We start from the raw sequence: 60,948 nt of genomic DNA on the forward strand, positions 1-60,948 counted from the left end.
TAAGTTCTCAGTAAAACTTTAAACCATTATGCTGAAAGTAATAATATTTCATCACAATTTACAAGTAGCTTTTAGACACGCGTAACGATGACTACAAGATTTTAGCCTGTATGCTAATATTCATTACTTAAAAAGAGAAAGAAAAGATTGTAGATTTGTTTTTATTGATTTTCAGATTTGACAGTATTTGGAGCAATGGTTTATGACAGAAGTTGCAAGCACAAGACATTGATTGCAAGTTCATTTGAATTATTGTTAACATGTACGATGTGTGTGTGTGTTTTGATGGTACTTGCTCAGACTTATTGAAGTCCGCCAAGGGGAAAAATTTTACCCCGTGCTATTTTCACTATTTTTGAACCGTTTTCACTTTCTCGAAATTTCAGTCTAAGTCAGTCGACTGACTGTTAAATATGTCCATCGTGTTTTTCGCGCTTTTATTCCGACGACTCAGTATTAATAGCCTTCAGCCACCAAAATTTGCAAAAGATGTTTGACCCGTTTGCCCTTTACTGTAAAGCATGGAGATTAGCCACCAACACTTGAAAAACAAATTTTTCGTTGGTGAAAAGGGAGATATGAGTAAACAGTTACCAATAGTGAGTGAGTTAAGATTTGAAGTCACATGGGCTGCAAATAAATGGTGCACCCTCCGAATATGCCAAAGATCATAAGCATCTCTGAATCCTTTTTACGAACAAAATAAATTCCAAAACCATTTTTAAATCTGTTTATGAATCTACTACTAAAGCAATGTCTTTCGTTTTGCATATCAGTAGCTGTGGTTCTTTGATGCCGTGGTTAAGCCAATACTGTTATACGGCTGAGGTTCTGAAAAGTGTAAATCTATAGAATCCGTTCACGTTAACTTTTTCTGCAAATTACTACCCTTTCAGAGAAGCACGCCATTATATTTGTCATGTTGACAGCTTCATAGGGTATCCCTAAATAACTCTATCAAGTGTCGTATGGTATGTTTCTGGGCAAGACTCCTGTGTGGTAAAGAACCAAATCTGTCAAGAATTTTCTACAATATGTTATACAACGAACTCTGTATACGCAATAGTAACCCGAAATAGATAAAACCTGTCGAAGCCGTTTTAATATAACTGACTATAGCTTCTATTGCCTAGGTCAACAAGCTGTTTTTTCCAATGAAATTAAAACTCTTATCTCCTTACGTTACATGATATAGCAACTCAAACATGGTGTGCAGAGATTTCGAATTCTTCTAAGGTACCATGTATCATGTTTCAAATCTGAACTTGTCTTTGAAAAATATCTCACGTATGTCCCTTTCTCCTGCCATCATGGAAATGGTACCATCTTCCATGTAAACCATCTCGCCATTCCATGTATTCTCAACTGTATTTTTGTACCTTGTACCTTGTACCTTGTACCTTGTACCTTGTACCTTGTACCTTGCCCCGACCTGAGCGTCCTGTTCTGACCTTTTCAATGACAACAGAACATTTTAATCGATTCTTTCGTCGTAGAGGTAACATCAGAAGAAGATTATGAATCATGTTCTCACACATTAGTGTTTCAGCTGATGTGCTTGACTATCGGGTATTGTAGAAATGGCCCAAAGAGACACAATGACACATGGGCAATTTGTGTTAATGTGCTGGTATGACTTTTCTTCTTCTGAAACTAACTCAACTGACTGAGCGTTTTGATAGTATCACATTTATTCCCAACTTATTACAATTACAAATTAAGCCATCAGTAAAACGTGAATCCTTGTCTCGACCGAGTGCAGGTATTTTAGATATGAACACATCGAACGACGAAGTGAACGAACCTGTTTTGAGCCAAGCCTAGAGCAAGGGATGTACACCAATCAATCAAAAATTGAGAAAATCAATATGAAAGATTATACCTTTCACGGCGCTAGTCAAACAGGACCTTTGACAGGAAAGTCAAATTGCTTACAGCAGCTGCCGGACGGATTTTATACATGTAGTAATTCAATAACTCATATCTATTGTACATTGATGTAGTAGAGGTATATGCCACATACTGACATCTATTTTTACCTGCACACATTCCAAATTGAATTTATGAGTACTATCCATCTTCCATCAAACCATCCATCTTCTTCAAATTTAATAAATTAATATACAGCATTGTAAAACTATTTTTGTGACAAATATTTAGGGCAAATTAGATTTCTTGGATGATGACACTGTAATTTCTCAACATTTCAAAGGGATTGATGACAGCACCTACTAGCTTTGTCACGGTCAAAGTAGCATGTCGTATTCGTGCATAGAAACAATAAAGAAGTCACATTGTCTTCGTTAGAGAATACGAACTCTGAATATCTCTTCCCCAAAGTTGTCACACAATAATTTCTTCATCACAAACCTAATTGTACACATTGTGTAAAACAGAAACTTAGCATAGTCTTTTCCAGAAAACATAGAATTCTTGCGGTTTTTTTTTCACTTTTTCACAGAACTGTCAGGTATCGTACAATAAATTCATGGTAAAATATAATCTCAGATGTATTCTCAAGAGAGGCGAGTGATACATTGTTTTTTCTGCATCATTTTCCGGGTATCAAAGTCCAAACCGTTTTTTTTAAATAAATAATTAATGTGCTATTTATTTTGGCAATTATAGGCCAAAATGCCACAATTACCTCCCCTTTACAAAACTTCATTTTTGTAGACATACAAAGGGAGCCCAATCGCGGTGAATTAATTCGTTGCCAACGAGCATGACTGATGACTTCCATGAAATACACATAGCCTGAATTGCAACAATGAAAGTGGTAAGCATTTACTGGACTGTCCTCCTGCCAATTACTTACCAGACGCAAATTCAAAGTCATAGGTAGAGTGCAGTTCATAAGATTAACATGCTCAGTATATAAGAGATGGTAATGTCTCGATGAATTAATAGCCTTTGAACAATGACAGTCTCTTGTGACGGCTAATGTAATCTAGGGAAGCCTATTTACCGATTTCTCAGTTGGCCTCTACCTTCATTACGGCCAACGTTGTACCGTTACCGTTACCGGTACCGTTAATACCGGTAACAGTGTAAATATCAGAAATCGACATTTCAGGGCTAACTGACTGCAACTCAGTTTGGATGATATAAAAAGTTTTCTCGGGTTCAAATCCAAATGTGGTTTAGTGTCATTAGGGTTTCTAGTTCCTCTGGGAGAAAGTCTCCTGAGCATGGCTTATTGCAGAAGAAAGCAATTCGTAAACAAAATTTGTAAAGCTGAAGTGCAAAGTCTGGGCCTTTGAACATTTCATGATGATGGGTTTGTGACATGAACAACGGCTACACGATCTGATGATATCAACCCTTTTCGAAGGCGTTAAACAAGCGCGTGAGCCCTCAGTGGAATTGGAAAGACATAATGATTGCTCAACATTTCTGTTTTTGTAGCTTTACTATACCAAAAGGCTGCACCATGTTGCATGCATATATTAAAGTGATACAAAGCAAAACACGGACGTCATATAATTTGGTCACTGTGCAAGAGATGTAGCAGGGAAAACAAGCAATGTTCAATGCTTGTATCATGTTCAGTGCTTGTAGCATAATCCCAAATACTCCTCAGTATGTGAAGGAAGACACCAACGAAACAGGAGGACTGGCAGAGCTTGAATGCGTTAGCGACAGAATAGCGTCACTCGGTGTCATGACATGTCAAACCTAACAGCATCCAAGTTGAGGTGAGTTGATAGATGAAGAAGACTGGTTATTACAGTGTGTCATACCCTGGTACAAAGCTAGGCCTCTTTAGGCCTCGGAGACACAATAGTGCAATGATAAAACATGGTAATATTAAAATGTCATACCTTAGTTTGGTCACCACACATATTGTAACAGCCATCATACAATCTCCATGCACACACAGTCATGGATTTGTGCACAATACCTTTCTTCACAACATCCCTCCATAATGGCATTACAGTCTACGCACACACACACACACGCACGCACGCGCACGCGCACGCGCACGCGCACGCGCACGCGCACACATTTACTCCCTAAACATTGCACGTCACTTTTGCCCATTTACCCCACACGCAGCAACATTCCAGCTATTAGACGGCGATCTGTAAATAATCGTGTCCTGATCAGACAATCCAGTGGTCAACAACATGAGCATTGATTTACGAACTTGGGATACAATAACATGTGTCAGCCCAACCCAATGAGGCTGTTCACCCCATCCCGTTAGCCACCTCTAATGACAAGCTTGAGTTCCCATAAGGACCAGTGTTTCGAAAGCTGTTGATGAGCGATAAACGATGATGCATGTCTATAGGCATGGGACCTGGCACATCTTAGAGAGGTAAATTCAACACAAGCAAATGAGTAAATGAACTGGTTCTCCATAGATAAAGATTGTACCATCTTCTCAAATTTGAATTTTATGCAGCCTTGTCCCAACATCAATTTCTTACCACATGCTTGAATCCATCAGTGATATTTCAACAGTTAGCATTTCAATTTCGCTCACTTTGACCGTTTTCATAATAAGCACTATTAGTTGCTATACGAATAGCATTATTAGTAGCCAGAAATTAGATTTGTCAGTAGAGAAATTCCAGTATTTGCTCGCAAACAGCGATACCAGAATAAGCAGTGTGAAATCAGCAGGACAAGGAACGAGAACCCAGAGCTCATATTGTCACTGAGTACCCTCCTCTCCTACCCCCTAAAATGAATATGTAACCACCTTGGCTCGGTCATGTCTGGGATATCCTTGTCGATGTGACGTTAAATATCAACTGAGCTACTCTCTCCAGAAAGTCGTTCAAACAATAAGTATGGTAGGGCGTGGAAACTTAAGCCAAACACCGCCACATAGTCCATGAAGACGTCGTTAATAATCTGTGACTTAATGAGATCTTTATTCACAATTTCCAATTGGGTAGTAAGACTAGAAGCCATGTGTCTGTGCTTTTGAGTCACACACCCATTAGTATCACTGCCGGTTTCATGGCGACCTAGTCTTTGAAACCTTACTGCCAAAGTAACTCAAAAATCGGACCTCGCTTTGAGACGGTCCCTTACTTGTAGCCATCCACAGTAGTGATTATCCATCAACGATTGGTCAGATCCAATCAGCTGGGCAATCAGTTTTGAGTTAGCGGCAGCTATGTCAATTTCCTAACAAGAGACAGGGAGAATTCGCATACACGTACGCTCATAACACACGTAGTGTCCTGTCTACTGCGTTCAACATGGAATTCCTACTGCCAGTAACCGTAGGCATGGCTATGGTGTGCAAGCCTTGCCCAGAAGAGCTCTAGTGACGCGTCTTACTTGACGCGTGAATGTCCCGTGGTAAAATAGGCCTTCAGCCACCCATGCTTGCCATAAACGGCGACTATGCTTGTCGTAAGGGGTGACTAACGGGATCGGGTGGTCAGTGTCGCCGACTTGGTTGACACATGTCATCGGTTCCCAGTTGCGCAGATCAATGCTCATGTTCTTGATCACTGGTTCTCTGGTCCAGACTCGATTATTTACAGACCGCCGCCATATAGCTGTAATAGTGCTGAGTGCGGTGTAAAACTAAACTCACTCACTCACTCGTCATGTATTTACAAAACTATATTAAAATGAAACCAGTTTGGTCTTGAAATAAATTTTTCGGAACCCGTAGGATCCGACCGATAGTCAAAATATTTTATGAAGACAAACTCAGAAAGTATATGAAATTTACATATGGATTAGTTAAGCTTATAAAATGTTCTCTGGTTGTTGTTACGATTGTTGTAAAGTCGCGAAAAAGCTTAGCTCGGGCGGATTTTATTGTCCGATCAGTATAACATGAGACATGTTTATGGATTACTGGCATATATATGTTTTACGGCATATATCAGTTTTAAGGCTTGTTTTGAAGGTTGATAGAGTTCTTGACAGGCGGATCATCCGAGGAAGAAAGTTCCAACATGAGGTAGTGGCAAAGGCAAATGACCGCTGACCATAAGTTGTTCTGACTTCAACACACTGAGGAGTAGCTTTGATTCAGAGCGCAGAGAACGGCTAGGGGCATGGTTGTTGAGTAAGGCCGAGAGATAGGTATGAGCTTGGTTGTTGAGGTATATTAGCTTTGGCAAAGGACCTTGAATCTGATTCTGTGAGAGAATGATAGTGTAGATCCCATAGAATTGGTGTTAGATGGTCTGACGTTTCAGTCTCGGTTCGACGAGAGAAAGAACCAACAATTTGACGGAGTCTACTGTAGGATATTTTCGGACGCTCCCGATGTTCCTGGGTTGAAAATATGACGTTTTGACAAGATCGAGACTAAACCCTGGGTCGGTGATGTCCTCAAGAACTCTCATGGATTCTGATACACGTCATAATTTTTGACAGTGATTATTCTTTATATCTATATTAGGGGGTGGTCAATTGAGCACCATCATTCAGTCAACAAACGCACACCTGGGTTAGGCAGTGAGTATGAGTTTAGGCCGATATTCAATCAGTATCATGGCATTATGCAGACATGAACTTCATACACTGTACCCATATAGAGAATTGAATTCGAATTACATGGTTTTACCCCGTTGTCAGCAATAGTACGACATGGACACCAGACACGAGCTTTACACACAGTCCCAGCACTAATTACATACACCATAGTTCTTAGATATTAATTTGCGCAATTACATGGTGCTATATATGCAAAAATATGCAAACTGAGCACGTTGATATCCTACCTAACTAACAACGCTGTCTGCAATGTAGTTTCTTACCACATGGCGATATTAAACACTTCAAATAAAGTGACATACGCGTTCGCGTGATAGTTGTGTTATGTTTTGTGATTTTGAGTTATTTCAAACTACTCTGTTGAGCTCATCTAGCGTAAACCATTTAATCGACGACAACTTTTCATCAACTGTGGAATTGTTAGATCAGTCATGTCGGACAAGATAAAAGTAAATTCTTGATTACTGAAGGCACATCAACATTTCTTTGATAGGATTCCAGGCGTCATTACACAGACTGTTTGTGTAGGAAGGTCTGGAAAATCACATATGCTTTCAATCGGATAACTATGTCACTGAAAATGACAGCCGCTTTCGATGGGTTTATCAATGTCATTTTGTAACATTTGCTTCTGCGGGCCAATAGGATAAGCAGCGATCTAGTGCAATAACGTACATGTAATGTCAGTAGGTACTGAAGAGATTGGAATTTTATGCGTTCACTGAAATACAAATCTATTTGCGCCTAACTTGGGATGAGAATATTTACTCAGTAAAGATAACTGTGCCCAAGACACTGCCTGATAAAGAATATTCAATGACGAAGAACTCATACTTTGAAGGTGTTCTAGGCACTTGTTAGTGCTAGGGTTGTCTTGACAATCGTGCAGTTGCTTGTACACTTTGTGTCTGATCACAATATTCATATTACCATGCGCATGTTTCCAAAATGTGGACATATCTATTTCTGGACAAAAATTATGTATAGAAAGTATTATCAATTGGAAGAAACAAACCCTACCCACGTCCATAAGGAATGTCTGCTAAAAGCACGGTCGCTTGACCAACACTGCCCATATCACAAGCATGTAATTGTTTCAGCAGTATTAGAGCTATGCGATGGTTGTTTGCGAACAATCGAGCACAGATCATACAATCAATTGCTTATCATCATACGATACGATCACAGAGCGTGTGTGTTATGCCAACTACAATTCGTGAACGTATGATACTTGATAAAATGAATTGTATCGGACATCATTTTTGACCTTTTAATGTGAGTTAGTTGATGAAATACTTATCCAGTATGTTTAGGAGTGAGTGAGTGAGTTAATATTTATCGTCACATCGGCAATATTTCAGCCATATCGTAACGGGAACATTTAATACTGAAATGGAAGATATGTATATCATAAATAAGCCTGTCGTTAAAGGGTATGTTTAAGAACACCCACCGGCAACATCTGACTTCATATCTTTCGCAATATCTCATATCTCATATCTCATATCGTACCTACTCGACCTGTACACGGTCAGGCAAGAGTGAAAGCATCCGTAAAATATTGGACCAGAGTAAAACATTACTAACTGTGAGAAAACAATTACTAAAATATCACATTCGCAATGTGAAAACAATCAAACACATCACCACAGAATAAACAATTGTTGTATATTCCATGTTAATGTCATTTAATTACGGGTATATATTTCCTTTGCTTACCAGCTTACAATGTCGTTAGAGATGTATTCGTATCATGAAAATGTCAGAAATAAATAATTGAAACAGGAAGATGAAGTTTAATCAGTCACAAACAAATATCAGTTCATAGGCATACTGACATGACATTTGTGAAAGGTATATTTTAAATTCGCTTTATTTCACCCCTTGTTGTTTTCTGTACTATGTGGTGGCTGTAGAGACACACACGTACTCTGCGTTTTGTACAGTACGTTACAGTTCAATGCCTATACCTTCTGCAAATAACGAGTGTGTGAATGAGGTTAGTTTTACGCCCCATTTGGCAATATTCCAGCAACATCGCCGCGTAGGACACCAGCAATGAGCTTCACACATTGTACCCATGTGAGGATTCGAACCCCGGTCTTCGGGTGGCGAGCGAAGGCTTTAACCATCAAGTTATCCTTTGGCAAGTAATGTGAACATGGTGTTAAGCTTGTGGCGAGAGCGTTCACCACCACGCCAAGCTTGAACTCCGACGTGGGTGCAGTGTCTGAAACCTGTAAGCATGCCGGAACATTAATAAACCACTTTGACATTGATTTATGTAAGGTAATGTAATGGAGAATGACTGCAGGATGTCACATAAACACCACATGTATTGAACAGCCACGATTTCATTGTTTCGTTATTCTGAGGCTCGCTGTGGGGCCATGGGGTAGCCTAGTGGTTAAGGCGTTCGCTGGTCATGCTGAAGACACAGGTTCGATTTCTCACATGGGTACAATGTGTGAAATCAAATTGTAGCGTCATCCTCCGTGATATTGGTAGGATATTGCTAAAAGCGGCGTAAACTCACTCACTCAGACACTCAAGTTCTCTGTATAAAACTCAACATCTGTAAAATTCAACTAGTGAAATAACAATTGAATTAAAAAAATATTTAAAAAAAAACAAATGTGTGCATGCTGTATAGTGTTGATGTCCTAAAGCACATGATCATAGTTTTGTTGTTATTGTTAAATTGAAAATTAGATATTCAGCGTGCATATTTTGAGTTGATATCCGCCAAGCCAGCTGTAGGTTGTCACGTATATGTTAATGGAGGCGACAAAACCCTTTCCATATTCGTAAGAAATCTGCGCGAAAAGCAGATCGTGACACTACCAGTACGTGACAAAAACGCTTGTGTAACATTTGTTTCTATGAATTCTCATTTAACGCTAAGATCAGGAATATACTTGAGTTACGGACTTCTCTTGACGGAAAAGCCAGTCAACAAGCGATATTTCGGCGATTGACCTGTGTAAATATATCACGCTCTTGAGCAAATAGTGAGTCATCATCCCAGCCACCCACCTGCCGTTACTTGGTTCGGCGTGGCGATGTTCATACTATTGATCATCAATCCAGTTAACAGGTAGTGAGTGAGTGAGTGGGTTTAGTTTTAAGCCACACTCAGCAATATTCCAGCTATATGGCGGCGGTCAGTAAGCTATATTTTCGCAGTAAAATGATGGCACATTCCATCCACTGTTTTTTCTTGGATGATGTAGAAGTATGATACACATCCATTTAGCTATTTTCATAATATTACACACATTGCTTTTATTGGGGATTAAGTTTAGCAACTGTCAGGTTTTAAATTTTAAGTATATATTTACCTTATGTGTAAGAATTGTATGCATGTGAGTAGTCCATGTTATTTTACAGAAAGAAGGGAAGTATTACGTTTGAGAGAACGATTCGATAACTTTACCTTTAGCTCCATGGCCAAATGACTGATGTCAGGTTGTGGCACATTGTATGTTCTGTCGTTCATCGTCCAGACATAAATCACAATACCTGGGCTCATGGTGACTGGGCAAAGGACCCCACTCTCATTTAACGTAAAAAGTCAAATACATTAATATCGCGTTAATCTGACTCTCTTCCAAAGACAATCAGGGAATCGGCGAGGCACACTCTTAACCAAACGTCCAATGTCAACTTCGGTGAGTTCCTGCAGAGTGCACCGCCAAGTGCATCCAAGTACATTGAGAGTTGTTTGTGTCGATGACATGCGTGCCATCTCAGAATACTATACCACACCTTACCAAACACTTTGAGCACGTCTAAATGTATAAGTAATAAAAATACAACGATGTCAATTTTGGTGTTTTCCTGCAGAGTGAAAGGTCAAGTACATTCAAGTATAATCAGAGTTGTTTGTGACGATGACGTGCGTGCCATCTAGGAATACTATACCACACCTTACCAAACACCTTGACCACGTCTAATTATACAAGAAATAAAAATAAAATAAAATATTCCCTGAAATATGTTCAGGAAAATAAAGACGCGCAGAATAGTTCAGCCTAAATACCGTATATAACAGATTCGAAGTGCCTGAGGTAATGGTAGATTGTGCCACTATTTCAATGTGGAAAGACTACGATTAATCCTCTCAATGCCTTGATACTGAAGATGGTTAGACCAGTTTGCTCGAGTTTAGTTATAGCATTATTTTTATGAGCTACCGAGAATGGTAATATATTAAATCCTTGAAGAATGAAGTGAATGAGTTAAAAGTTATTGTCACATCGGCAATGCTTCAGCCATATCGTGACGAGAAGAATTAATTTTATACATAGTACTTAAGGGTATATTTTAAAAACCTGTCAATGAAGGACAGTAAAATAACTAGATTATCACAGATTCGAATTTAAAACTAGTTAGGAGATCTAAAACAGTGAGTGTGTGAGTTTAGTTTTACTCCGCACTCAGCATTATTCCAGCTATACGGCGGTGGTCTGTAAATAACCGAGTCTTGATCAGACAATGTAGTGATCAACAGCATGAGCATCGATCTGCGCAGTTGGGAACCAATCACATCTGTCAACCAAGTCAACGACTACTTAATCCCGTTAGTCACTTTTCACAACAAGCAAAGGCACCTTTTATTGCAAGCATGAGTTGCTAAAGGTCTATTCTAGCTGAACCTCCACAGTTTAACAAAAGATGACAATTCAAAGTAAAAAAGCGGGCTATATATTGCTAGCAACTGGAGGTAGGTCACCATACTAGGAACCACGGCTACGTACAATATATTTGCTTCTTGCATGTACCCTAGCTTGAATTCCACCATCCCTTCAACTATTAGCAATTTTCTCAAATCTTGTTAGACATCAAAAAGACACATATTTTACGATTAAAAGGTGGTGAGTTTAATTTACTTTGAATGTTTTGGGACTCACGTACCGTCTCAGGAAGACAATACTTTGACAGTACGTAAATCCCACCTTGAGGATACACAACCACTAGCAGTCCGAGTCACTATTTCAAACTTCCAATCATAAAATATTTATCTATGAACAAACCATTTCGAATTCCTTTTAAAATGCAATGATTAAATAAGAACTGATATTATTTTAAAAATGATCCTTCATAGTTCGTGATTTAAAATGGTTATCCCTTGTGATGGAATATTCAACACAGTCAAGCAAGACATTCACTCTCATTAACAATAACAACGGAGGGTTGAGTTCAAACTTGACGAATATGGTTAACACATTTTCGGGAATCACACTTTCGGGGTTCACACAAACAAAATCACCAAAAACGGTATCGGTAAGATACCTTAAAGTCAGCATTGTGTATGGCCTCCATGGATATCGATGAAAGCGTTGCATCATATGCACTTAGAATGAATTAGCCTGTGGCTCTTGGGTCCATGATTGAGCACAGTTAAAATTTCTCCATTGTAGATAATGCCCATTTCGATGCTGAGTTGCCCACTGATATGGTCTGTGACAGCAGAGGTGTATTCCGCGGAAAGGTCCACACACTTTCTCGACCCTGATGGGTCTGTTGTGAGTCCCAATGGTCTGGCGCTGTTTCCGTCGTCCTGGCGAAGCGGTCTGTCGGTCTTGACGCTGTAATGTTACTAAAGGTCGCCCAGATTCTGTTACTCACCTCATACCACTCATGCTGGTAGACTGTCCGAGCATGAACATTGAATGATCGTCAGTTTGTCAACTTGCAATTTGCTGAAGACTTCGTTCCTCTGATCTCTCGTAATTCGTGTCATGGCGAGTCATTCGTGTCATGGACTTGCTTTTATTGGTAGGCTTGTCGCGATACGCAAGTGCATTTTCATTTTCATGAATGTCATACGGAACCTATTACCACGTCTGCCATTTAGTAGACATGTGTTTTCATCAGAAAACACACTGATGTTTGTAGTAACTGTCAATTCTGATTGAAAACTATGTTAACAAAACGATACAATCATAATTAAAAAATTAAAATTTTGCATAAACAAAGTTTTGTATTTGGTTTTGAAATGCGGCATGTCTTTTGTGGTTCAGTATATTTGTGAAAAGTACTTCCATTGTATAAACTCGGGGAAACTCTGAAAGACGATATCACCTCATGATGATAATGTAAGATAGCCAATATTACACACTGTATATCGTTGAACTGGGACACACACATCATACCCATGTAGAGAATCGAACCCGGGCCTTCGACTTCAAGAAGACCTGGTAACATAAGGGCAGCAGTCAATGTTGTTGTATTGTCATTATAGATGCCTTATTGATGAAGATGCACAAAGTATCCCGATTTTCTACTAATGGGGATTATATGATCAGTCAATATCAATCGGACTGGTAAGATCCGTGTTAGAATTGATCTTCAGTAACCCATGCTTGTTGTAAGAGGCGACTAACGGGATCGGGTGGTTAGACTCGCTGACTTGGCTGACACGTCATCGTATTCCACCTGCGCAGATCGATGCCCATGACTTAGATTCTCTGGTCCAGCCTCGATTATTTACAGACCGCCGCTATATAGTTGAAATATTGGTGGGTGTGGCGTTAAAAAATTAGGCGTACCCAAAATGAATCGGTAGCACTTAAGGCCATATACTGTGAGTCATTATCAATCATTCCCAATGAATCCCTAAAGCTCACGTGATGGGAGGTATTCACCAACTCTAGATTGATTGTCGCGCTGGTGATAATAAAGGACGGGAATTTGAGAACTATTAGAGTGGAACCAGGGGTAACTGAACCTTGACAGAAAACTGAGCACTGAGATACAGAGAATGATTAAACAGTGTATTTCACGCCAAACTAAGATATATTCTTTGTTAAACGTTTCTGTGGTACGAAAAGTTAATCCACATATATCAACATTTTGTGTTCCTTCACTGATGTATCATGCAAATGGTGGCAGTAGTTATTCAACATTCAACATTGTATTCAAAGATATATACATTGCGTAATATATTTGTGTACATTTGAAGGAAACATGCCGGATTGGTTAGATGCCGATTTTGTCAGCTTCCACCGTATTTTGGCCATGTCGATAATGTTTACAGATCATATTTCTAATCTACGCTGAGTAAATATTGTTGTAAGATTTTGGAACTGATATAACAATACAACGTCCGATATTCAGCTCACTTCATATTAGATATTCAAGTCCTTACTCCTTAAAATTGCTAACCACGAAACACTGTCATTTGAAACCATTATAATTGTGTTCAAATAACAAACGGAGAAGTGCTGGGAGACCTATACGAATTGATATTCTTTAAGTTCATGTTTTTTCCTGTTGTAAACCTTACCTTCACACTGGATCCCGTGGGAGTTCCGGGTTCCTATCACAAAAGACTTCGAATCACCGAGACATATTTATCGCTAACGCATTTTTTTTTCGAGTAGGTGTGATTTGTAAATCTTAAAACTCGTTTGTATGCCACACGACATAAAAATGTCAATTACTGGATTATCTGGAACAAACTATAGTTGATACTCGAATAATAGTTGATATATTGCTCAGTTCCTTCACTCTGAAAGACAAGGCTATAAATTCGTTCATTTTGTCAAGTACCACGACACACACTGCGATATAAACATTATGTACATGAGAAACATTTAGAAATGTAAAAATGTCTTTTCAAGCATTTTCTAAACTCAGTGCTCCAGAACGGCACAAGATGACCTTGCATCAAGAACCATTTGGGGTGCCAAATGAACTGACCGGATTCCTCTTTGAAGCACTATAATGTCTAATTGAGTTCGAAGCACAAACATGTCATTCATCATTTACCAAACACCAGTCTCGTGGAGAGTGTTTTGATTCTTCTATTTCTAGTTCTGATGGAAATTAGTCGAAATAGTTATTTCACCATTATTATACTTCTTCAGAGGCTCGATACACCTGGAGCCTACACTAACATTCTTTGCCAAATATACGTTTGTGTCGAACGAGAGGTCAGTTCGATTCATCCAGTACTGATGGAGCGGTGGTGAAACGTACGTTTTGTTACTTTTATCAGTAATAATGCATTGCAAGTTCCATCAACAATAATCCATCGCACTGCTGTAACTAATTTTCATGACGTCGTTAAGGGTGTCACTGCACAAATCGATCCTAGCCCTAAGCTGAACGTAATTCCCGTACTTTACCACAGACAAACGGCATTTGTATCACTAAGATCGCTTTGTACAACGTCACCGTCACGTCATATTTTGGTGAAAGGATCCACAGACAAAAGCAAGTGTAAATACTCTGTGAATCGAACCAGTACTCAGGTATTGTGTATGTTTCATGACCCAAGTAGTAGTCTGTTGTGGAACTGTTATGAGCGGGTGAGTGATTGACTTGGGATTTACACGGCTTTAACAACATTCCAACAATATCACGGCAGTGACACCAGAAATGGGCTTCACATACTGTACCCATGTGGGGAGTCGGACCTTGACCTTTGGCGTGACAAGCCAACGCTTTAACCACAAGGCTATCACACCGCCCCTGGAAATGCTATGCAAGTCTAATTGGAGGAAAGAAAAATATCAGCAATTGACCTCGCTACGGAGCAAAGAAAATACTTCAGATAACTGATTGCGTCTGATTTCTATTCTGGAAACTGATCTAATTGTGTCTCTTTGATGGAACTTTGAAACCAACATATTTTGGCAGTGGTCAGTTCTGTTAACGAACAAGCACAGCACACCCTACCTTGATTTGGATGAATACTTTGAAGATTCCAGTACTGATGTTGAAGGAGAACATGCTGAGAATGCAGGTGCGATGTCTGAAGCTGTGACATACCAACAAAGCAAAGTGGACTTGAGTAACCTGACTTTAATGTAAAAAAGGGGGTCTTACACAACTGGTAGACCTTATCAGTATCAAAAGAACCTTCATATCGAGGTCTATGCAATTGCCATCAAAAGTTAATGGAACTTCTTTAAAGTGATTAATTCACCCTGATTTAAAGATCAAGGCATGTCAAGAACAGAGGGTCGTGGACAACCTTTATAGACAACTGAAGTCCCATACAAAACGTCGTCATGTCACGATGCAGCTAACGTCAGTGTCTCGTCTAATATAATCTTCTCAGTTTACGTCACTTTGTGTACTTCATAACTGAATGTCTGATACTATTCACCGAGCAGTTTATCACTGACATAAAGAGATAATCTGTGTGAACCAAGATTTGAATACATTATTATAAGTGTCTGTGGTGAACGGACGCATCTCTTCATAGCGAATTGTGGCATCATAAAAGACGAGGCCACATGCTCTTCCCCATGAATTTGCAAAAGGTGTAACAGCGAATGATATTTTCTTCTGTCTATGGGAATGCGAGAACCTCGAAACAAAAACGTGTAGAGACGACGTCAGACTAATGCCAGTTCTTTTACTGGAGGATTTGTATTGTGTCTTTAATATGATACCTCAGCATGCGAAATCTGAAACTGTGGGTTCTTTTCACGCAGGCAAACAACGTAGATGCTCTTTAACTTTCAAATGAGTGAGTGAGTGAGTGAGTGAGTTAATATTTAACGTCACATTGGCAATATGTCAGCCATATCGTGACGAGAACATTTTGATACTGAAATGAAATATGTATACATTATAAAAACCTGTCGTCAAAGGACAGTATAACCACAAGAATATCACATTTACAGTTAAAACTAGTGTGGAGAGTTAAAACAAATACCACTATTTGGACAATACAACATAAAATACATACTAGGGACTATGGGCACTTACAGTACCTTTGCTACCTGCATGGACCCCAGATGAATTTACACCATCCCCTCAGCCATTGGCGATTATACTGAAAGTTAGTCATTATTAAAAACAACAAATATACTACGATTAAAAGTTTCGTCGTACTAAATTTACACAGTTAACTTTCAAGGAAGGTTTTATTCAACGACATTAAGTGATATGAAATGTAAATATCTTTTTGTCAGATTGAAGTAAATTACATCTACAGTTATAACAATGCAATCTGCAGGGAGTTGGGAAGTGCAAGTACAAACAGGATGTACAAAAATAAGTGCACGTACAAAAACAAACAGGAAGTCTTTGGATCAAAAATAGGTGTGTTTACATGTACTCGAAGTAACTTCTTATATCACGGTAAATATGGAAATTCAGTGCCAAAAGTACCCAATCACTCACACTTCACTATCCTAAGAAATAGTGTTCATAACGTGTCAGACGCAAACTGACAATTGCATGATTCTCCACTGAAAATCGGTGATGACGCCGTTTGCACGTACAGTATACAAGCATTATTGTTCTGCTCCAAAATGGTGGTAAGGCCAGAAAAACTGTAGGCTAATGGTTTATCTCCGAATATACATGATTTTGGATAGAAATATATAATTCCATTTTAATCGAAAAGTAGCGGCAGTGAGAAAAATCTAGACCTGCTATATTTAGGGTTTTAAGCGTCGCACAAAGGGCTTAGTGAAAGTGCAAATAGTTGGGTCTGATGACTATTAGTCATGACGTGACATGAACCAATTCCGTGTGTTTGCTCTAAAGGCTATGACGTGTATACGTTCAACAATAAAACTACTTTCAATAAACTTGTTTTTTTATCGAAAAGAATAAACCGAACACGAAAAAGGTTTCTACTTAAAATTGTTTATGTTTAAGGCTGTTAAAGAAATACACATATAATTTACGAGCTACAAAATCTATCTGTTTCAATATATCTATCTCCCAAGACACACACGGTGGCCAGAGGGGGTCTTGAAATTGACAAGGGTATTGAAACGACATAACATAGCGAATGTAGTTATTCGTTTATTAGAGGTAGTTTTCTTTCTCTATAGCAAACCTTTCTTCATCACTCTCAATACCGTCATACTTAGCAATTTCTGCATCTTTCTTGCTCTTGACAAACCATGTCACCAGTTCATACCCCAAAGCATGGCACAGGTCTACGTCCTTTTCCAATTCCGCTAGAGCTTCAGCAAGACAACAAGGAAACGATTCAGTGTCTTTTGTTTTTCCCTGGGCTGGACATTCCATTTTCCTATTTACACCATCCAGACCAGCAGCAATGGTCGAAGCCATTACGAGGTATGGGTTACTCTTTCCACTAGGAAGTCTATTTTCTATGTAGGTTGTGCAAGGCGCTTTGTTCTTGATGCGAAGATATGCATGTCGATCTTCTATTCCCCAGTAAATGTGTAAAGGATAGAGCATTTTGAAGAAGTTCCTGTAGCAGTTCACTGTTGGATTGGCAAATGCACAGATAGCTTTACCGTGCTTCAAAATGCCAGCAATCCACTGTCTGGCTATTGTCGATAGCTTATCCGGAGCTTCATCATCATAGAACACGTTTTCTCCAGATTTATTCCAGAGAGAAAAGTTGAAATGATTGGCTATTACGTCTTCTCCACTATTGAAATTAGCCATGAAGGTTACTTTGAAACCTTGAAGGTCTGCCATTTCCATCAGACCCTCTTTTAAGTTAAAGGCCATATCAGGGCTTTCTATTCCGAACTTTGGCTTTGTGACAGCTTCAAATATTCCATCCGTATTTTCCGCATGGTAGCTTTCGACATCAATGTTGGATTCTTGAAAGTTTCTGTCGAAGTGAAATAGAAGTTTGCTGTTCTTGTTAAATAGTCTCTGGTTGAACCCACCCCTGCCAAAATAGACTGGATTCAGGCTTTCATCAAGGAGCTTAAATTCAATTTCATTGCCTGAGTAGAAATCCAGTCCAAGATCATCTAATCTCTGAAGTTGCATCCTGGTAACATAGCGAGGACAAGCCAGTTGAGGAGAATTGTCCTTTTTCCACCTTGACTCGCATAATATTTCAGCCATTTTTATCCCTTCTGGTGCCCAGGGGATTGGTCTGAGAGTATAGGGGTCAGAAAGTATAAGCATGTTGCCGAGGTTATGGTTCTTTTCATGGGTTATGACAACTTTTTCTGTCTTCGGACCCATTGCCAATATTCCTGTAAATAGATAGCGTTTTACTTAGCGTATAGTATGGATTTGCACAACGTGAGTTTTGTATCCAGACGCCTTGGTTGATTGCTCATTAGGCATGAAATTCTATACCGCAGCTTTAGTGGAACCGTGCTATTTTGCCTTCGGTTTGGTATACCGTAATGCAATCCCACAATTCGCTATTTCCGGTTTTGCACCGTTCTTTTACCTTGTCATGAAGTGACAGTTTTGTTCATTCCAAATAATTTTTTCATTTATTTCTTATTATTATTTATTTATACTTGTGAAAAATAGTATTATGTTATACAGAATGATTATGTTTTACAGATTAAAGATGAAAATGCAGCAGAGAGAGTTCGGGTGATCCTGGCACAGTCAGGCTGGTAAAGCTCATCATCAGCTCAGGGCCCTCACCCCCTCTACACGCAGCCCAGACAGCGAATGGGACTTCTCCCAGGAAACACTGACTAGTCGAACCCACCAAGAATTTTCCGGAGAATATGTAGGCTCCCCAACACTGCAGCCTTTTTCATTACCCAGATTGTCAGCAGTGCTGTGCTCCCAGTGGAGAACTCGGGCACTCTCCTTATCTTGGTTCAGGAAGTACCAAGCCAAGTGCACCGAGAATAATGGGGAGCCTGACGACAATAATTAATTATCATTTTTTTATAGTTAATATTATTTTGTCCCCAGTCAACAATGTAAGATTGGGCTCTTATTGTCAATTTTCTGCAAGGCAATCATATCGCATCTACCAAACCGCAAAACATAGTATAGCGTACGTATCATGGTAAGAGGGTACTGTTTCACACTATTGCTCATGTCACCTGATTCTCCTGTTTATTTACCGCTGTCTAATACCCACACATAATAGCGGAGAAAGGAGAAACACATCCATCAGTGAGAACAAACTGTAGTCTACGAGATAAGTGTTATCAAAGGACAATGACTTATAATGTATTACATTCATGCATACGATAATGACATTCTTGTAACACTATTACCGCATACATGTACAATAAATAACATTTTCTGAGGGTTAGTTTCATGGAGCAAAGATCGTAAGGTTCTTTAAAAGCTTAGAAAATGAATAGGTTGTCTTGAGAAGTCACTGCAGTGATAGTTATATTTTGTCAGTACTTCTGTCGCATCATTGTAGCTTTGATTTACCCAGGGATGTATTGTTTACCTACCCTCAAACATATCCAAGCCATCTTGGATATATCTTGCGGCATAGCGACTTGGAATCACTTGACCACGACTGGTGCAGTTTAGATCGCAGAGAGAAAACCGGACATAGTCGTATTTTGAAACTTCCCTCCTGAGGTGCTCTAGCTTCAGCATGATGGAGTAGGTGGAAGAGACCCGTTGCTTGTTCTGTTTCCCAATCCAGTGGTAATTGGAATTACCTGATCTCTTTTATGTGATTAATAAACGTTTTCATTTTTGATTGCTCTGAATGGATAATATATTACTTATATGAGTATATATTACTCATACACATAGAACACCTGACGAATGACGTGCTTAATATACAGATATGACGACGAATGACCTTTGTAATGGAACAGGGATATATAACTAGATATCACTATAACAATGCGTTCATAATTATCTATCTGTAACTCTGTCTATAACATCCGTCAAATATCTAACACACCGTTTATTTTAAGTCTACCTAATCACTCCCCTTCGGCATGTCCATGTAGATTTATGAGGAATGTATATAATAATCACTTACTAAAATATGAACACACCATCTGTTATCTGATGAAATTCAGAATGTCCAGAATATCGTTGCAAAAGTAGGGAATGTCACTTCATGAATAAGCTAATTGGAATGCTAGTCAGGTTTCGTAAATTAATTTAATTCATAAGGATATTAAATGTTACACGTTCGTGCCATTTAGTATATATTAGGTTCTGGATGTGGCAATTACATATTTACTTGCTGGAAAATGGAAGTTATTCTAAGAATGAGGTCTGAAAATCTGAGCTGAACAAGATTTAATTAAAATTAGACAAAGTATATCGGTGTAAATCACACTCATTAGACCTCAGTTATGTTTTATTCCCCATTATCTCTTAATATTCACGATCGTATGTTTAATATTATCAAGTATATTTATTGAAAAACGATGGTGAGATATCTTCTCGATTTATAGTTATAAGATTATTATTCCCCGAGACGAATTGGGAGGTGGTTCCTTATAGGTTTGAGTTCCTTGCGTCCTTCCTTCAGGGAACAAATGACTTGTTGGAGTTCCCGTCATAGACACATCTTCTTGTCTTACAACTGCCTCGAGTAAACATTCTCCAACCTTGTACCTCATCCTTGTTGCTCGTATAAGCATCTTACTGTTCAACCTCTACCATGCATATATACTGAACCGCAAAGAAACGTCACCCTACCAAGGAAATTGTCATATATGTTTCACCTTGATTTTAGCTATTTTTTCAGTTTTTATATGTTAGCTAGACCTAGTTCGTAACTAGTGTTAAAAAATTGTATTAACTCCTGTATTTGATACAAAAAAAACATGTCGTCACAACGCAGTTAATGAAGTAATGATGGGACGAGGTTTTGTACGTTATTTCATGAGAATAACAATGCACGTGTCTGTCGAAGTGTCATTCCTGTGTCTCGATGGCTGATGGCAGGGCGACGATGCAAAAAGTGTATGTGGTGTTAGGAAATCCCCGTTGATTGTTGATTGTAAATAAATTCATACAGTTCAGCACGAGGCTGGTTCTGTTAAAAACAAATACTCTCAGTCTGTTTCTCCCGATAGGTTAGACTTCAACCGTTTGTCATGACAATATATTGATGAAAGGTTCCAATTAAAAAACACACGCATACAAACCTGTCATTATTTTTTTTCTAGCCAGTCTGCTGGAATTACAACCATCATCTTTTGATGGCCAGCATTCTGCATACCGGTAACTTGCCATCTTTGACCAGTTATCGGCTGGTGAGCACCCACATTTGCTTACCAACAACGAAATGAGTTGCTTTCCCGATTAAATTGCTGTAAGAAAAGTTTACAGAAACTTGATGTTTGCCAAACGGCTCATGTAGATATCTTAAATTAATGTTTGGTGCGTCGAAGGATGAAAATAAGCATACATACATACCAAACAAGGTGTTGTACTGCTTAGTTCCTGGCAAAAAGATGTATGTTTCGTGAAAGAGAGGCATTCAGTAGGAATATTTCAGAATGTCCATAGGTTCCATGTCATCATCTGTAGATATGCTGTAACATACAACAAATATTTATTGTGCAGTTGGGGTTCATTATAACCACCCACATTCACAAACTATTTTGTTTGTCCATTACCAGATTGCCACACAAGCAACACTCACTCACTCATTCGGTCCCTGCCTCACTCACTCATGTTCATTATTGCAGACTGCCATTCCGTCTATGACGCCGTATTGGTCGTGGATGGATCAGAAAGTATTGGCCTCAACAACTTCAGTACAATCCCTACAACCAAACTAAGATGTCCACCTTGGCGTGGTGCTTTATAGCACCGGCGTGGTGGAGAAAGTCAACTTGACCTCTGACTGGGCCATGTTAGACAACAAAATCAACGTCATGGCCTACCCTGCCAGATCAACATTCACTGACACTGGTATCGAGACTGCAACCGCCATGCTGCTTGAGCAAGGCAGGAAAGTTGTCCCACGAATCCTCATTGTGGTCACGGATGGTTTGTCTAGCCGACCTGACAGGACGCTGGCTGCTGCAGATGCTGCTAAGAATTCGAGCATTACCAGCTATTCGGTCGGGATAGAATTCTATGTGAACCGAAACGCCGATATTCTGGCTCGATATCAGGCGGAGTTGTCTTCCATTGCATCCGATGAAGGCCACATGATCCACGTGGAGGATTTTAACGAATTTGAGACTATTGCCCCAGAGCTTCCTATGACGTTTTGTGCAGTGGTTGGTAAGCATGAGTTTTCTCATATACAAGGATACAAGATCAAAGTCCTTTCAACTACTTGTTGGAAGTACATTGTTGGATATATACTTACATACTTACTTTAATTTTGAAATTAATATAGCGGTTCTTTCTTGAAAGGACGTGTCAGTGGAAATAATTTGAATGATGGATTGTTTAAACTATTCCCTACTATAATTATGTCTTCGGGAGAGGTATTTTTGCATAATCAGTAAGTACAAGGAAATTTGGCAGCGGTTGTTATCTGAGACGGCAATTTGCAGCGTTGCATTGAAACCTGCCAGGAGACTGTGATGGAACGTTCGAATAACTGGGTTTTTTTCCTGATAACGCAATTTGTCTGCCTTATCTTCACTGCTTTGGTTTCAAAGTTGCAAAGGATAACTACTGGTATAAAGTAGGAATTCGCATACACTGTGTGTGGTTTAGGGCGGTAAGGTAGCCTAGCGGTTTAAGCGTCCGCTTTGAAGATCCGGGTTCGATTCCCATATCAATGCGATGTGTGAATGTCATTTCTGCTGTTCGCCATTGAGATATTTTTGGAGTATCTCTTTTCAGCGGTGTAAAACTAAACTTACCTAGTAGTGCTGAATCTGAAATCATGCGTCTCTGAACTTTCAACTGGCATTGTGTCCGGCTTCCAGAACCTGACGGTGTACGTTGAGGATATGTTCATTTTTCGAGTGTGTATTTTCTTTTTTTGTACTACTTCAGATCAGGGTTTACAGCTTAGGTTGTGTCAGTCGTGCTAGTTGTAAACTAAATGACAGCTCATAACATGACGAACGAGCACGATTATATTTGAATTCATGTATTCTGCAATGCAGCAACATGCCCAATACCCAAAGAGATAGTTACGTTATGAAATATAGCCTCATTGTCCATAAACTTCCTATAGCTACATACTAAACGACGACACTAATCATTTCCCTTTCAAACTGCGTCGTTTGTTAGTTTTATACCGTGGTACCAGTAACTATGAGTAATGTAAACCACTACCTAATAATCCAGACATTTTTCATTAAAAATCTTTAATGTTTTTCATTCTAACCTCATCACCTATGGAAACGTAATTTTCATAATATAATATTCGTTTTCAAATATGAATGTATGTTTCACGTATCAGTGTATGTTTCAAATATCAGTACATGTTTCATATATCAGTATGTTTCACATGTCAATATATGTTTCACATATCAGTATATGTTTTGCATATAGTAGATCTGTAGATATATTTCATGTTATAATCTATATCACAGCTCTATCTTTAGCTATCATTTAAATATTCATGAATAAACAAACCCTTAAAATGAAATAGAGGGAGTGTGTTTGATTTTACGCCTCTTTTAGCAATATTCCAGCAACATCACGGCCAAGGATACCAGGTATGATCTTCGTACATTGTACCCATGTGGCGAATCGAACCCTGGTCTTCGGCGTTGACGGCCGCGGGCTTTAACCACGAGGCTGTCCAACCGCCCCTAATATAGAGACTTGAATCCGACATCATTCTAGTCACTGATCTGGAACGTTCCTCAACATCTATTGTTAATCTTTTTAAAGCTTCACTGAGGCCTGGAATGTTGTAACAACTTCAATCCTCAAACAACTTCAGTAATTACATGGTTTTAGAAACTGTTAAAATACCTAGGTTCAATTGTACCTTCAATTTTCAATCTTGATATGTAAACACGTAACACTGGAACACAAAACTGATGAATAAAAGTAAGGTGCCTTTTGGGAGGATATGGACATTTGGAGGCTCATCTGGTTTTCTGATGAATCACGTTTTCTTTCACAGTGGAAGACAGCGTGTGTATAAGAGACGTCATGAACGCTTTGCGCACGTCTGCGTCCGACAGGTGGACATATTTGACGAAGAAAGCGTTATGGTTTGGGGAAACATCTCATACAACCAGAAATCAGACTTGGTGATCGTATCCAGGGAACCTGACGCTGCATCAACCACGTGTTACAGCCTCACCTTCTCCCGACCATTGACCAACAGACACAGATTTTTCAACAGGACAACGCCCTGCCCACACTGCACAACAATGAATTCAGAACAATACAGAATTCCAACGTCAGTGTCTAGGCATGTCCCTCTAAACCACCAGAACTCAACCCTATGGAACACCTGTGGGATAATCTGGATCGACGCGTACGTCACGGTCAGCCGCCGCCAGAGCCGCTGCAAGAGGTCGCCGTTGCATTGCCGGGGTGCTGAGCCATTCCCCAGGAGAGAATCCGGCGCCTATCGGTTCAAGGAGATGCCGTGCAATGTGGCAACCCATAATAACAAGGTACTTTGTAATAAAATTTTCTGAGTCCAAGAAGGTTGCCACAGTGCAGTGATTGCAGCTCGAGGTGCCCATACGGGATACTGAGAAAGACGCCCCCCGTTGGCCAACTAGTGTCTGTAAGATGACCTTTGAAATGTTTTAAATATGATCATCTTGGTTATTATTCTGCCAAATTTCAGACTTCTGTCTTAAATAATAAAAATGTTGTGTCGTCCTAACTAAATGTTTAAAATCTCCAAAATACAGGGGGTGCATTTCTATTTTGACAGAGTTTATATACAAGATGGCCTGGATATATTTGAGGGTAAGTAAAGAACACATCTCCTGGTAAATCAAAGTTCCAATGGTACGAGGCACCCGTGAAGAGCCACCTCCTCGTGGTGGGTGCTGGGTAACGCCAAGTGCTCTTCTCCCGTGTGGATCCGGGGCAGAATGTGTCCACAAAGGCGACCAAATTGGGCAACCTGTTTGCCGTGGGTTGCGTCCCGTGTCGGTGGAGGACGGGATCCTGGTGGTTGAGGGTAACTGGGCTATTAACTACGTTCCATTTGCCCAAAACACCACTTCGGCCCTTACTTCACCTAGACGGGTGGTTGAACTGGCCCGGTTCAACCAATCGGCTGGTCATGCCAAGCCCTGTGGATAGATTTTATATGATTGCACAACCTTTTTACTTGGACTTTTTGAAAATATGGTCTTGGCACCCTTATTCAGAGGAAAAAGTTCACTTCGTGGTACGTTTTTCATAAACTTTGCCTAGAGTCTTATGCCCAGAAGGCGGTGGCTCATGGGCCAATCTGGTGGAATGATTATACTTTTAATTTTTCTGCTGGAGTATATCATCCGGGTATCCTTGGTGCTGCAAGCTGGAGATCCGCTTGTTTATAGCATTGTCCTTGTGATACTCCGTGGTGGGTGGGGAGCTCGGATGATGAAACAATTATAAACTCACTATGGCTTACCAGACTCCCTCGAAAAAGACCAAACGTCAACTTGATATTGACAATGAAGAGAATGAATCCACTGTAACAGAAAATTGGCCACGTTTCGTTGTTCTTGACACTGTTGACAAGACTTCACTGAAGTTGAACCCTTTCATTATTACTAAGGGTATATATGGCATTGCAGGCGACGTTAAGAACATCAAACGCTTGCGTTCGGGATCTCTACTGATAGAATGCAATCGAAAACAGCAGGACTCCAACCTATTGTCAATGCAAACATTGGCTAGCATTCCTGTCTCAGTCACAGCCCATAGAACCTTGAACACCTGCAAAGGCATCATAAGAGATAGAGACCGTTTGTTAGCTGACATGTCAGAACTGGACATTGCGTCTGAAATGAAAGATCAAGGTGTGAGATATGTTAAACGATTTACTATCCGGAAAAACAATGAACTGATATCCACAAACACAGATCTTTTTTCATTCTCTTCTCCAAGTCTCCCTCAGTCTGTTAAAGTGGGTTATTGTAACATCGCAGTTGCAGTATACATCCCAAATCCACTGAGGTGTTTTCGATGCCAATAATATGGTCATGGAGTTAATACCTGTACACAGCCAGTGACATGTGCCCATTGTAGTGAAACGTCCCATGTAATGGAAGACTGCACTAGCACTGTCAAAAAATGCACAAATTGTTCAGGCACTCATCCATCTTTTTCCAAAGAATGTAAAATATGGCAAAAGCAAATGGAAATAAACAAAGTGAAATTCACTCAAAATGTTAGCTTTGCAGATGCTAAAAAGATTGTGGAATCAACACTATGTAATACGACTTATGCATCGGTCATCAGATTACCTTCTGACACCATGTCTAAAAAAGTATCCACTTCATCAAGTGTGACTCAAACAGACCTGACTTGGGTTAAAATTGATAATCCGAAACTTTTCACGCCTGAACAAACTACTCAGACTTCAGAAACAAATGTGAACGTCCGTGTGTCATCTACAGTTCAGGGTGAAGAACAGAGATTGTCACAATCTACAGAACATACTCGATCTGAAGCAAACTCAAAGTCTAAAAGTACTGTCAAAACGAGAACAGGTATTTGGAAAAAGACTGATAGACCACCCAAGGGTTCAGACTATCGTATACAATTATTCAATAAATATGGTTCACTCGAAGACATGGATGTGTCAGAAAACATCCACCACAGGGCACATAGATTGTCGCCCTCCAGGAAAGTGAGGGGTAGATCCCCAATCAACCCACCTAAAAGATAATGTCTTCCAAACATATAGTACAATGGAACTGTAGAGGATTGAAGACTAATTATAATGAGTTACATCTGTTAGTCCAAGATCTGGCACCATCATCATTTTGTCTGCAGGAAACAGACAGATACATTTAATTTACGTCAGTACGATGCATATCATTATTTCTCACCTTCGGGTGATAGGGCCACTGGTGGATACTCAATCCTTGTTAAGCAGAATGTTATCCACAGCCATGTACCACTTACAACTAATCTTCAAGGCGCTGCAGTGAGACTTACACTTCATGTCGTACTTACATTATGCTCACTGTATATTCCGCCTTCTTCAACACTTCACGTAACTGATCTCCAAGCTCTCTATGATCAACTTCCGAAACCATGCATTATAATGGGTGATCTTAATGGTCACAGTCCACTCTGGGGTGGCACAAATACTAACACTAAAGGCAAAATACTGGAAGATTTTATCTCAAATAATGACCTGTGCATTTTTAACGACGATTCAAGCACTTATCTGCATCCTGCAACCGGCACCTACTCTTCTCTGGATTTGTCTCTTGCAGACTCTAATTTACTAAATGAATTTGATTGGTCAGTTCACAGCGATCTTTGTGGAAGTGATCACTTTCCAACGATATTATCTGAATCTTCTCCGACTGATTCTTCATCTTATACAAGATGGAACTTTTCCAAGGCGGACTGGTCCTTATTTCAAACTCAGTGCACATCTAAACTAAAACCCGAATATTTCAGTGATATTGCTGATCCTATTCAGGTATTTTCTGACGTTTTAAATGTAATTGCTGATGAGTGCATGCCAAGATCCTCTACAACTCCACATGTACGAAAGCCATGGTTTACGACAGACTGTAAACATGCTAGAAAAGCAAGGGAAAAGGCAGAGAAATATTTCCACCATCACCCAACTGTCCACAACTTAAACAGATTTAAAATACTGAATGCAAAGGCGCGCCGTACCTTTAAACAAAGTAAGCAACAATCTTAGAGGAACTATATCTCCAAAATTAATTCACGCACGCCAGTGTCCAAAGTATGGAACATGGTTCAAAGAATTAAAGGTAAAGGTTCAAAATCTGCTGTTCACCATCTCAAAGATGGTGATAATTTAATTACTGACAAATGTCAAATTGCAAATAAAATTGGCGAAACTATTGCCAAAAATTCGTCATCGGTAAATTACGTCCCTGAGTTTCAGAGATATCAGAAACAACAGGAGAAGACAAAACTTAATTTTAATTCAGATAACGGTGAGGACTATAATGAAGTGTTTTCATTACATGAGCTATATACTGCTCTTGAGCAAGCTCATGACACAGCAGCGGGTGATGACAACATTCATTATCAGCTGCTGAAACACTTGCCTGAACCATGTCTTGTCTCACTTTTAGATATATTGGATAAAATATGGACATCTGGAAACTTTCCTCCATGGCGTAATGCCATTGTAATCCCTATACCGAAACCTGGTAAGGATCATACTGATTCTTCCAATTACAAACCGATATCTTTAACCAGCTGTGTCTGTAAAACCATGGAGCGAATGGTAAATAATAGATTAATTTGGTATCTAGAAACCAATAACCTCATTACAAATATACAATGTAGTTTTCGGAAGAATAGAAGTACCATTGATCATTTGGTACGTTTAGAATCCTTCGTCAAAAATGCTATAGTAAATAAACAACATGCTGTATCGATATTCTTTGATCTTGAGAAAGCGTATGATACAACCTGGAAATATAGCGTTTTAAAGGATTTACATGATTTGGGGTTAAGAGGTCGTATACCTCTATTTATATCACAGTTTTTAAGTGGCAGACAGTTTCAAGTCCGAGTGGGTTCAACCCTGTCTGACCATTATAATCAGGATCAGGGTGTTCCGCAAGGCAGTATTTTGTCTGTCACTTTATTTAGTATTAAAATCAACAGTTTATCCAAGGTTTTAAGCGATTCCATTGACGGAACACTTTTTGTGGATGATTTTAATGTTTCGTGTCGTGGTAAAACTATGCATACTATTGAACGGCAACTACAGTTATGTTTAAATAAAATAAATAAATGGTGTCTTGAAAAAGGCTTTCAATTTTCTAAATCTAAAACAAATTGTATACATTTTTGCAGAAAATATAAGCCGCATAAGGACCCTGAACTATCTTTAAATGGAAATCCCATCAAAGTTGTCAAGGAGGCCAAGGTCTTGGGTTTAATTTTCGATTCTCATATAACCTAACCACAAATTAAATCCCTTAAAGCCAAATGTCTGAAGGCACTAGATTTGTTAAAGGTTGTTTCAAATTCAAAGTGGGGAGGGGATCAAGCTACTCTCCTTCACTTATACAGATCCTCGGTACGATCTAAACTCGATTATAGCGCCATTGTATATGGTGGAGCCTGCAAAAGCAACCTTAAACTTCTTGATTCTGTACACCACCAAGGTCTAAGACTTTGTCTTGGGTCTTTCCGAATTTCACCTATTGACAGTCTTTACGTTGAGGCCGATGAACCATCTCTTAGTCAACGTCGCATAAAATTATCCTTACAATACATCACTAAATTACACTCTGATGAATCTAACCCTGCATATAGCTGTGTGTTCACTCCACTTTATGAGAATTTGTACGAGAAGAAGTCTTCCCTTGTTCCACCTCTTGGGCACAGAATTAAACCATTTCTTTCTTCGGCCGGCACTGAGTTGGAAAACATAGCTCCTTCCCGTCTTCTTTCTTCTCCTCCTTGGCAGTTGGTTAGACCACAACATTATCTTCATTTAAAAAATCAGAAACAAATGAATTACAATATAAACAAGAATATAATCAAATAAAAACTAAATATATCCATTACAAACCCTTATTTACAGATGGTTCCAAGGACGGTGGCGCTGTGGCTTGTGCCACTGTCATTGGATCCAGAACAATATCTTCTAGACTACCAGATAACAGTTCTATTTTTACAGCTGAAGCAAACGCCATACTAACGGCTCTTAAATATATTGAAAGACACCCTAAACGTAAACAATATATAATCTATTCAGACTCTCTTTTTGCCTTCAAGCGATTACAAATATTTCTTGTAAACATCCACTTTTAATAGATATTATTGAATTGTATAATGCTCTTGCTACTGGCCAAGACGACATCGTCTTCTGTTGGTTACCCAACCATGTAGGAATCTCTGGGAACACATTGGCTGACCTTGCAGCTAAAGCAGCACTCAACAAATCTGTGACACTACTTCTTATTCCTTACTGTGATTACAGAGCCACCATTAGATCTTATATCTGTGATCTGATGCAAAAGAAGTGGGACACCCAAGTGGGTATCAATAAATTATATGAGATAAAACCTTACATTGGTTATACCCACTTGGGTTGTCAGTCCAGATTTGAAGAGGTCGTCCTACGGCGATGTCGTGTTGGTCATACAAGGTATACACACGCATACCTGTTGAAAGGTGAAAATCCTCCGTTTTGTATCCCTTGTGATGAGAGAACCACAGTCAAGCATATACTGCTTGACTGTGTTGAAATCTCCATCATAAGGGATAAATATTTCAATGTAAAAACACTTTTTGGATCTTTTTAGCACCATAAACACTCATTTAATTATTGGATTTTTAAAAGAAATTGATTTCCTTGTTGAATTGTGATTGATATGTTCTGTAGATAGTTGAATTGTAATGATTGGTAGTATAGATTAGGAACATTGATTACTAGTGGCTGTACCCTCGAAGGGGGTTGAAGAATTGTAAAATTATTTTCCTCCCGAGAGGGTACGTAAGTCCCAAAATTTTCAAAGTAAATTTATACTTGCCAGGACTTTTAAGTGTAGTATTTGTGTCATTTTAATTTTGGCTAAAATTTCTTACAATCGCCAGCGGCTGAAGGGATGGTGTAAACCCAACTAGGGTCCATGCAGGTAGCAAAGGTACTGTAAGTCCCCATGGTCCCTAGTATGTATCTACCTACTGTTGTTGGCGATCTATAGCCTGTTTTTATACTGTATTGTTCATATAATGATATCAGTTTTAACTAACTCACTAGTTTTAATGCTAATTGGGATATTCTAGGTGTTTTACTGTACTTCGTTGACAGGTTTTATAATGTACACATGGTCATTTTCATTGCAGAATGTTCTCGTCACGATATGGCTGAAATATTGCCGATGTGACGTTAAATATTAACTCACTCACTCACTCACCCAATGGTACGATAGAAGTATTCACGAAATATAAAAATCGCTGTTGAGGCTTGGCAAGAAAACGCCAGTCACCGTCCTCTTAAAGGACTTAAGTAACTTTTTTACATGAAAGTGCAATGCATATATTAACTCACTCACTCACTCACTCACCCAATGGTACGATAGAAGTATTCATGAAATATAAATTGCAATGCATATATTTCATGCTTGGGCTTTTGTTACGATTGTTTGTTGTTTAATGCATCACACAGGATTATTTCAGCTATGTGGCGGCAGCCTGCAGATAATCGAGGCTAATCGAGACAATCTAATGATCAACAGCGGTTCTTGTGAGAAGGGCATTTTAATTTAATGCCCTTTGATAAGATCTATCTCAATGTATATAACTCTATTTTCACTGATGAATGTGTTTGTCTAGATATCTGAGAATGAAAGATGCGTTCAATTTGTCTTTGGGAAAAAAGGTCAACAGAGCGTGATGTTTGCTGTATTGTTTTATCTGTAGAATCTGTGTGTGGCTATTAGACGGCAGCAACGAAATAGTCGAGTCTAGTGATTGCTATTATATATGGCTATTAGACAACGGCTACTAAACAATCGAATCTAGTGACTTGTGATACGAGAAATCAAGCGATGCGTCTGGATACAAACTCCTTCTACAGTTGATGTGATGACAGACACAGTCAGGGGGGATGACCAATAAAGGCCATAAATCTCATGTACAGTAATTAATGGAAGTGGCAAAGAGGACCAATATAGCAGACAAGACACTGTACTCTGTGGTAGTGATGAAAATTCAGAATGCAGATTAAGTAATAGCAAATAAGTATCATATGAGTTAGTTATTAGAAACGATTTCTTTTTACAGGGATTTTAGAATTTTTTTTACTATAGCTGTCCTGAATTAGACGCTATAACACAAATATAACGACAAGTAGTCTTGCTTGTGAATGGAATTTGAATCTATAAACAAATATCACTAATATAATGCATCCTTGAGTATCTATCTGCAAACTCTGTCTCTAATATCAAATACACACAAACCTTTTGTTTCAATCCTGTTGCCACCTAGTCCCGTAGCTTCTGTTTTTAGATGTAGATGTATGAGGAATATATATCGCTTATGTATAAAAAACACATCTGATGAAATTCAATCCAGAACATCATTGCAAAAATGGCCAGTACAAGAATGCAGCTTTATGAACAGGTTAATTGGAATGCTAGACAGATTTCGTAAATTCATTCAGTTCACAAGGATACATGATCATGATTTTAAGCATACGTTAGATTATGGATTTTATTTTTGATAGCCAATAGCGAAAACATAGTCACCTGTTGGAAATGGGAGTCGACTGTTAGAATGAATTTTGAAATATGCGTTAAAAAAGATTTAAAACTGGACGAAGTATTTCAGCATAAAATGCGTACTTTACTTTCCCATTATTATCTCTATATAGTTGAGTTCCTCCATATAACTAGTAACAAAACCTAATGAAATCGAAACGTTCATAACGTTTTCAGTATACCGACAAGCAAATCCAACAGTAGATGTTTATGTGTCCTGTTGAAAAGTTAACACAGCAGTCTATAGTGACGTAAGATGGACCCATCCATCAAAGGCATCACGCTCGGGGAATTTCTGTTGCATAGCGACAGCAGATGTATCTTGACTTTGAGATGTTAACCCAAGTATATTTATATTTTTTTCACTTACATGTCGTAATGCTTTTTCTCTCCAGATATGAAATTGTATTTCCCTCTCGCTATATTCCCTATCAGTTTAGCTTTCGGAATGCAAATATTGGAATTTCTTATTGTTACGTTTCTGTTTATGATTTTTATTCAATTTTTGTACACAGCACCACTGACAGTAAACTTCCTTACTTTAATCATTCCTTTTCATATTATTGAGAGTATAGCCATCACGAGGAATAAATACTTCAGTGTTAGAACTGTCAAATATCGTTTTAATAATGTAAAAATTTATCTTATAATTACTGAGTTTTTAAAAGAAATGGGGTTGTTGCATTTTTATAATGTTTAGTAAATGGGTAAATGTTTATTAATGATATCTGATATTGTCAACTGGGATTGCTAGTGGTTATATCCTCGAAGGGTGGTTAAGTAATGTAAAGTTTTTGTACTCTTGAAAGGATTCTTAAGTCCCAAAACTAACTCAGTATTAAGGGTATAACCAAGTTCCCAAACATCGAATATAGAACACTGGTGTTGCTGTTGATGATTGTTCTCTTTACTTTACCAAACGCCTTGTCTCTGTCAATCAAGAATTGATAGTTATTGCTTGGGATATGCAATGAATGCCAGATTAAACGTTAAACCTGTCCAACGTCTTCTACCACGTTCAATGTGGAATGCAGTTCAGGAAGTTCCTCTAAATGCCCAAAATCTGCACATACGACACACAACATATTTCCGTTGAGTTTTAATAGAGAATAGAGAACAGTGTTTTATTCAAAACAGTTGCTCCTTTGGCTTCGTTTTCGAATGATGTCATCTCAACTCAGCAAGCAGTTTCAATGTGTAGATTCTTCTCATTCGTATTGTTGAGCTCATCTACGTCTTTCTTTGGTTGGTCTGAGGTCTGATTGTTCTTCAGAGCGAGTTTAGTTTTATGCAGCTTTAAGCAATATTCCCGCAATATCTCGACTGGGGATACCGGAAATTAGCTGCTTATATTGTACCCATGTGGTAATCAAATCTGGGTTCTCGGTGTAACAAACGAACGATGGATCCACGAGGCTTTCTCACCACCTGTCCATCAGCCTATGCAGTACGGGACTACAGGAATGGGTGAACTGGTGAGGGAATGGCAGGACAGTCCGATAGGAGATGGCGAAGGCCGTTACCCTATGGTAGTATATTTTCTTCTGTCCACCCACACCTTTCCTTACTGCTTGTCACAATGCAATCTGTCTTGCATTTAGACTGAGGAGTTAACCGTCTTTCAGATTCTTTTCATGGGGCTCATAAGTAGTAACGGAATTTCGAGCTGCCTTAGTACTTCTAAGTGACAAACAACGTTTCATACCTTCTCGAAGGGTCTCATGGTTGTCAGAAGAAAAAAAGATGCAATAATCCTTGAAGGAATAACAAATTTGCAATATCACCATACTCAAATTTGCCAACTGTTACAGCTAAGAACTTTGACAGTCAAGCACGGTTGTCATATTCCGTAGTCAAATCTTGAATATACGTTAATCACCGGTATTTTAGTCCTGGGAGTAAACTGGGCCCCGTCTTGCATATCGCACGTAGAGACGGAGCCCGGAACCAGCTTAGTACTAAAAGTAGCGCCTCGGAATACCTACAGCTTCTACAAGTATACCCAGTTTATTTCTTCACTGAAATAGTGTCTCACAGTACAGTAAACGGAAGTCAGGGCGGTGAGGTAGCCTACTGGTTAAAGTCTTCACTCGGCACACGGATACCTGGGTTTGATTTCCCATATGGTTAATACGTGTCAAGCCCATTTCTGGCATGATATTGCTGAAATATTGCTAAAACCAGCGTAAAACCAAACTCACTCACTCTAGAAACCGAGAGTCGGGGTCTGTTTGAGTTTACACACGAAGAAGCATTTTGTACGCTTCAGTGCATGAAATCGTTTTGACAGAGGTAATTATTTTCAGGAAGTGATTTTGACTTAGATGTGGAGGTGTATTAGTATTAGTGCTTGTAAGTTGAAGATACCTTTCCCTCCTTATATATTTAAATTCACGCATGTGTTATTATACAATTACTGAATGCTAGTGGGGTTGATCCAATGATTTTCCGATCTTGGACTATCACAATCATGTCCAAGTCATGGGATCAACCGAACTGAAGTCAATAACTGTTTTATGATATTAAAAAAGTATGACACTGTCATGAATCTTCGTTGTGTCGTGTCGTCTGCCATTTTGACACACAGATGGGGCGTAACTCTAAATCAACGCAGTCACATGGACGAAGCGATGTCTATCGTGATGCAGGCAACGGAGTTCACAGCCGGAATACCCTACATGTATTTGTAGCCACGTGAGATGCTTGGATTCTTTTATAAACCTTTTGCCACGTAATGAGGCTGTCATCACAATGCATCAAAAGGTGCCATGTGAACTACCAGAAAGACTGAAAGTTACCCGTCATGTAATCAATTATAATAAGGAAATGGTATCATCTGGTGTCCAATGCCTTTTGGCCAGTTTTTCTCGGAAGCAGTCTGTTTTATGCTTTCTCTGCCTTGAACAATAATTATGATTTGTTTGCTTCCCAGAGTTCTTGTGTCCTTATTAGAGCAATATCAGAATATTCATTAAATCTACAGTCACAATTCATTTAAACGTCTGAATGTTTTGAGTTTTGCTAAACTTCATTGCTTTCTTTTTTCATTCTGACGCTCCCTCATCGAACTGAGATCAGTTGGAAAATTATCAAATGGAAATGGGCAAATAGACAACATATATAAATCCCATGAACTTAAAATAAAGGTGACCAATGAGTGCGCATCATATGTTTCACATAGATAAAGATTCGGAGTTACGGAAATCGCAAAACTGTTTTATAACAGGTATGAATGTTTCCAAAAGCCACCTTACCTTTATTCAGCAGTTTTGTGTTCCAGTGTTACGTGTTTACATGTCACAACATTGAAGGAAAAATAATACTAGTACCTAGTACTTTTATCATTGTTTCAAAAAACATGTTACAATTGGAGATGTTTGAGTATTGAAGCTGTTTGAGTATTGAAGACGTTTGAGGACTGAAGTTGTTTGAAGTTGTTACTACATTCAAGGCATCGGTGAAGCTTTAAATAGATTTATAGTAGATGTGGAGTAACGTTCCAATTCAGTGACGAAAATGTTGTCGGATTCAATTCCCTATATCAGAGGCGGTTGGGCAGCCTCGTGGTTAAAGCCTTCGGCCGTCACGCCGTCGACCATGGTTCGATTCGCCACATGGGTACAATGTGTGAAGTTCATATGTGGTATCCCCCGGCGTGATATTGCTGGAATATTGCTAAAAGCGGCGTAAAATCAAACACACTTCCTCTATTCATTTTCAGATGAACGATCGACTAGCGATATCATTATAAGGTTTGTTTATTAATGAAATTATAAATGATAGGTAAAGGTAGCGCTGTGGTATAGATTTATATCTTGAAAATATATCTATATATCTATTACATGTGAAACATATACTGGTATGTGAAACATATACTGGTATGTAAAACATACTTATATATGAAATATACACTGATACTTGAAACATATACTGATATACATTATAGATTTTTAATGCAAAATATCTAGATTAATAATAATAGCGCGCTACAAAAAACGACGCAGTTTGAAAGGGAAATGATTAGTGTCGTCGTTTAGTATGTAGCCATAGGAAGTTTATGGACAATGAGGCTATATTTCATAACGTAACTATCTCTTTGGGTATTGGGCATGTTGCTGCATTGCAGAATACATGAATTCAAATATAATCGTGCTCGTTCATCATCACATGAGCTGTCATTTAGCTTACAACTAAGCTGTAAATCCTGATTTTGAAGTAGCACAAAAAAGAAAATACACACCCGAAAAATGAAAATATGTCATTGACTCACTCAATCAATCATACACTCACTCGTCCACGCAGGCACGCACGTATGCACACACACATACGCGCACGCACGCACGCACACTGTACATACACACATGCAAATTATTCTTTTCGCGCTGTCTTCTTGTGTTCGGTAGAGGCAGTTACATAGAGGTCGGTGTCCTTCTTGTGCACCTACACCAACATTAGCCCAGCAACTACTCCCGCAACAACAAGCAGCACTGCTCCAGTGACTCGATTGGAAGGTGATGGCTCTCGGTTGTCTGAGGAAGAAAGAACGTTGTATTGTCAGTGAAACAACAGCGAGTAGACAATGATGAAGTGAAGACAGTAGTGCAGCGTAGCCAGTTATAAAGTAAAGGCAGTAGTTTAAAGTAGACAAAGATGAAGTAAAGACAGTGTAGACTAGACATCAGCGTACTGTTGATAGTGACGAATTGTAGGCAGGGGATTGTAGGGAGTAGTATACAGTAGACAGTGACGAAAGGTGGGCGGTGTGGGTGAGCGTAGACAGTGACAATGGTGTAGACAGTAACTATTGTGTAGACAGTTGTGTAGTATAGACAGCGATGAAGGGTAGGCAGCAGTGGAATGCTGATAGTATTGTAGAGAAGACAGTGATGTAGGCAGTACAGAAGTGTAGGTCGTACTTGTGCAATGATTCAGGGTACAACCATACAGGCTTGAATCAGTTGTTGAACCGGGGCAGTCTTCATCACTTTGCCGTTCTTTGTTACATACGCGGCCTCTGTATATCTGTACCCTGGTATCCGGCTGACCACAGACAGGACACGATGGCGAGCTCCACCTGCTCCAGTCGGACCAGGTGCCTAGCGCAAAAGAAAAAGACATTCCAGTTGCATCAAATATTAGTGAAAATGCTGCATTTCCCGGCTACAGTGGACCTTAGATATCATTCCAGAGAGTTGATATGGCGATTTTACAATTATAGCGCCCATACGACGATGCAGAGCACCAATCATGGCTTCTTAAAGCTATGGACCTCAGGGTGTTTAGGGAATGTAAGATTGAAATCGTAAATATTATTTCCATTTGGCGGTTCATTATTTGGTATCGTGGTACGATATCAAGTAAACAAACTATGTGTTACGCGCCTTGCATATGTATTGGGAATTATAATAAATATACTCAAGAAGTTTTTAAAAACGCCACAGCCGCAGAATTAAACATTCTTCATCATCTGCCGTTGGAAATTCCTCATTGGACAACATACAGTGCAGGGGGTGGGGGCTGCGAATCGATTTTCGAATTTATCGTATTTGGCAACCAAATTATAACATACCCATTCGTTCGAAGCAAGACGCTACACTCTATTGTTAAAGGCGCATGTATACAAATGTTAAAGAGTTGAATGGACAGATGAGTTGAAACATATGCTCATGGCTCTATCTAAGAAGTACGTCACCCTGAATATGTCAATTTTATGCTGCTTTTGGCAGCATTCTTGCAACATCACAACGAGGGATCCAGAAATGGGCTTCATGCATTATGCCCATCCGGTAATCGAACCCGAGTCTTCGGCGTGATGAGCGAGCGCTTTAACCACTAGGCTACCCCATTGTTCCTACCTGAATGCATAGTGGTAGGATAAAGGATACTGTGGTTCATTAGTTAGTTACCATAGCAGTTGGGGATATCATCACTGCAAGCACGGATACTGGTTTCTGTCATATGGCCAAAACAGGTCAATCCGTTTGACTCGCGACACGTTCGTGTTCGCCTCCAGACCTCTGTGACTCCTACTCCACACGTAGCCGCACAGGGTGAGGACACCCAGTCACTCCAGGTAGCCCAGGAAGCTGATTTTAAAAAAAAGCAGAGATATAAGTTGGTGAGGAGTGAGTGAGTTGGATTTTACGCCGCTTTTGGCAATATTCCAGCAATATCACGACTTAGATAAAAGTGGGCTTCATACATTGTGACGAGGTACTCCACCGCTCGTCGTCTTCGAATAAAAGGGACATCATCTCATGCCCATGATTCATTCACCTCGAGTATTTAATTAAACCTTTGTTTTGTCAGTTTATACCATACGTTGTTCTTAATGTAATGTTTTCATGTATTTATAGCCTCAAAAACAAAAATGTTCAGTTGAATCGGACTTCAGCGTTTTGGTCGGACGAAAATACAATATTTCATGAAACGTTCCTACCTCGGACAAGAACATAGCCAACTGCAGATTTCTCGCCAACGCTGTAGCTGTATCGACCAGAATCGGCTGCAGTGACACCTTGGATTGTAAGGTGAAGCAAGGAGCCATTCTGGACAAAACTGACCCTTCCACCTTCAGACAAGGCTACGCCATTGAGAGCCCATGTTCCTCCGACCACGGCTGTGTGGCTCATCTCCGCTGTCAGAGTGAACGTATCTCCAATGTACACCGTCAGGTTCTGGAGGCCGGACACAACGTCAGCTGAAAGTTCAGAGACGCATGATGTCAGATTCAGCACAACTGTGTACGTTTAGTTTTACACCGCTACAAAGCGATATTCCAGAAATATCTCAATGGCGGACAGCAGAACTGACATTCACACATCGCACCGATATTGGGAATCGAACTCGGATCTTCTAAGTGGACGTTTAAACCACTAAGCTACCTCACCGCCCTAAAACACACAGAGATTCATACTTACCAACCACTGCACAGAACGTCATTGCAAGCTCTGGGGCAATGGTCTCAAATTCGTTAAAATCCTCCAAGTGGATCACGTGGCCTTCATCGGATGCAATGGAAGACAACTCTGCCTGATATCGAGCCAGAATATCGGCGTTTCGGTTCACATAGAATTCTATCCCGACCGAATAGATGGTGATACTCGAATTCTTAGCAGCATCTGCAGCAGCCAGCGTCCTGTCAGGTCGGCTGGACAAACCATCCGTGACCACAATGAGGATTCGTGAGACAACTTTCCTGCCTTGTTCAAGCAGCATGGCGGTTGCAGCCTCGATACCAGTGTCAGTGAATGTTGATCTGGCAGGGTAGGCCATGGCGTTGATTTTATTGTCTAACATGGCCCAGTCGGAGGTCAAGTTGACCGTCTCCACCACGCCGGTGCTATAAAGCACCACGCCAAGGTGGACGTCCTTGTTTGGTTGTAGAGTTTGGTTGACGAACTCCATAAGTGCTCTTTTGATTGTATTGAAGTTGTTGAGGCCAATACTTTCTGATCCATCCACGACTAATACGGCGTCATAGACGGAATGGCAGTCTGCAATAATGAACATGAGTGAGTGAGGCAGGGACCGAATGACGCAGAGGCTGAGTGAGTGAGTAAGTGAGTGAGTGAGTGTTGCTTGTGTGGCAATCTGGTAATGGACAAACAAAATAGTGAGTGAATGTGGGTGGGCATAATAAGCACACGGTTGAAGTCTAATGTATCGGGAGAAATAGACTGAGCGTATTTGTTTTAAACAGAATCAATGTCTTGCTGAACTGTATTAATGAACGCGGGGTGGGGGGGCACAAGTGATATGTGTAGGTTTTAATCCCCAAATAGGCTCGCCTTAAACTAAGAGTATGCGCTGAAATGTTAAGTGTTCATCACCCAGTTCACATTTACCAGTAGTACCCATTCGTGCAACAGCGACTTGTACCCCCCTGGAATGACAAGAACGAGCACTCTGTCCCTATTTGATTCCCATGAGACATCACCGAAGCACTCATACATTGTACTGATGTTGTTGTTTTTTGCTTATTTTCAAGAATTAAACCTTTTTGATACAAATAAAAGAAGAGGAAAAGCATGAAATCCAAAGACGAAAAACATTAAATCCACAAGCAGATACTCAACACAGACTTTGAAACATTTCTCAAAATGAGCATTCGTGTTACCTTGCTGTCATATCCCGTGTGGAATTGTAAATGGATTCGCTGAAAAATATATGAATGGCCCCCAAAAAGTAAGAAAAAATAGTTTTGAAACTCGGAGTGATTCATAACTACATGTCGTAAATATGTTGGAAGCAAACGTCCAATCTCTAAAACAAACGCGCAAGATCGTCAGAATTGCACTCATTTGGACCATTAGAGCCGTTATGTCAATAAACCCACGTTCGTGTATTTGAATCTCTCACCGCCCATAGCATTATCCTGTCTCAAAACTACGTTAGACAACGCAGTTCTGTTAGCTCGGTCTTTGTACTTTCACTCGTAACAATGCATGTGCATAGTTTTCGTGAGTTTCAAACAAACATAATAGCACAAGAGATTTAAGTACTGTGGATTCTTTTTATCAAAGCACCGCAATTCCTACGCGCGTTTTGATTGGTTTGTTACGGAAAAGGGGGAGTGGAGACGAATGTCGTGGTACTGTGCTTTGACAATATAGAATTAAAGCAGACAAACAATTGCAATCCCGAGATAGCTGACAATGGCTTACTTACCTACTACGGTAACTCGGCATTCAGATGATATACCACCTATGTAGAACAAATACTGTCCTTGATCACCATACTCAGTTCCTGTGACTCTCAGTGTGTATCTCCCTGTTCCATCTGAACCGAATGTGAACCTGTTGTTCATGGTGAGCACCTGCCCTCCCTTAATCCACTGTCCACTACCCACATCCGTTGTGTTGACAACGGCAGTCAGGATAAAGTCACCGCCGAGTCGAGTTCTTGTGTCACGGAGTTCAGTGGTAAAACCGATCGAAAACGCTTGAAGATAAAATACAGTATTAAATACGAGTTTCTATAAGTTGAAATGGTTCTATTGACATGCCGGACAAACGAGTTTTGCATAAATGCACAAGAAATCTTGTAGTCTAGCCCTTCGTATAAAACTACAAATAGGACACTTCATGAACACACCAAACACATTCGTATTGCCTCATATCTATATCTATCTCAAGTGAGTGTTGAAACTATTAACGGTCAGAAATACTGTTTTCTACGCAAAGGAAGGGCTAATTTCAATAAGACAATCAATCTCTACTTTTGTTGTGATCAAGGTTGGGGTGTTGTCGCAAAATATGCAAGAAAATATTTATGACGTAAGTGAATGTTTACGCAACCCTGTCGACGGTTGCTTGTTGGGCATGGCGATAATAGTTCTAGAAACAGGGCTACTATAACATATAAAGGATGGTGGTGTCAAATGTAGTGGATGTCTGTGCCCAGAACATGTGCAATTATTGCAGAAGTAACAAAGATTTCCATAACAAATTCTACACTTACCACACGAAAGTGATCCACACATTCTGCTTTCGCTCTGACTTGCTTCTCCGGAACAGGAAGAACCACCGTTACTTGGAGGTGGGCTATCACAGGATCTACTTCTGGTGACAGTGTGTCTGGCTGCAGAACCACAGGATGCAGGGCAGCCAGGTGTACTCCATTGTGACCACTCGCCCCAGTTTCCGTTTGTGGGATTTGAACCTGCAAAATTAACACATCCCATTCTCACAACATAATGTGTCCAGACGGACATTGCAAGGCAAGCTGCTCTCACAATTACTGAAAATACACATGGTCTGTGATAGAATCATATCAATATATTTGTAAATAAGAATCACTTCTATAGTTCATAAACATGTATTAGATTTTAAATCATTCCTAGAATACTGTACAATCCCAGGTATATCATACATAAGTGTTTTGTTCATTGTTCATTTGTTTCTGTAATGCAACATCCAGCAATGTTACAGCTTTATGATGGTAAATTCTTGAAACTCCATTCTGGAACAGATGATCCAGTGATTTACATCATGAAATGTGACTACAGAGCAAGTGTTTAGGAATCTCCATCAAATAGTGATGATGTCAGGTGTTGACATAAAGAAGATCTTATTTCACCACACAGACGACAGCCGTTATAATTATATACAAATATTAGTCAATAGTTCACTTGAAAGAAAATCTGGAAATATATGGTACAAGTCAAAATTGGGAACTGCATCTGACATCCTACTTTGCCACTGATGCAGTCAACATTATCCCCTGATCTATGTTTCGTGAAATCTCTAGAATCCTGCACATTACCTGTTATCGTCAGCTGGGCAGAAGTAGATTGGCCATTAGCAGTGAATGTATATGTTCCAGAGTCGGATACTTGAGCATCACCGAAGAACATGAACAGACTAGTTCCAGATGACTGAGTTTGATATCTTGAGTTTCCATTTAAACTGACACCATCCTTGAACCATTCCCCGGTAATGCCTGCTTCACTTAAGGTGACTTGAAATACCACCTGTTCTCCTGCTATGCTCGATTGATCCACAAGTCCTTGTGTGATGGTGACTGTATCTATAAAGTACAAAACCCTTTTCACTAAACTGTTATCTCTCATGACAAACCAAATTAAGAAGGTATTTCGGATTTCGTCATTATTATGGTGCTTAAAAAGTCCAAATCATGAAGATCACAATGTATACCATTGAATTAATGACGTATTTATGCTAAAAAGTGGATTCAATCCTCTTTTGTATGTTGTATGTTTCCATGTTGATGTTTATGTAAAAGTACTTTTCCCAATGAATTCTGTATATTAACAAATACTGAAGGAAGTGTAAACTGGACAGAAGATGCATTCGTGACCTAGTGTGAGGCTATTCATATTCATGTTTGTACGAAGAACCCGTTCTAAATATATACTTTCACCTCAATGACATGGAACGTAATATTCATTGATAGTATTGGTATTCATATAAAACGATCTCCTTTTAGCGTTCTGAAAACATCAACAGACATTGTAAACAAACTACATTTGGGCTCTATTCGTTCGGCTTTATGCTTCAACATGTCAATCAATAGTTCTACGCCAAACTTCTTCGGTTTCAGATCATCATGAATTCTAACCACAGTTGAATTCAACTGAATGTTTGATCAATTACAACTGAAAACTAAAACCCTTAAAGGAAAAACTCTTTGTAGCATTTTGCAAGTGCAGTTCAGAAATATCCCTTAGATATGAAACTCAGACATAATTTTGGATTTACCAGTACACTTACCACAAGTAGATGGTCCGCACGTTCGGCTTTCGCTCTGACTTGCTTCTCCAGAACAGGAAGAACCACCGTTACTTGGAGGTGGGCTATCACAAGATCTGCTTCTGGTGACAGTGTGTCTGGCTGCAGAACCACAGGATGCAGGGCAGCCAGGTGTACTCCATTGTGACCACTCGCCCCAGTTTCCGTTTGTGGGATTTGAACCTGCAAAATTAACACATCCCATTCTCACAACAAAATGTGTCCAGACGGACATTGCAAGGCAAGCTGCTCTCACAATTACTGAAAATACACATGGTCTGTGATAGAATCATATCAATATATTTGTAAATAAGAATCACTTCTATAGTTCATAAACATGTATTAGATTTTAAATCATTCCTAGAATACTGTACAATCCCAGGTATATCATACATAAGTGTTTTGTTCATTGTTCATTTGTTTCTGTAATGCAACATCCAGCAATGTTACAGCTTTATGATGGTAAATTCTTGAAACTCCAATCTGGAACAGATGACTCAGTGATTTACATCATGAAATGTGACTACAGAGCAAGTGTTTAGGAATCTCCATCAAATAGTGATGATGTCAGGTGTTGACATAAAGAAGATCTTATTTCACCACACAGACGACAGCCGTTATAATTATATACAAATATTAGTCAATAGTTCACTTGAAAGAAAATCTGGAAATATATGGTACAAGTCAAAATTGGGAACTGCATCTGACATCCTACTTTGCCACTGATGCAGTCAACATTATCCCCTGATCTATGTTTCGTGAAATCTCTAGAATCCTGCACATTACCTGTTATCGTCAGCTGGGCAGAAGTAGATTGGCCATTAGCAGTGAATGTATATGTTCCAGAGTCGGATACTTGAGCATCACCGAAGAACATGAACAGACTAGTTCCAGATGACTGAGTTTGATATCTTGAGTTTCCATTTAAACTGACACCATCCTTGAACCATTCCCCGGTAATGCCTGCTTCACTTAAGGTGACTTGAAATACCACCTGTTCTCCTGCTATGCTCGATTGATCCACAAGTCCTTGTGTGATGGTGACTGTATCTATAAAGTACAAAACCCTTTTCACTAAACTGTTATCTCTCATGACAAACCAAATTAAGAAGGTATTTCGGATTTCGTCATTATTATGGTGCTTAAAACGTCCAAATCATGAAGATCACAATGTATACCATTGAATTAATGACGTATTTATGCTAAAAAGTGGATTCAATCCTCTTTTGTATGTTGTATGTTTCCATGTTGATGTTTATGTAAAAGTACTTTTCCCAATGAATTCTGTATATTAACAAATACTGAAGGAAGTGTAAACTGGACAGAAGATGCATTCGTGACCTAGTGTGAGGCTATTCATATTCATGTTTGTACGAAGAACCCGTTCTAAATATATACTTTCACCTCAATGACATGGAACGTAATATTCATTGATAGTATTGGTATTCATATAAAACGATCTCCTTTTAGCGTTCTGAAAACATCAACAGACATTGTAAACAAACTACATTTGGGCTCTATTCGTTCGGCTTTATGCTTCAACATGTCAATCAATAGTTCTACGCCAAACTTCTTCGGTTTCAGATCATCATGAATTCTAACCACAGTTGAATTCAACTGAATGTTTGATCAATTACAACTGAAAACTAAAACCCTTAAAGGAAAAACTCTTTGTAGCATTTTGCAAGTGCAGTTCAGAAATATCCCTTAGATATGAAACTCAGACATAATTTTGGATTTACCAGTACACTTACCACAAGTAGATGGTCCGCACGTTCGGCCTTCGCTCTGACTTGCTTCTCCAGAACAGGAAGAACCACCGTTACTTGGAGGTGGGCTATCACAAGATCTGCTTCTGGTGACAGTGTGTCTGGCTGCAGAACCACAGGATGCAGGGCAGCCAGGTGTACTCCATTGTGACCACTCGCCCCAGTTTCCGTTTGTGGGATTTGAACCTGCAAAATTAACACATCCCATTCTCACAACAAAATGTGTCCAGACGGACATTGCAAGGCAAGCTGCTCTCACAATTACTGAAAATACACATGGTCTGTGATAGAATCATATCAATATATTTGTAAATAAGAATCACTTCTATAGTTCATAAACATGTATTAGATTTTAAATCATTCCTAGAATACTGTACAATCCCAGGTATATCATACATAAGTGTTTTGTTCATTGTTCATTTGTTTCTGTAATGCAACATCCAGCAATGTTACAGTTTTATGATGGTAAATTCTTGAAACTCCAATCTGGAACAGATGACTCAGTGATTTACATCATGAAATGTGACTACAGAGCAAGTGTTTAGGAATCTCCATCAAATAGTGATGATGTCAGGTGTTGACATAAAGAAGATCTTATTTCACCACACAGACGACAGCCGTTATAATTATATACAAATATTAGTCAATAGTTCACTTGAAAGAAAATCTGGAAATATATGGTACAAGTCAAAATTGGGAACTGCATCTGACATCCTACTTTGCCACTGATGCAGTCAACATTATCCCCTGATCTATGTTTCGTGAAATCTCTAGAATCCTGCACATTACCTGTTATCGTCAGCTGGGCAGAAGTAGATTGGCCATTAGCAGTGAATGTATATGTTCCAGAGTCGGATACTTGAGCATCACCGAAGAACATGAACAGACTAGTTCCAGATGATTGAGTTTGATATCTTGAGTTTCCATTTAAACTGACACCATCCTTGAACCATTCCCCGGTAATGCCTGCTTCACTTAAGGTGACTTGAAATACCACCTGTTCTCCTGCTATGCTCGATTGATCCACAAGTCCTTGTGTGATGGTGACTGTATCTATAAAGTACAAAACCCTTTTCACTAAACTGTTATCTCTCATGACAAACCAAATTAAGAAAGTATTTCGGATTTCGTCATTATTATGGTGCTTAAAAAGTCCAAATCATGAAGATCACAATGTATACCATTGAATTAATGACGTATTTATGCTAAAAAGTGGATTCAATCCTCTTTTGTATGTTGTATGTTTCCATGTTGATGTTTATGTAAAAGTACTTTTCCCAATGAATTCTGTATATTAACAAATACTGAAGGAAGTGTAAACTGGACAGAAGATGCATTCGTGATCTAGTGTGAGGCTATTCATATTCATGTTTGTACGAAGAACCCGTTCTAAATATATACTTTCACCTCAATGACATGGAACGTAATATTCACTGATAGTATTGGTATTCATATAAAACGATCTCCTTTTAGCGTTCTGAAAACATCAACAGACATTGTAAACAAACTACATTTGGGCTCTATTCGTTCGTCTTTATGCTTCAACATGTCAATCAATAGTTCTACGCCAAACTTCTTCGGTTTCAGATCATCATGAATTCTAACCACAGTTGTGTTCAACTGAATGTTTGATCAATTACAACTGAAAACTAAAGGCCTTGAAGGAAAAACCCTTTGTAGCATTTTGCAAGTGCAGTTCAGAAATATCTCTTAGATATGAAACTCAGACATAATTTTGGATTTACCAGTACACTTACCACAAGTAGATGGTCCGCACGTTCGGCTTTCGCTCTGACTTGCTTCTCCGGAACAAGAAGAACCACCGTTACTTGGAGGTGGGCTATCACAGGATCTGCTTCTGGTGACAGTGTGTCTGGCTGCAGAACCACAGGATGCAGGGCAGCCAGGTGTACTCCATTGTGACCACTCGCCCCAGTTTCCGTTTATGGGATTTGAACCTGCAAAATTAACACATCCCATTCTCACAACAAAATGTGTCCAGACGGACATTGCAAGGCAAGCTGCTCTCACAATTACTGAAAATACACATGGTCTGTGATAGAATCATATCAATATATTTGTAAATAAGAATCACTTCTATAGTTCATAAACATGTATTAGATTTTAAATCATTCCTAGAATACTGTACAATCCCAGGTATATCATACATAAGTGTTTTGTTCATTGTTCATTTGTTTCTGTAATGCAACATCCAGCAATGTTACAGTTTTATGATGGTAAATTCTTGAAACTCCAATCTGGAACAGATGATCCAGTGATTTACATCATGAAATGTGACTACAGAGCAAGTGTTTAGGAATCTCCATCAAACAGTGATGATGTCAGGTGTTGACATAAAGAAGATCTTATTTCACCACACAGACGACAGCCGTTATAATTATATACAAAGATTAGTCAATAGTTCACTTGAAAGAAAATCTGGAAATATATGGTACAAGTCAAAATTGGGAACTGCATCTGACATCCTACTTTGCCACTGATGCAGTCAACATTATCCCCTGATCTATGTTTCGTGAAATCTCTAGAATCCTGCACATTACCTGTTATCGTCAGCTGGGCAGAAGTAGATTGGCCATTAGCAGTGAATGTATATGTTCCAGAGTCGGATACTTGAGCATCACCGAAGAACATGAACAGACTAGTTCCAGATGATTGAGTTTGATATCTTGAGTTTCCATTTAAACTGACACCATCCTTGAACCATTCCCCGGTAATGCCTGCTTCACTTAAGGTGACTTGAAATACCACCTGTTCTCCTGCTATGCTCGATTGATCCACAAGTCCTTGTGTGATGGTGACTGTATCTATAAAGTACAAAACCCTTTTCACTAAACTGTTATCTCTCATGACAAACCAAATTAAGAAAGTATTTCGGATTTCGTCATTATTATGGTGCTTAAAAAGTCCAAATCATGAAGATCACAATGTATACCATTGAATTAATGACGTATTTATGCTAAAAAGTGGATTCAATCCTCTTTTGTATGTTGTATGTTTCCATGTTGATGTTTATGTAAAAGTACTTTTCCCAATGAATTCTGTATATTAACAAATACTGAAGGAAGTGTAAACTGGACAGAAGATGCATTCGTGATCTAGTGTGAGGCTATTCATATTCATGTTTGTACGAAGAACCCGTTCTAAATATATACTTTCACCTCAATGACATGGAACGTAATATTCACTGATAGTATTGGTATTCATATAAAACGATCTCCTTTTAGCGTTCTGAAAACATCAACAGACATTGTAAACAAACTACATTTGGGCTCTATTCGTTCGTCTTTATGCTTCAACATGTCAATCAATAGTTCTACGCCAAACTTCTTCGGTTTCAGATCATCATGAATTCTAACCACAGTTGTGTTCAACTGAATGTTTTGATCAATTACAACTGAAAACTAAAGGCCTTGAAGGAAAAACCCTTTGTAGCATTTTGCAAGTGCAGTTCAGAAATATCTCTTAGATATGAAACTCAGACATAATTTTGGATTTACCAGTACACTTACCACAAGTAGATGGTCCGCACGTTCGGCTTTCGCTCTGACTTGCTTCTCCGGAACAAGAAGAACCACCGTTACTTGGAGGTGGGCTATCACAGGATCTGCTTCTGGTGACAGTGTGTCTGGCTGCAGAACCACAGGATGCAGGGCAGCCAGGTGTACTCCATTGTGACCACTCGCCCCAGTTTCCGTTTATGGGATTTGAACCTGCAAAATTAACACATCCCATTCTCACAACAAAATGTGTCCAGACGGACATTGCAAGGCAAGCTGCTCTCACAATTACTGAAAATACACATGGTCTGTGATAGAATCATATCAATATATTTGTAAATAAGAATCACTTCTATAGTTCATAAACATGTATTAGATTTTAAATCATTCCTAGAACACTGTACAATCCCATGTATATCATACATAAGTGTTTTGTTCATTGTTCATTTGTTTCTGTAATGCAACATCCAGCAATGTTACAGTTTTATGATGGTAAATTCTTGAAACTCCAATCTGGAACAGATGACTCAGTGATTTACATCATGAAATGTGACTACAGAGCAAGTGTTTAGGAATCTCCATCAAATAGTGATGATGTCAGGTGTTGACATAAAGAAGATCTTATTTCACCCCACAGACGACAGCCGTTAATAATTATATACAAAGATTAGTCAATAGGTCACTTGAAAGAAAATCTGGAAATATATGGTACAAGTCAAAATTGGGAACTGCATCTGACATCCTACTTTGCCACTGATGCAGTCAACATTATCCCCTGATCTATGTTTCGTGAAATCTCTAGAATCCTGCACATTACCTGTTATCGTCAGCTGGGCAGAAGTAGATTGGCCATTAGCAGTGAATGTATATGTTCCAGAGTCGGATACTTGAGCATCACCGAAGAACATGAACAGACTAGTTCCAGATGATTGAGTTTGATATCTTGAGTTTCCATTTAAACTGACACCATTCTTGAACCATTCCCCGGTAATGCCTGCCTCACTTAAGGTGACTTGAAATACCACCTGTTCTCCTGCTATGCTCGATTGATCCACAAGTCCTTGTGTGATGGTGACTGTATCTATAAAGTACAAAACCCTTTTCACTAAACTGTTATCTCTCATGACAAACCAAATAAAGAAGGTGTTTCGGATTTGGTCATTATCATGGTGCTTAAAACGTCTAAATCATGAAGATCATAATCTATAGCATTAAAGTAATGACGTTTTTATGCTAAAAAGTGGATTCAATCCTCTTTTGTATGTTGTATGTTTCCATGTTAATGTTTATGTAAAAGTACTTTTCCCAATGAATTCTGTATGTTAACAAATGGAGAAAGAAGTGTAAACTGGACGGAAGATGCATTCGTGATCTATTCCGAGGCCATTCATATTCATGTCTGTACGAGCAACCCGTTCTAAAACTATATTTTCATCTCAATGAAATACAACGTGATGTTCATTAACAGTATTCGTATTCACATAAAACGAACTCCTTTTAGTGTTTTCAACCGAACAACAGACATTGTATTCAAACTACAGCTGGGCTCTATTCGTTCGTCTTTATGCTTCAACATGTCAATCAATAGTTCTACGCCAAACTTCTTCGATTTCAAATCATCATAATTCTAACCACAGTTGAGTTCAACTGAATGTTTGATCAATTACAACTGAAAACTAAAGGCCTTGAAGGAAAAACTATTTGTAGCATTTTGCAAGTGCAGTTCAGAAAATTAATATCCCTTAGATATGAATTACAACTGAAAACTAAAGGCCTTGAAGGAAAAACTATTTGTAGCATTTTGCAAGTGCAGTTCAGAAATATCCCTTAGATATGAAACTCAGACATAATTTTGGATTTACCAGTACACGTACCACAAGTAGATGGTCCGCACGTTCGGCTTTCGCTCTGACTTGCTTCTCCGGAACAAGAAGAACCACCGTTACTTGGAGGTGGGCTATCACAGGATCTGCTTCTGGTGACAGTGTGTCTGGCTGCAGAACCACAGGATGCAGGGCAGCCAGGTGTACTCCATTGTGACCACTCGCCCCAGTTTCCGTTTATGGGATTTGAACCTGCAAAATTAACACATCCCATTCTCACAACATAATGTGTCCAGACGGACATTGCAAGGCAAGCTGCTCTCACAATTACTGAAAATACACATGGTCTGTGATAGAATCATATCAATATATTTGTAAATAAGAATCACTTCTATAGTTCATAAACATGTATTAGATTTTAAATCATTCCTAGAATACTGTACAATCCCAGGTATATCATACATAAGTGTTTTGTTCATTGTTCATTTCTTTCTGTAACGCAACATCCAGCAATGTTACAGCTTTATGATGGTAAATTCTTGAAACTCCAATCTGGAACAGATGACCCAGTGATTTACATCATGAAATGTGACTACAGAGCAAGTGTTTTATCAATTATTTATTGCATGAAATAGTGATGATTCCAAGTGTAAGGAAGAGTAAGGAAGATCTTATTTTGCTCGATCAGAGACAGTCGTTATAATCATGTGCAAAGGTTAGTCAATAGTTCACTTGAAAGAAAATCTGGAAATATATGGTACAAGTCAAAATTGGGAACTGCATCTGACATCCTACTTTGCCACTGATGCAGTCAACATTATCCCCTGATCTATGTTTCGTGAAATCTCTAGAATCCTGCACATTACCTGTTATCGTCAGCTGGGCAGAAGTAGATTGGCCATTAGCAGTGAATGTATATGTTCCAGAGTCGGATACTTGAGCATCACCGAAGAACATGAACAGACTAGTTCCAGATGATTGAGTTTGATATCTTGAGTTTCCATTTAAACTGACACCATCCTTGAACCATTCCCCGGTAATGCCTGCCTCACTTAAGGTGACTTGAAATACCACCTGTTCTCCTGCTATGCTCGATTGATCCACAAGTCCTTGTGTGATGGTGACTGTATCTGTAAAGTACAAAACCCTTTTCACTAACCTGTTATCTCTCATGACAATCAAAGTGAAGCGAGTATCCCTAATTTGCTAATTGTAATGGTATTAAAAGAGTCCACATCATGAAGATCATAATCTATGTCATTAATTTATTTACTTATTTGCACTAAAAATTTAATCCACCTTTCGCTGATGTATGTTTCCATGTTGATGTTTCTCCAAAAACTAATCGTCTAAATGAACCCTTTGCATTAATGAATACTGAAATAAGTGTGAAATGGGCAGAAGATGCATTCGTGATCTAGTGTGGGGCTATTCATATTCATGTCTGTACGAACAACCCGTTCTATATATATATACTTTCACCTCAATGACATAGAACGTAATATTCATTGATAGTATTGGTATTCATATAAAACGATCTCCTTTTAGCGTTCTGAAAACATCAACAGACATTGTAAACAAACTACATTTGGGCTCTATTCGTTCGTCTTTATGCTTCAACATATCAATCAATAGTACTAAGCCAAACTTCTTCGGTTTCAAATCATCATGAATTCTAACCACAGTTGAATTCAACTGAATATTTGATCTATTACAACTAAAGGCCTTGAAGGAAAAACTCTTTGTAGCATTTTGCAAGTGCAGTTCAGAAATATCCCTTAGATATGAAACTCAGACATGATTTTGGATTTACCAGTACACGTACCACAAGTAGATGGTCCGCACGTTCGGCTTTCGCTCTGACTTGCTTCTCCGGAACAAGAAGAACCACCGTTACTTGGAGGTGGGCTATCACAGGATCTGCTTCTGGTGATAGTGTGTCTGGCTTCAGAACCACAGGATGCAGGGCAGCCAGGTGTACTCCACTGTGACCACTCGCCCCAGTTTCCGTTTATGGAATTTGAACCTGCAAAATTAAGATATCACGTTCTCACAATGTAATCAGATGGGCATTGCAAGGCAAGCTGGTCTCACAATGTACTGAAGAGACGCTCGGACTGTACGAGAATAATTTTGATTTATATTTTGATATAGCACCCCCAAAGTTCATAAACATGCATTGCGTTTTGAATAATCTCAATACTGTACAATCCAAGGTATATCACGCATAAATGTTTATTCGATTGTTTATTGTTTTCATTAACGCAACATTGAACAATGTTCTAGTTGTATGATGGTGATTTCTTGAAACTCTAGTCATATCATGAAATGAGGTAGCAGTGCGAGTGTTTATTAATTGTTATTAGTGTGAAATAGCAACGATGTCAGCATGTGTCGAAAGAACCCACATCAGCCTTACTGAAAGTTCAGTAGAACGCATGAGAAGATATACATAATCGCATGTTTAATCGTAATATCGATGGCAATTAGGTCGCTCGGGTATGATGACATGAAATGCACGTGCTACTTACAGACACAAGAAGTAATCTCAAAGACACGTCATGCTATTTCACGTCATGCTAGATTAACATCTTACGTGTGTTTCATTCATAAATGTTATATGGTAGATGGAGAAGAGTATGATATCCATAGAAGAGCTTAATTCAGTCATCTTATCAAACTCCTAAAAATATATAGATGGCATGACCACCAGAAAATTTACAGTGCTGGATGTTATTTGTAAATTGTTATGACATGCTGTTACTACAGTGACAGTGAAAGTCCACGCAGCTTCATCCTTAACAGTTTGAGTACTAAAGTCATTACTTTACGTCAGTTATCATTCATAATACTAAATTTAACTTCAAAATGGCCAATTAAATAGGCTCATTTAAAAACCATCACACACTAATTTGCATAAAGCCATGGTCTGTTCCAAGTAAGTCGCTTTGGACTTTGAAAAATACCACATTGTTCGTGTGTGCACAAATCTTTCCTAAGTAAAGTCCTTATGTTACGTTTCCTCTCTCCCTAACATGTTTCACACTTACATATACTAATTACATAAACTGTAGCTACAAAAATGTGAAAGCATAATTTTTTTACTGTAGCTTAGTCAATAGTTCTGTTACTATTAGTATTTTCTGTATATTTTTGTTATTAATTAACTAATAATTATTATTGGGTCACAACATTTAGTGTTTTGAATATTAAATATGATAGGTGACATTTCGTTTTAATAGCTGGTCAACACTTTTAGCATTCTGCTTTTCCGGAATGTATCTGCTCCTTGTTTTCTATGTGTCTACTTCCGGGAGACTTATTCTAGGGCATTCTACAGTGTTGACGACGTTCGTCTGTGCCCGAACTTTCGGGAAATGACTTAGTAAATATATGAAAAGGCTGGTTGCCGTGTTAAGGGCGACACTCACACTCACACTCACACTCACACTCACACTCACACTCACACTCACACTCACACTCACACTCACACTCACACTCACACTCACACTCATTCATATTTGCTGGAGTTACCCCCAACGCTTGGAATCCCTTCAACTCCTGAATCTACATTATCTGCTGTCGCACCGATAGCTGTGTTGACATTCTGCCATAGTTGATTCACCAAGACTTTGGTGAGTTTGCTACTGTATATATTTTGTGACCCATTGACTTAGATTTTGCCTCTCTCGAAGTGTATTTGTAATCAGCATTGTTAAACTGACTTGTGACTTTGCATACCCTGCTCTCGTTGCATAATAATAATATCTGAATATTTTAAACTCGTCTTTGTTCTGTTTTGCTGGTTCACGGGGTATTTCTTACATTGTTGTCACGGTAAATTGTTAAACGTAACAGTTCACCTGAAAAACAACGGGAATGTACGGTACAAGTCAAAACTGGGAACAGCAGCTGACATCCTACTTTGCTACTGATCACCCACCTTTATTCTATAACCAGATCTATGTTTTCACACTTTTTCATTCGTGAAACCTCTGGAATCCTACAATTTACCTGTTACCGTTAGCTGAGCAGAAGTAGATTGGCCATTAGCAGTGAATGTATATGTCCCGGAGTCGGATACTTGAGCATCACCGAAGAACATGAACAGACTAGTTCCAGATGGCGCTGTCTGGTATCTTGAGTCTCCACTTATACTGACACCATCCTTGAACCATTCCCCGGTGATGCCTGCTTGACTTAAGGTGACTTGAAATACCACCTGGGCTCCTTCAAGGACGGTTTGACCCACAAGTCCTTGTAGTATGGCGGCTGAGTCTGTGAAATATAGAGCACATTCATTAGAAATATGATCCTTCCTGAAACTTACCTGTTCCTTTCTCCCTTGGTCATTTAAGTGATACCGTTACGCAAATATATATATTGCTGAGGATTTGTAGCTTACATATGATTAGCTAGATAGGTTGGAGTTAGATTCAGCTCTTCTAGGAACACATATAAAATCGGAAACAAGAGTGAAAGATTTTATTGTCCTAAGATAGGAAGATAATTTATTTGAAATATACATTGTTATTGTTTCCGCCGTGTGTTTTGAGCATTTATTCAGCAACATATTTTCTGTGTTTCGTCATCTGTAAAGTCATACAAAATTCAAACCCCTGACTATAATTGAAATGGTCGGTCCTTTAAAGTTGTTCAAATACATACTGTAACTGCATAACACTTTCAGGTTGAAAATATTCCAAGACCAAATATTGTCTTTTAACTTAGCATTGATTTCGTGTTGCCCTCAGCTTTAATCATGTATTAATTACATTTTGAGTGATATCACACGTCTAGTCAGTAATAGTTTGCTTGCTTGTTCCATCCACTAAAAAGACTATAGTCTCATTACTCTAGCGTAACAGGTCAACCATCCTTATTTGAATATATGTTAACGTGAATATATAAAATGTCTTTGTTTATTTTCCAAACATGTTTATTAAGATTATCAAACCATCAATATGAGAGTAACTTATCATCACCATGACTGGGGTAACAGTTTGGGTGGATAATAACAACTTATAATCACCAACATGTTTGGTGATTAATACTAACTTATAGATCTAATTACAACTTATAATTACCAAAGGTTTGGGTGATTAATAACAACTTATAATTACCAACATTTTTGGTGATTAATACCGACTTATAACTACCAACAGTCTGGGTGATTAAGAACAATATATAATTACCAACAGTGACGTATCCGTATGCTGATTGTCCGCCAACCGTGAAGACGTAATCCCCTGCATCAGACAGCGTTGCTCCTTCCACAGTAAGGTTCTGGTATATTCCGTTATTTGAAATTTTTATCCTTCCACCGTCAGACAAGAGTACTCCATTGAGCGTCCAGTTCCCTCCGACCACAGCTGTGTGGCTCATCTCCGCAGTCAGGGTAAACGTATCTCCAACATATACCGTCAGGTTCTGGAGGCCGGACACAACATCAGCTGAAATAGGACTCAGGCAGTTTTGCACGGCGGTGAGAAATGAGAACGCACATTACTTTCACAGTTTCACCCGGTTCACATAACTGTGAAATAGGTTCATCCAATAAGTATCCAAATTTATGCTTGGCAAGTATTAACATTCATTTCGAATTTAAATATTTAGTGTGTATGTATGGTTTTAGCCCGATTTAGCGATGTTTCTGAAACATTACGGTATTACAAATAGCACCCGTGATGAGAATCGAACGCGGGTCACACGTGTGGCGAGTGAAACGCAAGACCATTAAACGAATACTTCAAAACATTTTCTGAACGGACATGATGTCATTTGCACCTGTCAGATGCCCCTTTACACCCAAGACTCACTATAAATCGAACTTATTGTACGTGTTTTTTGAGAACCTTTCAATAAAAGATTCGGTACAAATTCCTCCATCTGTTCTTACGCTGTGTATGTGTATATGTAATCAGTCTTACCAACCACTGCACAAAACTTCTGTGCAAGCTCTGGAGCATTGTTCTCAAATTCATTAAAATCCTCCAAGTGGATCACGTGGCCTTCATCGGATGCAATGGAAGACAACTCCGCCTGATATCGAGCCAGAATATCGGCGTTTTGTTTCACATAGAATTCTATCCCGACCGAATAGATGGTGATACTCGAATTCTTAGCAGCGTCTGCAGCAGCCAGCGTCCTGTCAGGTCGACTGGACAAACCATCCGTGACCACAATGAGGATTCGTGGGACAACTTTCCTGCCTTGTTCAAGCAGCATGGCGGTTGCAGCCTCGATACCAGTGTCAGTGAATGTCGCTCTGGCAGGGTAGGCCATGGCGTTGATGTTATTGTCTAACATGGCCCAGTCAGAGGTCAAGTTGACCGTCTCCACCACGCCGGTGCTATAAAGCACCACGCCAAGGTGGACGTCCTTGTTTGGTTGTAGAGTTTGGTTGACGAACTCCATAAGTGCTCTTTTGATTGTATTGAAGTTGTTGAGGCCAATACTTTCTGATCCATCCACGACTAATACGGCGTCATACACGGAATGGCAATCTGCAAACACAAATAAGCAGTACCCTGTAGTTTGTCATATATGTTGATAGCACAGGTCGTGGATAGATAGCTCCCTGACTCGGGTTAGCAGAGAAGTGCATGGAATCTTAAGACCATCGGGCCAACTATATTTCGAAAATCCAACATCAACTTCGTTAAATATGACGAAATGTACACACTATACGAACCAAGCCTGTTTTGTTACTGTAAACCTGGGAGTGCATTGAGATGAGATTTTAACAACATCGACAGTACTTCAGCTTAATGAGAATATTCCCAGTGTAAAAACAAGCAATGTATGGTGTCTTTACATAAACGTTTTAATGTGTGTTTTACTAAAGGAACGATAGTAAAAATGCACGGACAAAAGGAATAATCAATCCCATACAAAAGTCATCGACAGACCCCGCAATCCACTTTCGTGCAGGGAAATATCTCTAGCTTGTTCATCCTACAATCTGTATGGTGGTGTGTTTAATAACTTGCTGAATGAAAGTGTTGAAACTAATGAACTTCTGTACTATGTACTACTTCCGGCTTCCGGAAGAAAAGAAGTACAACTGATCATATATCTACGTTAAAGTCAGAAAAGTAAATTTATGTGAAAACAGAAATTTGCAACCTTCATCGACCTCAAGAAAGCTCATGATTGTTTGCACCAAAGTGTTCTGTTGAAAAAGTTAAGCTACTTCGGTACAGTTGGGAATATGTACCATTCAACTGTGTCTCTATACAAAAACGCACAGTCGTGTTTCAGAATAAATGGTCTCAACACAGTGTATTTCAGTGTGAAGGTGGACTACGACAAAGATGTTTATTATCTCCACTTTTATTTAACCTATATATTAACAATTTGCTAATTTATCTCAATGTCGACACGCGTTAGTATTGTAGTATATGCCGACAACATTGTGTTGCAGTCAACCAAACTGAATAAAAAAAATAATGCAATTTAGACGCCCAACGGCTGGAAGAGCAGAAGTTAGTTTCAAAAGTGGTGACATGAATCTGGAGTTGAATGTTATACCTACGCTGGACTGTATGGGTAAATCTGTGGTCAGCTCGACTGGCAGAGCTTTAGGTCTATTGATTTCCTAATGGAACAGTCTTAGAGGAATGGAGTATGAGACTTTCACCAAGTTGTATGACTCCATGGTGTGGTCTACTATTGACTATGGTTCGGCTATATGGGGAACTTCTACGACACCAGCAGTAAACACCGTACACAACTGTGCAATGAGGTTCTTTATGGGTGTGAAAATTATTTACTCCTACTAGTAGCGTAGCTGGAAATATGGGCTGGGTATCACCGGTTGTAACAGAAACAGCGTAACTGGAATCTCAGTGTTTATAATATGGACCATGGACCTAGAACATTTTATTCCCACATGCAATTCATTCCAAGCTAACCATGTCACATCAGAAATGCCCAGTAATGGAAACTTTTATGGAGGAATGGAGAACGACACTTGCGAATCCTGATAGTAGGCACGGCGAAGGCGGCAAAAACCTTCAACTGTATCACCGATTTAAACGTTTATATGGTGTAGAACCGTATATATAGAGCTCCCTCTCCCGTACGCATCGTTAGCTCTCTTCAGTTGCCTTTCTACGAGTTGTGACTAGGCGATATAGTTCTGTACCTCTTGGTGAGAGAGCGCATTTTAACTGTGAAAATGGTGTGGAAGTTGAGGATGTCACGCGTCAATACTTTATCACGTGTATACAGTATGTAGCAATATATGTGATAATTTTAATCAGTGGAGCGCACATGCTAAACTCTTACTAACCCAGATATTGTGTTTTCATCGGTCAAAACCTGCAAATTATTTTAGATAGAAGAATGGATACTTTATACAAAGATATGTAAACCATGTTATGTATTTCATTGTACATACTGTTTTGGAATTCTTTATGTGTCTCTCCGAACCATTAAAAGAATGGCTCGGCAAAATATGTATGTGTCTGATTTTTTTATGTTTTATACGGGGTGAGACCGAAAAAAAATCTGTAATCTAAATATCAGTAAACTGAGATACCGTTAAGAGCCAAAGCGTTGCATTCACAAAAGGCCCTTCTCATGGCTGTTGATACGGCAATGGTATTTTGCGGGTTTAAACTCCGATTATAGCTATTCAAGCTGAATAGTGCTTTTGTTACGGTATTGATGCAACTTCACATTAAACGTGGGTCCATTGAAATTACTGTCACAACAAAAGAAGGATCTAAGCTATTCACAGTGATAGGGCATTTACGCGTGTCCCCAAATGGAGGCTTCTGCCTTACAGCCTACGCAAGCGCTAGCTTTGTTAGAAAATACAGTATATCCCTAGTCTGTGTCACGTGGTCCAAAGTGTGTCACATATAGAGGTCATACATAACCGAATGGCATCTCTTCTAACTGCCTATGAAAGTCAGAAATGACTATGAATTTCAAGAATGCTGCCGTTGACAAGTTAACGGCAATGATGGCAATGGTGGCAATGATGGCAGTGGTGGCAATGATGGTAGTGGTGGCAATGATGGCAGTGGTGGCAATGATGGCAATGGTGGCAATGGTGGCAATGATGGCAGTGGTGGCAATGATGGCAATGGTGGCAATGGTGGCAATGATGACAAAGGTGGCAATGGTGGCAATGATGGCAGTGGTGGCAATGGTGGCAATGATGGCAGTGGTGGCAATGGTGGCAATGGTGCAATGATGGCAATGGTGGCAATGATGGCAATGGTGGCAAAGATGGCAGTAATGGTAATGGTGGCAATGATGGCAGTGGTGGCAATGATGGCAATGGTGGCAATGATGGCAGTGGTGGCAATGATGGCAATTGTGGCAATGGTGGCAATTGTGGCAATGGTGGCAATGATGGCAAGGATGGCAATGATGGCAATGATGGCAATGATGGCAATGATGGCAAAGGTGGCAATGATGGCAATGATGGCAACAACAATAACAAAGGATGGAAAACCTTTGGCTTAGGGTCATCATCATGTCATTGTAGCCCATCATGTAACTTTCTTTGATGTTTTGTTTGCCCACCTTTGTTATTGTTATCTTTTCTTGCATATACACTAGTGTCTGAAAAAAGGATGTTTGGACGTTCATAATATTACAGATAGAACCATACCTCTGTTCAGGGTTGACAGGTCGGTGTTAGACAGCTGGCAGGAGACCAAGATGACAGGAGCCAAGAGAATGAAGGTCCACATCATGACAGGTGGCCGCTGTGAACAATTGTTTATAAGAATTATAACTATTACAAGATACTGAGGGAAACGAATAAGACAACACCATTTTAGTGTTCCTATTTCCATTCTCGGATTTCTCACCACGGCGTTATTCAAAGCCGGTGATGAAGACAGACTGGAAATATGTAAGGAATGCGTCATATTTCCTGTGCTCCTGTATTTGTTTCTCCCGGTATATAAATAAATATAGCTGAATAAAAGCACACGGAGTGGTTGTCAGTTGTTCAATGCCACACTCAGAAAAATTCCACCTGCAAGTATGCTGTCGATCGAGTCTGAACAAACAATCCAGTGGTTGATATTGTGAACAACACTTTTGAATATACAATCAGTCAAGAGAAAACATTTTTTGCAATGTTAATC

General features: G+C 39.2%; 2 protein-coding genes across 2 annotated transcripts; both read right to left on the bottom strand.

Annotated features, from left to right (window-relative positions):
* Positions 1-17,081: 17,081 nt before the first annotated feature.
* On the bottom strand, positions 17,082-19,805 carry LOC137261926 (lengsin-like). Its single transcript, XM_067799742.1, has 2 exons — positions 19,614-19,805; positions 17,082-18,425 (listed from the first exon to the last, which is right to left on the bottom strand). Exons 1-2 carry the CDS (start codon positions 19,762-19,764, stop codon positions 17,263-17,265), a joined length of 1,314 nt encoding a protein of 437 aa, XP_067655843.1. The 5' UTR covers positions 19,765-19,805; the 3' UTR covers positions 17,082-17,262.
* Positions 19,806-36,911: 17,106 nt separating this feature from the next.
* LOC137260705 (obscurin-like) lies at positions 36,912-60,549 on the bottom strand. The gene is made up of 23 exons (XM_067798291.1): positions 60,465-60,549; positions 56,764-57,339; positions 56,029-56,286; positions 54,848-55,111; positions 52,659-52,859; positions 51,700-51,963; positions 50,885-51,085; positions 49,828-50,091; positions 49,023-49,223; positions 48,054-48,317; positions 47,250-47,450; positions 46,282-46,545; positions 45,478-45,678; positions 44,510-44,773; positions 43,706-43,906; positions 42,738-43,001; positions 41,934-42,134; positions 41,142-41,414; positions 39,392-39,967; positions 38,911-39,171; positions 38,378-38,557; positions 37,388-37,567; positions 36,912-37,000 (listed from the first exon to the last, which is right to left on the bottom strand). Exons 1-23 carry the CDS (start codon positions 60,547-60,549, stop codon positions 36,912-36,914), a joined length of 5,733 nt encoding a protein of 1,910 aa, XP_067654392.1.
* Positions 60,550-60,948: the final 399 nt, after the last annotated feature.

The sequence above is a fragment of the Haliotis asinina genome, chromosome 14 (assembly GCF_037392515.1).
Source record: "Haliotis asinina isolate JCU_RB_2024 chromosome 14, JCU_Hal_asi_v2, whole genome shotgun sequence".
Lineage (NCBI taxonomy): Eukaryota > Metazoa > Mollusca > Gastropoda > Lepetellida > Haliotidae > Haliotis > Haliotis asinina.

Bases quoted from the DNA above. Each gene is read 5' to 3' on its own strand.
- LOC137260705 (XM_067798291.1), bottom strand. From the start codon at position 60,549: ATGATGTGGACCTTCATTCTCTTGGCTCCTGTCATCTTGGTCTCCTGC. The intron at 45,679-46,281 runs GTAATGTGCAGG...TTAATTTTGCAG, and splicing joins TGCCCAGCTGACGATAACAG to GTTCAAATCCCACAAACGGA. The intron at 43,002-43,705 runs GTAAGTGTACTG...TGTACTTTATAG, and splicing joins GTGCGGACCATCTACTTGTG to ATACAGTCACCATCACACAA.
- LOC137261926 (XM_067799742.1), bottom strand. From the start codon at position 19,764: ATGCTGAAGCTAGAGCACCTCAGGAGGGAAGTTTCAAAATACGACTAT. The intron at 18,426-19,613 runs GTAGGTAAACAA...ATCTATTTACAG, and splicing joins TGGCTTGGATATGTTTGAGG to GAATATTGGCAATGGGTCCG.